The sequence below is a fragment of the Carcharodon carcharias genome, chromosome 10, assembly GCF_017639515.1.
Source record: "Carcharodon carcharias isolate sCarCar2 chromosome 10, sCarCar2.pri, whole genome shotgun sequence".
Lineage (NCBI taxonomy): Eukaryota > Metazoa > Chordata > Chondrichthyes > Lamniformes > Lamnidae > Carcharodon > Carcharodon carcharias.
Window position 1 is genome coordinate 134,638,192 of NC_054476.1, and position 72,089 is coordinate 134,710,280.

Below are 72,089 nucleotides of genomic sequence, written 5' to 3' on the forward strand. Positions count from 1 at the left end.
TCTTATGAGGAGAGGTTGAGTAGGTTGGACCTGTACTCATTGGAGTTTAGAAAATGAGAAGCAATTTTATTGAAACATATAAGATTATTAGGGGGATTGACAGGGTAGACACTGACAGGTTGTTTCCCCTTGTGGGAGAGTCTAGGACCAGAGGGCATAATCTCAGAGTAAGGGGTTGCCCATTTAAGACAGAGATGAGGAGGAATTTCTTCTCTCAGAGAGTAGTAGACCGGTGGAATTCTTTACCCACAAAGGGCTGTAGAGGTTGGGTCATTAAGTATATTCAAGGCTGAGATAGACAGATTTTTAATCAGTTAGGGAATCAAGAATTATGGGGAAAAGGCAGGGAAGTAGATTTGAGGATTATCAGATCAGCCACGATCTCATTGAATGTTAGAACAGACTTGATGGGCTGAATGGCCTACTTCTGCTCCTACATCTTATGGTCTTACAGCCTTATGGTCACTGTGAACCCTGGAAAACATCAGGGATCTGAGACCTACTGAGAATGTAGGAGTCATGGACAATCCCTGGGATTGCACAGACCTGAAGGATGCATTCGTGGTGAGCGCACACCAGCTGAACATTCAGCGAGTGGAAGCCCTTGCGGTTGACATATTCGGCCGCTTGTTGCAACAGAGATCCAGAGATCTGAGCGTGTGAGTCCAGTCGATGGCACTCTGCACCTGTGGAAAGCATGATATCTGGGCAAATCCAATCACTCTTGCAGGCTGGTGTTCCTGATCCTCGGTGAAAAGCAAGAAATTATGTGCTCTCGTGAAGATGACATCCATGAACACATGGATGCATTTGTGGGTGGAGGCTTGCAATATTCCACAGAGGTCACCTGTGGACCCCTGAAAGGAGCTGTTGGTGTAAAAATTGAGCTTCATTGTCATTTTCATGGTCGCTAGCAGTGGATGCCCTCCATGTCCCCATGGTATCAAATCCTGCAGCAGGTAGCAGATGTGACTGACCAGTTCCCTGGGTACGTGCAGTCTTCAGCCACACTGATTCTCAGTCATTTGCAGGAATGAAAGTCAGCATCTATAGAACCTGGGTCTAGCTATGTGCCGACCAGCGACAGTTTACTGTGGCTCTTCAGCAGCGTGCGTGGGAGTCCCAGCCGCCCCTTCTTCCTGAGGGCGCCGCTCCTCCCTCTGCCCAGCCAGGTGCCTCTGTCTCTCTCTTCTCCTTTGTCTCTGCTCTCTGTAGGCCATGATGCATACAGCTAGGTCACCAGGTTCCACGTTCCTAAAGTACTCCTCCTGCAGGATGAAAGAGAAATACGTGGATTAGCTTCTAAGAACCTCTCTTGGTTAAATCTGAATGCCCAATAACACATCCCAAAGAGTGCTGGGCACCACTTAGATGGCCAGAGTTTAGTGCACTGCATGGCTGCCTGAAACCCCATCCACCACTGTCCCACTCCACCTGACCAACTAGCAGCAGCTTTGCCCACTGGACTGCAGGCTGTGCTCTCAGCTTGGGCACAAGCATTCTCCTAACCCACATTGCAAGGCTGTCCTGTTAGCTTGAACCATGGGGGAGACTGGTCCAAACCAGGATGATGACATTACAAGGGGCTGTGAGCGCCTCCATCAGTAACTGCTCCATGGCTAGCTTTAGCAAGGAGATTGTACAACTTGCCCAGTCATCCAATTATTCTGCAGTCCACTAAAATGCTCATTAGTATTCAGTCTGTGCCCAAGGGGTGAAAAGCTCTGGAGCATTTTGTGGCACATTCCTGCCTCTGCATTGCTTGAGTGGCTACACCTGAACTGTCTCAGCTGCGGAGGAATGGTCACTTTAAACAAGGTTTCTCTAATGCGCAGCTGCTTTCCTCCCAGCACCCACCTGCCCTGCATGTGCTAGTGCGCTACCTTCAACTGCAGGGCAGCCCTTGCCTCGGCACTGCACTGTCAGTCAGCCGGCAAAATATGACTTGCCTGTGCTCTCGCCTGAATGTGCAGTGCCTTGGACACGAGGTCCAACAGGCGACCCTCACGAGCGCTGTGCAAAGTTACTGTGCACTCACCTCCAAGCTCCCCTCGAAGTGCAGCTCACCAGTTACACGCCTTATAAATGCTGTTGTGAAACACATCGGTGTGCAACCGCGCCAAAGTGCTCAGATGATCCAGCATGGGAGAGATGATCCAAGCGAGTTTAGCTTATAATGATATGCAGTTGTATTACAATGAAGTCCCCAACATGCATTGTTGGGCGAAGTGGACAATTGCAAACTGGTTTCACGACATCGTGAAACTGGTTTTTGGCCTTCCCACCATATTGTCTGTTCACGCCCGCATGATGCCCGATGCCAATGGGTACAGAAAATTCCATCTGTCCAACTGCACCAAAACATCTTTACTCCTGCACTCAAATCCCCTTGCGATGAAGGCCAACATACTATTTGCCTTCCTAATTGCTTGCTGCTCCTGCATGCTAGCTTACAGTGACTCATGAACAAGGTCCCTTTGGACAACACTTCCCAAATCTCACCATTTAAGAAATACTCTGTCTCTCTGTTTTTTCTACCAAAGTGGATAAATTCACATTTTTTCACATCATATTGTATCTGCCATGTTCTTGCCCATTCACTTCACTTGTCCAAATTCCCTTGAAGCCTCCTTGCATCCTCCTCACAATTCACTTTCCCACCTAGTTTTGTGTCATCAACAAATTTGGAAATATTACATTTGTCCTTGCATCCAAATCATTTATATAGATTGTGAACAGTTGTGGCCCCAGCACAAATCCTTGCAGTATCCCACTAGTAACAGCCTGCCATCCCAAGAATGACCCATTTACTGTCTGTTTTCTGTCTGTTAACCTACTCTCAATCCATATGAGTATATTACCCTCAATCCCCAATCCTATGTGCTCTAATTTTGTTTATTATCCTCCTGTGTGGGGACCTTTTCAAAAGCCTTTTGAAAATCCAAATACACCACATCCACTGGTCCTCCTTTATCTATGCTACAGGTGAACATCCTCAAAAAACACCAACAAGTTGTCAAACTTGATATCCCCTTCATAAATCAATGTTGACTCTTCCCAATCTCAAGTGCCTTGTTATCAGTCTATAATTTTTCCTACTACTGACGTCAAACTAACCAGTCTGCAGTGCTCGATTTTCTCTCTTTCCCTTCTTAAATAGCGGGGTGACATTTGTTACTTTCCAGTCTGCAGGAGCCTTTCCAGGATTTATAGAATTTTGAAAGATAACCACCAGTGCATCCATTGTCTGTATAGACATCTCCTTCAACACTCTGGGATGTAGGTCATCAGGTCCTGGGGATTTGTCAACCTTTGATCCAATTAATTTTTCAAGGACTACTTCTTTATTAATACTAATTTCTTTCATTTCCTCATTTTCACAAGTCCCTCAGTTCTCTAGCATTTCTGGGAGATTTTCTGTATCTCCCTCCATGAGGACAGATGCAAAGTAACTGGATCTGCAAACTTAATGACAAGAAAAGCTATTTTAAATTTAATCAAAAATGCAATATCTTAACAGCCAGAGTGCTGTAAGCCCATAATAATGAAAAACAAGGCACAGACACATATTTGGATTTCTATGCATCACCTTTTTACTGAAAAATGTACATGTATCAATATCAATGAAAAAGCGCTAACCCATTAATACCTGTCAATCAGGTTCCAAATGCAGTAACCAATCAGAATGTGCTATTTTGGGGAGAGTTTTTTGAAGAGACAATCCAAGGCCAGAATGAGTGTGATCTTTTACTGATTAGTGTGCCTTCCTGGGCGCAATCCGTGTGATTGGAGATAACGGGCAATCGTCAGGACACCATTTTCTTTCTGGTGAAACATTCAACAGACAAGAATTTTTAAATAACTGATGAATTTTTTTTCATGGTTCTGCATTGGAAGCACACTGGAGGAACAATTCACTGAAAACTCCATCAGTCAATGTTTGAAAGGTACCTTTGTTCAGGAATCACTCAGGAACCACACATCGGACCCCAGGGATCCGCATATAGCTCCAGAGTCACAGGTTGTTGATCCCTGATCTAGAAGAACAAAGGCAGTAGACTCATAGGAACACTACCACCTGTAAGTTTTCCCTGCAATCCATACACACCACCCTGACTTGGGATGATATCCCTGTTCCTTCACAGCCGCTGGGAACTCCATCCATTACAGCACTGTGGATGTATCTATGCCAGCAGTTCAAGAAGGTACCTCACCATCAAATTCTCAAGGACAATTCGTGATGGGCAATAAATGCTGGCTTTTGTAACAATGCTCGCTTCCCAAGAACAAGTAAAAAGATTATGGCTTTGGTGCCCACATGAAGAAAATGTATCTTTATCTTATGTGGGCTAATTCTGCAAGTATAAAAGTCTGAATCTTCATAGCACAAATGTTTGATTTGCTGAACAGAGCATTCAAATTTCTAGGAATAACTTTAGAAAGGACATGAAGGCATTGGAGAAAGTGCAGAAAAGATTCACAAGAGTAGTTCCTGGGATGAGGAACTTCAGTTATGAAGATAGATGGGAAAAGTTAAGACTGTTTTCCTTAGATAAAAGAAGGCAGATATGAGATTTGAAAGAGCTATTCAAAATCATGAGGGGTCTGGACAGAGTAGCTCGGGACAAATTGTTTCCACTTGTGAAAGGATGTAGAATGAGAGGACATAAGTTTAAAGTAATTAGTAAAAGAAGCAATAGTGATATAAGGAAAAACAATTTTACACAACGGGTTGTTAGGGTTTGAAATACACTGCCTGAGAGCACTGCCTGGTGGAGGTAGGTTCAACTGAAGCATTCAAAAGGGAATTAGACTGTCATCTGAAAAGGAAGACAAAGGAATGTGCAGGGTTATGGGAAGAAGGTGGGAGTACAGAACTAGATGAGTTGTACATTTGGAGAGCCAGTGCAGACACGATGGGCCAAGTGGTCTCCTTCTATGCTGTAACAATTCTGTGATTCTAGTCAGACTCTGTCAGTGGCAGCAGAATGGGTATCATGGCATTTAATTGTGGCCAATGTAATTCCCAGCAAGGGCTGGTCAATTGTACAAGAGGCTAAGCAATCTGCAAACTACCTAATCAGACACTCCAGCATATGGCAGTTCCACACCAGGGGCTGATGAATGAGTCGTGTCTGATGAAGTTCATATTCAACCATGGAGCAGTCATTCAGTTGTATCACTAGGTACGAGATGATCTGCAGATGAGATCAGCCAAAAAAATTAATCCTGAAACAAAGAACTTGCATTTATATAAGACTTGTCACAACCTCAGGACACCCCACAGTGTTTCATCTTATGTAAGAGGTTAATGTTATTTATGTAAATAAGCAGTCTACATCAGTGATGTAAGATCACAAGACAACAGAGTATGCTGAGAGATAGTTCTATGTGAAGCCTTGCGCTAAACCTTGTACAGTATATAATTAGAAGAATGTTCAGTAAAAGGTAGCCTTATGAAGGACATCTGAAGCTAATGCCCACAATGATGATAACAAATGGTAGCAGCAGTAACGACAACAGAGAAACCACTGAGTAAACAGCCAGCAATTGAAAAAGCAGCAAGCAAAACACCTGCTAGGAAAGGATAGCGTGGGAACAAACACCAATAGAACTTAAAGAAAGGCTAGAGTGAAGAAAAGCCATGGAGAAAATCTTACCCTAATTGGAGTGCTTTGAACATGTGGAAGGCAGGGATCCAGCCGAGAAGTGGCAGAACTAGGGTTGTAGGTTTATCAGGTACAGAACTACTTCAGGACTAGTAGAGAAGCCTTGCAAGGAACAGGCCAGTGCCCTTCTCTATGTCATTGGAAGTAGTGCAGATGACAAAATGGTCAGACAGAGCATAAAATGGAAAAAGAGCAACATACAAAGATGTTATAAAAGATTTTGATATATATTTCAACCTGAGAAGGAACACAATCATAGAAAGGGTGAAGTTCAACAGGTGCACCCAAAGATCGGGGGAAAGTTTGGATTCCTTCATTACCAATTTATATCAGTTAGCTAAGAATTACGAATATGGGACCCTGAAAGACAAATTAATTCAGGATCGCATTGTTGTTGGAGCCTTAGAGGAGAATTTGTTAGATTTTCAACAATCAGGGGAGGCTGTGCAGTTAACAAGGCAGGCAAAAATGAGAAAACAAGATTGTGCATTTATTCAAGATGGCAGGGAGATTTTGTGGAGAAAAATGTCTGACAAGGTGCAGTTAGTAGGACAGAGAAGTAACAGCTCACCTACTCAAAAACAGGGAAAGAGTGAAGAGGATGCAGTAGCTGCCGTTACTCAGTGTTCTCGCTGTAGTGGGAAAAAGCTGCATTGGCACCAAGAATACTCCGCAAAGAATGCGGAGTGCCATTCCTGTAAGAGGTGGGGACATTTTAAAGCTGTACGCTGCAGCAAAAAGCCCCCAACTCAGAAATTGAAGGAAGAGCCAATTAAAGCAAGTAGCATTCGAGAAACAAAAGACAATGAAATGCCATTCCCGGGATTACAGGATCTAATGGGAAGTATTGGGGCACAGGTATACACAGTCAATGGACATAAAACAAAATTCAAATTAGACCCTGAAGCAGAAGTTTCAATTCTTTCAGATACAGAACAGTGGCTAAAGTAAGATTTCCTCCAGCCATTGACCGTATGACTCCACTGTCCAGGAGGTGCTCAACTGAAGGTCAAGGGACACAGACTGCTAAGCTTCAGTGCAAAGGAAGAGAAATCACAGAAACTTTGTATGTGATCCAAAACCATGAGTATTCACTGTTAAACTGAAAAGCTTGCACAGATCTACAACTCATTTATAAAGTAGATGAATTGGGAAGCCAAGAAAAAATGAAGGAATCCTGGACAGAATTTACAAACTTATTTAGAGGTGTTCAGAAGACTGACTCAAATGCCATGAAGTGGGAAAATCAGAACCTAAAAGAATCATGTGAAAAGCCCCAGAAAATCAGGCAGAGGATTTCCCATGGATAGCCGGGACAGGATTCGCAAGTTAATTCGCAACTCAGAAATTGAAGGAAGAGCCAATTAAAGCAAGTAGCATTCGAGAAACAAAAGACAATGAAATGCCATTCCCGGGATTACAGGATCTAATGGGAAGTATTGGGGCACAGGTATACACAGTCAATGGACATAAAACAAAATTCAAATTAGACCCTGAAGCAGAAGTTTCAATTCTTTCAGATACAGAACAGTGGCTAAAGTAAGATTTCCTCCAGCCATTGACCGTATGACTCCACTGTCCAGGAGGCGCTCAACTGAAGGTCAAGGGACACAGACTGCTAAGCTTCAGTGCAAAGGAAGAGAAATCACAGAAACTTTGTATGTGATCCAAAACCATGAGTATTCACTGTTAAACTGAAAAGCTTGCACAGATCTACAACTCATTTATAAAGTAGATGAATTGGGAAGCCAAGAAAAAATGAAGGAATCCTGGACAGAATTTACAAACTTATTTAGAGGTGTTCAGAAGGCCGACTCAAATGCCATGAAGTGGGAAAATCAGAACCTAAAAGAATCATGTGAAAAGCCCCAGAAAATCAGGCAGAGGATTTCCCATGGATAGCCAGGACAGGATTCGCAAGTTAATTATTGGGAAGGGCAGCTTGCATCAAGCAAGAAACGGATAGACACACTTGAGCCAGAGAACAAGAGAAACAATCCTGAACAAGAGGACATAGATTTTGTCAAAGATGTAGAATTACATACCTCACTGACCATAAAATTTCTACCAGCAGCAACTCAGAGGCTAACTGAAGTTCAAAAGACACAAAAAGCAAATGAAGAATGTGTTAAAATTCAGCATTATTGGATGGACAGAAGACATTCCAAATTATCTCATCCTGAGCAATACTTTGAGAAATTAAGACACCTCAGTGTCATGGATGACTTGCTGATTTATAATGAGAGCTTGGTCATACCAAGAATCCTCAGACCAGAGATCCCTCAGAGAACACACCAGAGACATCTGGGCACTACAAAAAGTATCATACTAGAGTGCAAAATTCCAGTTGGTGGCCAGGCATCCCAAAACCATTAGAGGAAATGATTTCAAATTGCATCACCTGTGTGATCGATCACCAGGAGCAAAGAGAACAACTGATGGTCTCTTCATTTCTGTCCAGGCTGTGAGACCATCTCAGAAAGGATCTTTTCAAGCTCAAAGAGAAGGCATTCTTCATAGTTGTTGACTATTACTCCAGATGGATTGAGGTTAGATGCCTTCAAGGCTCCACCTCAGAAGCTGTCATTACATTAATAAAAGAAATTTTTGCCACACAGAGCATTCCAGGCCCAGTCATTTCAGCCAATGACCCACAGTTTGCCAACTAATGTTTTAAGCAGTTCACAGAACACTGTGGATTTGTTCACACAACTAACTAACCCAGATACCCACAAGCTAATGGGGAGGCTGAATGAGGAGTAAGGACAGTGAAGGCTTTGTTGAAGAAAAATGACAATACCAACTTGACACTATTGAGCGACAGTTCCACACCACTCCAAAACGGTCTGGCTCCTTCTGAACTTCTAATGGGAAAATGACTGCAGACTCAACTTCCTGCTCTTCCGGACACACTTATGCCATGCCTCAAAGTAGCAGATATAGAGAGATTGAGGGCAGAGGAGGACGAATTATCATGCAAATCAAACCAGAAACTATAATTAATGCCTTTGCATACATAATTTAACAAAACTCCAGGCAGGGGAGTCAGTATAGATACATAACCAAAACTGCAAAGGCCAGGCTTTGTGAAAAAACACTATATCTGCAATCTTATCGAGTGTGTGGGAGAGTGCTTGCACACAGCTCCGAAAGGCTCTGCCACACACACACTTCTCCCTCTGGAATCACTCGTGGTCCGGCTGCATGCAGATGCTAGTGGTGGGGGAATGCAGGGGGAGGATTCACGAAGTTTGTAAATGAAGCTGACAGAAACCATCACACATTAAAAAAAACTTTCATTGAGTATTCATTCACGGGATGTGGGTTTCGTTGGATGGGCCAGCATTTATTGCCCATCCCTAGCTGCACTTGAGAAGGTGGTGCTGAGTTGCCTTCTTGAACCACTGCAGTCTATGTGGTGTAGGTACACCCACAGTGCTATTAGGAAAGGAGTTCCAGGATTTTGATCCAGTGACAGTGAAGGAACAGAGATATATTTCCAAGTCAGGATGGTGAGTGAATTGGAAGAAAACTTCCAGCTGGTGGTGCTCGCAAAATGAATATATTTTCAGATTATAAAGCTTCTGGCTCACCACTACCTTCTCAAGGGCAACTAGGGATGAGCAATAAATGCTGGCCCAGCCAGTGAAGCGCATATCCCATGAATGAATAACAAAAAAGTGACAAAATGTGTTCACCTGTGATCAGAAATTCTTAACTTTTCTTAAGTGGCCTACCACTTCTCCTAGATGCTGCCCTGACATCTGCAGGAGAGGCGGAGACAGCCTGTGCAATGGTTGGCCCTGTTGCCTCTGATGACTTCAGCATGAATCCACTGGATAGCTGAGGCCTTTAGGGCCCTGGGTTGCTTTGGCTGTCCTCCTGTGGGCCAGCTGCTCCTTCTGCAGTGACAGAGAATGAGGTTGAGGGGGTCACAAGCAAAGGGGACTCAGAGGGAGGGGACAGCCTCTGAGATTCCTGGCTGGCTGACCCTAGGGTGTCCAGTTGCCGCTCTTCCTCCCTTCGGGTGTCTGAGGGCCCCAGCCTGACACCTTGAAGGAGGGAACACCCGGAGGGATACTGAGGTGCCCGTTCCTCTCTCGTGTTGCCATTGCAGAAACTCACCCATGGTTACCGCAATGGAGTGCAGGCCTCCGTGCATCTCTGTGTTCTGCTGGACTAGGTTCTCCATGGTGTCCAGTATCCTTCCCATGGAGACCTCCATGCGTGCACATATGGGTACCACTTCATCAGAGAGCAGCAGATGCACTCCTCTGACTCACGTTCCACTCTTTTAAGGGCTTCGAACAGTCCTGCATGATGTTTCCCATCCTTCTGCTGATTCTCCAGGATGAGTTGGAAGGCTGAATCCAGAGGCTCATCATCTGACTCAGACCTCGCAGATGCCTCTTCTCCAGCAGTGCTCCGAGTGCCAGGAGGCTCAGCTGAACCTGCCTCCTCCTGCTGAGGACATGTGTCCATGCGGTGTCCGCCAGGTTGTGAACCCAAGGCTGCTGTAGATCTAGGTCCCACCGAGGTGTGTGTCTCTGCACTGGTGCAGGATGTGGGTAAGTGCTGTGACGGGTCTTCTAGGCTGCTTATTTCCAGCTCTTCAATGGAGGAGGTATCCTCTTGGATGGAGCTGAAGGACTGGCTGGCTGAGGGTGTCAGTACCTTGGCAGAACTCCCTGTGAACCAAAGTAGAGATAATTAGTGCATGGCAGCAGAGTCAAAAGCAGGAGAGCGAGCACACACATTTCCGTTGAGAGAGGGATGATTTGGTGCAGGATCCTCACGAGGGTGTTTGCCACTGACCTCACCGTCACTGCAGGCACAGTCCAGATCCTCACCCGTCAGCATGATGGCACGCTCCTCAAAGTGAGTGAGGGGTCTAATGTGGGCCGGTCCACCCCCGGAGTGCTGTTGTATGCCACCTTCTCCTGCATGACAACAGATGGAGAGAGTGTGAACAGGACGCATGGCACTGCATGAAATGTCTGTGTGGTGAGCAGAGCCATGGATGGGATAAGGACACAATTCTAGAGGATATGAGCCCAATGGAGATGTGAGGGTGTGTGAGAGTTAGCGGTGCTGTCCGTTTAAATGTGGGATCCCTGTGGATGTGTGATGGGTTTATGAGTGTGAGAGTTGAGAGTGATGAGAAGAGTGACTTACCCTCGTCGATTGGATGAGACCATTCACCCTCATCCTACACTGGGTGGCTGTCCTCTTTTGCAGGACATTGTCACTGACCACTGCTGCCACCACCTCCCATGCTGGATTGGTGACGTTGCTTGCTGGTCTTCACTCAGAGCAAGAGTAGAGGACTAACAGTGGGCCTCCACTGCATCCAATAAGCACTTAAGGGAGGCATTGCTAAATTTGGGAGCAGCATGTTTCCTCCCTTTGGCAGCCCCATCAGTTCCCAGCAGCTTCCGATCCCTTAAAGAGTGCTAGCTCTGTGCAGGGGTGCCCTTTAAATATGGCGCCCGGCTTACTGAAGTACTGAAGTGATGGTGGGGTGGGTGAATCTGAGTCTGCCCCACTGGTGACCCAGCGTTTTTCCTGGGAATGCATTATTAATGATGCAGGAAGCGCAGGAAGGGGATGATATGGCAAGAAAAGCCACCATTGCGGCCGACAAGAAAAATGTCCTTTTTCCTGCCCGCTACCACACTTAGCGTAAATCTGGGATGATTCCACCCTTCATTCCAGAGGGATCCTTCCCATATTATCCTGTGAAGAGTTGGAAAAATGGAGACAGTCTAGTTGTATGTTACATGACAGTGCTATTGTCACAGGTTTTGCACTGCAGCAGGGTAAAAGGTAGAAAGGGAATACAAGGGCAAAAATGTAGATGTCAAAGGGGCATTGGCAGGATTCCATTTAGAGGAGCCTGAAAGAGAGTTATAGGAGGCATCATGGCCTAAATCTTTCTAAGGAGGTCTAGCAAAATTGGGAAGGAAGTCATTTTTTCAGACCAAATAACCCTTTAGCCCCTTCCAAAATGGTCAAGTTCAGCTCATTTTTTAAAAAAATAAAGTAACCACAGGTTGTAAAGGTTTCTCATTCCTACAGATTTTAATTGTTGTTGGAGTTCTTAACTTTAAATTCAAAAACTTTTTTTTACGTCTTATTTATGTCTCTTTTTTATTCTTCATTTATTTCATCCCCTTTCCCTCTTTTTACTTCACTTTCTGTACCTGATTTAATCTTGAATTCACCCCCTCTAGCTCACAGTTCCTTGTTCAGACATTACATTGTTAATTTCACAATCCTTTAATCGGACTGGTTATGGAGACATACAGTTGCTTACCCTCTTCACACGAATGCCATGTGCCATGCCATTTCTTTCAAACACTTCCAACAACTTATAGGGCAAAATAGCTTGGCGATAACATGGACAAGAGCAAGGTTAACCAGCACTGGGCATGGTTCTTTTGTCTGCCACGGAAATCTTTGAGCCTTTGTTGAGTATGGTGGCCAATTACCCTAAATTCAATCTATGGGTATGGTGGCCTATTACCCTAAATTCAATATATGGTTATGGTGGCCAATTATCTTTGACTGTGGGTCATGTTTACCTGTGTAGTTTCCCAAAAGAACATTGTTACCCCGTGTTTGACTTTCAGCGCATTCAAAGAAGCATCGGTGTTTCTACCCTAGCACACAGAATTACAGTTATTGTACATTTTCCTATGTGCTTATTAAGTTGTGTAACCTTTATTTTCTGATTTTTGACCCGGTACTGCCCCGTTACATTTAAAATTAATGGGGTTTTTACTGAGATGAAAATTGAGGGGAGGGAAATTGCCAGAATTCTACTGGCCCCCGTGAGGCAAGGATGCAAATTGGTAAAATGGCAGGAAGCCAGGTTGAATCGACTTCCTCATGTGGTCTCACCATTGCGGCAATTTACCGATGCTAGGACCAGAAGCCGAGAGGCATCCCACTCCAAGGAAGCAGGCAGCCAATTTCCATAAGTAAATAGGGGGCATTTTATGGTGCCATCAGCATTTTGCCAATGGTGGAACAACCCCCCGCCCCTCAATGCCACATGGGAAGGATGCCACTAAATCACAGTGGCAATCCAGGGGACAGGGCGGTGGTGAAATGGGGAACAAGGCTTTACGTTCCAAAGAGGGGGCCTCAGGTAGGAAAGGGAGCAACCGCGGCCCAAAAATTTCTCCCCAGGGGTTTGCCTTCTGACCCTTGGCCCCATGACTTTTTTTCAACTTACCTCTTGTAGACCCCAGGTCACCTACATACTTCAGCAGCAACTACCTCTTCCAGTGGTATTGCTGAGGCTTCAGAGCTGCCAGCCCTCCTGAATAGTTCGGCAGCATCAAGAGCCTGCCCACCTTCCTCGAGTGGTCAGCAGGCCCACAGGCAGCCAATTAGGAGCCATCAGTGGTAAAATTGCCAAGCATGTCCTGCTACTTGAAAGTGGGAGTTCAAGACCTGCTTTTTACCCGAATGTCATCATATTGAAGCCCCTCATAAAATTCAACCCAATATTTTGTCTTGCGCTGAGCACCACCCAGTCATCTCAATGAAACAATTAATGCACATTAAAATAGGGGTTTATAGGTCACATTTAGAGCCTCAATGCCATTTTAGCTCACAAACAATGGGTAACACAACTCATGAGATGGCCACTTGTAGTCATATTTGCAACAACAACAACAACTGGTATTTCTATAGTGCCTTCAACTTAATAAAATTTCCCAAGGCGTTTCACAGAAACATTACAAAGGAGAATATAACACCGAGGCACATAAGGCAACATTAGGACAGCCGACCAAAAGCTTGATTAAAGAAGTAGGTTTTAAGGAATGCCTGATAGGAGGAAAGTGAGATACAGAGGCAGAGAGGTTTTGGGGTGCGGAGGGTGTGGGGGAATGGTAATCCAGTGCTTGGGACCTAGGCTGTAGTCAAAGAAGGCTGGAAAGAAGTCAGGCACATTTTTTCTGTAGACTTTTGTGTATTTTGCATCACAAAGTCTTCCATTATTTCATCACCTTGCTGTTGTGGTGGCTAGAATAACTTCAGTGCTGCTCCTGTTTCAATCCTACACCGTCCCCCATTCAGGTGCTGCAACAGGCTCATTGTAATTGAGGGGGTAGGCAAACGGCAAGCTGCCCATAAGTAGTGATTAGCACTGTCAGTAAATGAGGCCTGATCACGAATTTTGAACAAGCCTACATGGACATAATTGATTGATGGAACCACAACCACTCCACTAACTACCACCCAACTCCTGATAAAGACTGCACATGAAAACAAATTTTATGGAGTTAAGTATTTCTCCAGCACATAAGATCTTAGGAACAGGCCATTCAGCCACTCAAGCTTATTCTGCCATTTAATTAGATCAAAGTTAATCTGTATCTTAATTCCAATTACCTACATTGATTCCCTCACCATTAATAATCTAGCCTAACAAACATCTATTCGCCTAGGTTTTGAAATTTTCAATTAATCCAGCCTTAGCAATTTTGGTGGGGGGTGAGGTGCTGGTGGAGAGAGCTCCAGTTTTCCACAACCTTCATGACAGGAAGTTCTATGAGCTTTAATGAAACAAACTTCATTTGCAGGGCAGCCCATTATTATTGATCTTAATTTTTTATCTAAAGGATTTCAATATCACAGCCAAAAAGCTGCTGGCTGGGGAGGAGGGGGAGGGAGGAGCATTGAAAACAGACAGGGTTATAAGATTACTCTGGGACTAGAGAAATGTGTTACAAGATATTAAAGGTTGAACATGAGCCATCAATTACATACGTTCTGGCAGTCACTGGAACATGGGTATTGCATTTGACAAATGTGTTCCAGGAAAGGGAAACTAATAAAGAGTCATTATTTTCATGGGCACATAAAAAAATGACACAACGTAATTTAAACTGAATTTCTAAGGAAACTATATTAACATCTTCACGGTTGCAATGATTTGTGGTGGTTTATTGGCCAAAGTATACAAATCCTCCTTTAGTCCCTGTCTTTGTGCTTATCATCAATTGCTGCTATTCTGCACTAAAGATTTTTATATTGATGGCGCATTTGAAATAACATTGCTGTTAAGCAGTCCCTTCACTTCCCTCCCTTGCTTGATCAAGGGGCAAGCTGGCTGATTTTGGGTCTTGGGTTGAGGAGCAGTGACCAGATGTAAAGCTGGCAAATTCAGGGTCTATCTGCTCAACGTCCAAGATTGGGGCTGGTGCTCACTGCAAGCTCGAATTCAGATTCAAGATTGCTCCCAACTGAGCCAAGCTGACACCAAGTGTAAAAAAGGCAGAGATCTTAAACCAGGGGTTCAGCGGACAGCAATCAGGGGCTCAAACATGTCTATTTTTTTGTTACTCCAACAGAGACTGGAAATCCAATATCGTGCATTCTAATCAATATTGCTCAGCCTTCTGTTATTACTGTTGTAATATGGGTTCTTTACATTTCTTAATGATGAGATCTTGTGTATTTAAACATGAATCCTTTATCGTTAACCTTTAACCATTTACAGATCTCAGGTTCCTGTCATGCATGGTGTTGTTACCTCCATGCAGACTGGTTCCAGAATGTTCCTTCTAAGCTATTCTCTCAGTCCATTACCACGTGACTCTATGCATCATACCATAGGCTGTGCTATTCTCCAGTCCCACATTAACCCTTGCTCTGCCGAGCACCTTTACATTACAGTCACATGTAGGCTCATACAACATCATAAAACTTCCCCCTTTCTTCACCAAAGCAATATTTCCTCTTTTCCAACAGAGTATTATAATACAATCTTTACTTGCTATCCCTTCTTCTCTACCTTAAGTCTCTGACTTTATAAAGTCAGACAGCCTTGAGGCTTGACAGTTCTTCCACATCTTGGATGTCACATTTGGAGGAATGGTATTAGTATTCTATGTTTCTGATACTTGGCCATGTGCATTTGATTCGCTTTTTGCACTCCGTTGAGTTGCATTTCTCTTTATTAACAACTCATCTGCTTTTCTCGGACACTGTGGGCTTGTCCCATTCCTTCCGAGGGGAACGTGCACTCTGTTCATTCCTAAAGTGGACTCGTATTTTCTTTGTCCATGGTGCCTGCCATGTTCTTGGTGGACGTTTATGTTTCACAACTGGAATCTTCAAACCCACTTGTTTCACAATTTCAGCCAAACATTTGTTTGCTGTTTTAATTTCAAATTGTTTTGCAAGCTTAGGAATCTTTTCATTCAGCTCAATGGTTCATTGCAGACTTCAGGGTACTATGCGTTTTCAAGGGTATATGCTCAGCTTGAATCTTGTGCTTTAGATCTTCCAATTCAGCCCTGATGCAAACATTTTCCTGTAGAACAGCTTCATTTACTTATTGCATAATTTGCTTCTTTTTCATTACCCCATGCTCTAGCATCTTCTGTTGCCCTCTCTCTTGGGGTCTCTTGTTGCCCTCGGTGGAGATGCCCTCTCTCTCAGGGTCTCTTGTTGCTCTCGGTGGAATTGCCCTCTATCTGGGGTGTCTTCCAATTTTCTGTCCAGGGCGGTTTTTTGTTCTTACAGTTACCACCTTAAATATTATTACAGCTTTAAGAGCTATGTAAAGAACATACCTGTGGTTTAAAATTACAATGGCTGCAGTTTGAAAGACATGTCCCCTGGAACAGGATGATCGATATACACAATTTTGCAGTCCTGGAATACACTGTGCCATGAAAGACAGGATCGTGCCAGAAAGGAGTCCTGGACCAAGGGAGCTGCCTGACAACAGCATTTTAATTGGCTCCTGACCAGGTGACCAGGGTTTGTGTGAAGAGCAGGGCAGCTGAATAGCTCCTAGCCTGAAAGGAACAAGACCTAAAACCTTTTTCTCCTGTGTGGGAAAGATTCCAGTAATTCCACAATAATAGCTAGCTGTTTTTTCTCCTTATATCTCCATAACCTGCTCTCTGTCTGTAAAAAGGAAAAGTGGAAAACCACTGTTAGAGACATTGAAAAACAAGTGCTCAACCAGTGAACTAAAGTGCTGAAAGACCACCTCGTGTCATCAACAAGAACTGAAAGGAATTTGGAAGACATCTGTCAAAATCAACCCATCGAATCCTATACTCCGGATTGTTGCTATTGAACTATTTTACCTCACCCTTAAAATCCATATTTTGTGTGTCTTATGTGTCATGCATGTGTATGTGTGTATAGGGATTTAAGAAGGGGTAAAGTTTAGGTTGTACTGTTAGAAGTTAGCAGTTCATATTTCTTTCTTTTGCCGCTGGTTAACAACAGTTTGTTCAATAAATAGTTATTTACTTATTAAGTTTACAAACCTGGCGCTCGTATTCTGTTAACCTAAGTGAAACAGTTAGGTAGAATTGGGGCAATCTGGTGGTTTAATCAAACTTTTCACATTTGTCGCGGCTCAGGGAGCAGCGGGGCTGATATTACAGTGCACTGTCCCCGGTGAGTCATGACAGCTGTCAGTGCAGTAACCATTTTTTTACTCAGGCAGTCTTGGCAGTTTGTCGCTCCCTTTGTTGTGAGTTTCCTGTGTTTTTCTGCTTTAGGTGGGCCCACCGGCAATCATGGGCCTTCTATGTTTAAACTTTTTAAACTTTGAAGGTAGGAGAATTTCTTTTCTGGATGATTCTTTCCTTCATTTTCTTACCTCTGCGGGTCCTGTTTTTTTTTTTAACTCTGAGCTTTGGGAGACTGCTCAGCCATTCAGTGATCAGCTTTTTTCTTTAAACTTAAAGCTACAGCACTTTTTACCTGTGCACTGCCTGTCCTTTGTTTTTGTTTTGGTAACTTTTTTTAGCAGCTTCTTCTTTATTCTGCAGCTTGTCTTCTTAAGCTTTTAACTCTGTCAGCCAATTTTTACAGGTTTTTTTTAAGCTTTGTTTTTTACTTGCAGTTCTTTTTCAGCTGCCCTTTGGATGCTGAGCCCTTGGGACTGCCACTTATTTTATAATGTAAGTACAGCTACTTTTTTGTACTTTTGCTCACCATCTCATAAAATCTGTCACTCAGGTTCTTATAATTTTCTGGAATGGACTTCCATTCACTCTGGTAGATTCCTTACTTCCAGTCTGTAGTGAAGCTCTTTCAACTTTCGCTTCAAGTTTTCCCCTTAGTGCTCTCTAGTTAGGCTTCACTTGCTTGTAGTTTTCATACCTCGGGATGCTGTTCTGGGATCATGCATTTAGCTATCACCTTTCAATTCGCTGCGGATCACCACATCAGATTATAATACTATCTCTGAAGTGATATCTTGTAGAAGTGACCACCACTGCCAACCATGTTGTACCATGCTGATAGCACTGATATCCCATTGCTGCCAACCATATCGTAATATGGTACACTGTGGTGTCACAATGATGAGATCCTGAGACTTATATACTTAAACATGAACCCTTTATTGTTAATCTTTAACTACTTACAAATTCCAGGTTGCTGTCATGCATGGTGCTGTTATCTCCATGCAGGTTAGTCCCAGAGTGTTCTGTCTAGACTGTTCTCTCAGTCTATTACCATGTGATTCTAAGCATTATCCAATGGGCGGTGCTACTTTCCAGTTCCACATTAACCCTGGCTCTGCTGAGCACCTTTACGTTACAATGGCATGCAGGCACATACAAGATCATACAGCAGCTACCAGCAGAGCCACCAAGGAAGCAGTTTTAAAATCGCTTTAATCTGTCCCACTGGATTATCTGGATTCATAATTCAAGTGAGGAAGTCAGTGTGATCCTGTACAATCCTGTACCTCAACTTCCTTTTTGTTCAAGGCCTAGTGACCTCTTGACTTCCCTCATTTATGCCTTGCTGCTGAAACATTGGTTTCACCACCACTATCTAGTTTTCTGTGTTTCAGGTGTAAAGAGCTTGGGATTGATGCATAGAATTACATAAAAGTACATAGAATTTACAACATGGAAACAGGCCATTTGCCTCTTTTTACAAGTCACTTCCTCCTTACTTCATCCAACCCTATCAACATAACCATCTATTCCTTTCTCCTTCCTGTGCTTATCCAGCTTCCCCTTAAATGCAGTTATGTTACTTACCTCAACCGCTCCATGAGCAGCCATTTCCAGCTTCTTACCATTCTCTGAGTATAGAAGTTTATCCTGAATTCCTTGTTGAATTAATTGGCAACTACCTTAGAGCCCCACTTATGGTTCCTGCTCTGTGCTGATCTGACTAACCTCGGCCAAATCAGTATCCTCCATTTTGGGAGTGGTGGAGGAGGGGTGGTAATCAGTCAGCTAAGGTTTCCTGAACATTATCCAGTGTTTATGGTTTGGGCTCAGCTATGTTGCTCCCCAGAGTAAATCACCAAATATCCAGCTCACACAGGAATAATAGATTAAGCAAAGACTGGGGATTGAGAGTAGGACTGTTCTGTTCCTCATGATTCGTCTATTAAATGAATAAACTCCAAGAACCACCAAGTGGCCTGACCCAGTCCTATTTTAGGGTAAGATTTTAATTGGGTGAATGTTTAAAATATTGGAGCTGCAACCAAGATAAAAATTGAAGCAATTAATATAAATCCCAATTTCATTTAACATCCTTTTATTTTCTACCTGTATCTTCTGGCTTTTTTCGAGTAATTTCACTTAAATTAAAGCTCAGGTTAAATTGCTGTTGGTGGGTGTTGCTCACTAATTATTCAGCTCTAACACCAGTTAATTAACTGGACCATTTTCAGAATGTCACACTTTAATTGGATAAATTAAATCTGCTCGTACCCATTTGTCATTTCTTTTATGCTTTATCCAAGGAGTTTAATTTCTGGATGGATTTAACATTCTTGTCACTGGACACACCTGAAAGTTAGACTCCAGCTAAATTAGCATTTTGTTTTTCAAGATCACGGGTTAGGGAAATGACCTTCTAATGACTTCAACTTTAAATTACTTCTGAAACAGACACCAACGCGAAGGATTTTTGTACAGCTGAGGAGAACTGGAGATGCTTTTCTCTTCCCTTAATTGTTGCACTGTTGAAAAGGCAAAAGGTTTGTACAATTTGAACCAATGTTTATCAATCGCTCATACTGTCAACTCAGTGACAGACCGCTGTCAATTCTGTTAATGACAACAGCCTAGCTGATCTCAATGATGAACATTTAATGTATTTTTATTACTTTAAAAGAGATATTAGCTGATCTAAAAAAAACATTGGCTAGTGTCTTCATTCAAATAATAATTGACCTGCATCTAATGGCGAAGGCATGATGGACTGAATGGTCTCTTTCTCCAGGTGCTGTATCATTTTATGATAATGGTAGACACACAGGGACAATTTTAACCTAACTCATCAGGTGGGAAATCCATGGGATCACGGGAATGCTGAATTTACACCCTTCCCAATATTATTTGTTGACTTCAATGGAGAGTAAAATCAGGCAGGTTTAAAAGCAATGTTTCAACCAATCCTACCAGTTCCTTGGTAGGTTAAAATTGGCAACATTGGACAGGTGCAAAATCAGTTTTCTGCCCGATTCACATGGGTTCCAACCCAGAAAGATGGAAATTACGCTCCCACAGTTCTTGCTCATTACCCACATCGCTTAGTGCGAGTGGTTAGTAATGTCTTTAAATACCAAGAGGACAATCAGTTGTACACTGGTGTTACAATTCACTTCTTCAATATCATGAATGCTTTTACTTTACAACAAGTTCAGTTGCCTGCTTGTGCCCCATTTCTGGACCCTTGACCATTGGAGACAGTGAGCTGAATTTTGTTTGGTACAGGCTTAGTGATCCATCACAAGGATCTGTCCTTTAAAGGTAAGTTGACCTTTACATTGGCCATTCTTTTGTATTTGTTCACATATATTACAATGTAGAAGTCACCATAATGTGGTGAAAAATGTTACTAAATGTACTGTCAGCCTCTGCTGTCATCTTTTCTACTGTGACTTAAATGCCTCTAGCTGATTAAAAAAAGTTGATTATGACACTTAAAAAAATCTACCTACACTTGAAAAAAATCTAACCATCTGCTCCCTTACATTGATTGACAGGCACTCTGCTTTGAAATTGAAATGAACACCTGCTACTTTTTTCTTCCCAGAGTGTAGTCTTTTATTTGGAGAGCTGTGACCATTATTAATGTTAGATTGAGTTTCAAGAGCTAATGTGTTTCAGTACATTACCTGCTCCATCCTTCTGAGAATGAATGACAGTTTCACAAAGTTGTAATAGATTGTACCTTTGATGTGGTTTCTGGTTTGTTAACACAAGCTAATAAGATTATAAATAGTACAAGGTTTTTTTACATGGCAGAATGTATTTTTTCTCAGAATCAGCGATATGGGGGCTATTAATATTTGGTGAAAGGTTCACTTTCCCCAAGAAATGTGAAGTATTTTTTACTGATTTTGCATGGAATCTGAGGACTGTACATAGTGCACGGTGGGTATGTGGCTATGTAGTATACATGGGGGGGGTGCATAGAGGTGGAATGGGTGGTTTGAGGGGACACAGGTTGGCGTGTAGAAGGTGGGGAGTGAGGGAGGTAGGAAGTGAGGTTTAGGGGCATTTAAAGACTGTTGGGAGCTAGAATACTGTGCTGGAGACCGAGCGGGGCCTTCTAACTAGCCCACACTCCTCACACACTCCAATGCAGCTTGCTAACTGCACTATGGTCAAAAGACAAAAGTGAGGTCTGATGTCACACATAGGTTGGATGTGCAGATTGTGAGACACAAAAGCATGCAGGTGGTGTTTTCCTGAGCCCAGAGGGAGATTCAGCCCAGTTTGTTTATATCCATTCTGCCGCATCCTTTCATTATTCCTAACAAATCACTCCAAAATCTCCTCCAATCTCATGAAAACAGCAGCAATTTTTCAAGCTTCTCTTCATATTTGTATTTCCTCATACCTGACAATATCTTGGTCTCTCTACCTTGCCTCATTACTTTACCAGTATTGTGGATTACAAAACTATACACAGTACAGCAAATGTGGCAGCTTTATTTCAGTTGGTAGCATTCTTTCTTTTGGATTTAAGGTCCTGTTCCATAGACTTCAGCACAAAATCTATATTGATTCTGGAGTGCTGCACAGCTTTTGGATTAAATATTAATCCAAGACTCTCTCAGGTGTTTGTAAAAGATACCACAGCATCCATAGCAGAGTAGGGGAGTTCACCCTGGTTTTCTGGTCAATATTTATCCTTCAGCTAACATCACTAAAAGAAATATAATATCTGGTAATTCATTTCATGCTGTTCGTGAGGCCTTGCTGTGCACAAATCGACTGTCAACTGTTTTACACTTCAAAAATTACTTCATTGGCTGTAAAATTTTTCTGGATGTTGAGAATGGCATTTTATTAATTCTTGTCTTTTTCTTTAACTGTGGTCTTATTGAGATTCTATACAAATTTAACATTACAAAGCAACTTTTAGGTTCTCTTCTCATAAAGCCCAGTATTCCATTAGCTTTTTATGGCCTTGTCCACTTGCAATGCTGGTTTTAATTTCTGGTGAATTGGAATCCAAGTTCCACAACGCACAACCTTTCCTCAACTATGTATTTTTTTAACCAAAATGTCCGCCCTCACCTCACAGTTCTTGATTAGTCTTCAGAATAATTTAAAGCGTCTCCTATTTTAGTCTCATCTGCAAGTTTAGCCTTCACTCCCTGCACTGTCTTTATCTAGATCATTGAAAATAGTAAAAGTAAACAGTCTCAGAACAGAACCAAGTGTGGCACAATTACCCACCTCCAATCACTCTGAGGAACTCCCTTAACTTCTACTCCCTTCTAAACAGTTTTACTTTAAAACTCTTTCCCTGGTCTATTCATTCACTGTGCACGTGTTTATTTCTGCTATATTATCTTTTTTATATTCTTTTATGGGATGTGGGCATCACTGGCAAGGCCAGTGTTTGTTACCCATCCTTAGTTGCTACAACTGAGTGGCTTGCCGGGCTATTTCAGAGGGCTTAAGAGTCAAAGACATTACTGTGGGTCTGAAGTCACATGTAGGCCAGACCGGGTAAATAGCAGATTTCCTTCCCTAAAGGGCATTAGAAACCCTTCCTTTGATAGAATGAATGCATCATCCCATCCATCCTTCCGGATTGGTCAGGGAAACTGGAGGCTGGGTAATAAATGCCATGTTTTAGTGAAAGAGCCCAGACATAGCCTGCCAATTAGTCAAACCAATAAATGGTCCCACTAGTGAGGATTAAGACCAGAAACTCTGCCCAGCTGGGTATATATGGTCTTAGTCTCATACAACGAATGGACAATGTTGTGAGTCATAATCTGGTTTTAAGGAATCAAACTTATGATACTGCTTCTCAACCTCAGCCATTTTCATGTTTTCACACTTAAGCCGGAATTTTCTGTTCCTATTTGCAGCACACAGTGGGGGGAGGGGGGAGGGTGTTGGTGAGGATGGAATTCAGAGAGAGGGAGAGAAATCAGTTTCACATTGGCATGAAATCACAGCAGGGTCACCTGATTGTTTCAGTCATGGCGAAGTGTGAATCCCACTGGAGGCCAGCGTGAAACCCATTTGCTAATGGGATGCAAGGTAAGGCCCAACCAGGATTGTCCGCTCCACACCCGATTTACCATTATGTCGGCGGAAAAACACGCTGGTCCAGAACACATCTGGACAAGTGTGACTTGCAAAAAAGGGGAGTTAGCTTTAGTCCTTGCTCAGATCACGGACATCCAAAGAGAAGATGCTGGAGGCCTACAGCTCCGGACCCTGGAGGAACATGTGCATCAAATGGTGGGTGGATCCTCATGCATATGGCTCTGCCGCGAAGCAGCTCTCTGAAGGTGGGAGGTATCCACCCTGCAGCTTCAACTTCGCTGAGGCTTCGGATCTTCATGGACCTGCTTTGGACCTGCTTCGGCACTTCAGGAACTTCACCAGGGGCTCGCACCATCTTCCAGGGACTTTGCCATGGGCAGGTACAGATGAGTGGCAAAAGGTGGGTTGTCAGGGAGAGGGAGGTCTGCATGTGAATGGGAGAGGAAGGTGTACAGGGGAGGGTGAGGTTCGGGTTGGGGGGGTGGTGGTCAATGTATTAGGAGGTGGGAGTGAAATTGGGAGGGTGGGGGCAAAGGTGTTGGGGCAGATGAAGTTGGGAGATGGGGGCTCCTGAAGGTGTTGGGGGATGAAGTTGGGATGGGGGTTGGTGAAGATGTTTGAGGGTTGAAGTTGGGGGGGCAAAGGTGTTACGGGAAGGAAGGTGTAAGGGGGGAGGAAGGTGTACAAAGGGGGGAAGGTATAAGGGGATTGGTGGAATGTCCAGGTGAACATGCAAGGGAATGGTCTATGGAGTCAATGTGAGCCTCCTGGGGAGCAAACTGAGGTGGGTGTAGTAGGATGGAATGATGAGTGTGAGAGGGCGCAGAGTGAGCCAGTAGGGTGGGAGGGTGAGGGTGCATTGGTAACAGTAAAAGGGGTGGCAAGGGTGGTTGGTGGGGACACGGAGGCAAACATGGACCCTAGGGGTGGGAAGAAGGAAGTCAGAGCGATCAACTTGGGTGGGGGTGGGATTGTCACAAAGGCAGGGAACATGCACGTTCATCTGGACATTCCTGAAGAGGAAGGGTTCAGGCTGTAGGGTAATGATAGGGAGGTGAAAGGTGATTCCAGTGGGGTCCACTGTGATGGGAAATGATATGGTGACTGGGGGAGGGGAAAGGAATGGGGAGCTTATCAGAAACTTAATGACTACCATGTCACACAAATCAAAAGTGAGTGAAGCCTCTTTTTGGATGGGCACAGGTGCTGCATGGGAGTGTGATCAGTGGGTGGGCGGAGATGCAGGTCCGTTCAGATGGACAACTGAAAGAGAACCACAGCAGGCAGCATTGAAAATGCTCAGGACAGTAAGATGAGTGTAATGGAGGAAGGCTCTATATCATGGGTGTATGCTTACACAAGGCTCCAAAAGGCCCTGCCACACACACACTTCTCCCTCCAGATTCACTCCTGGTCTGGCTGTGTGCAACTGAACTGCTAGTGGTGAGGGGGATGCAGGGGGAAGACTCGTGAAGCCTGTAAATGAATCTGAAAGACACATTACACATTATTCGATGAAAGTGAATATATTTCCAAATTATAAAGTGACAAAATGTGTTCACCTGTGCAACCACTTGAAATTAAAATCTCTTGACTTTTCTAGGCCTACCACTTCTTCCAGGTGCTGCCCTGACATCTGCCACAGAGCTGTCTCCAACCCTCCTGCGGATGTCAGGGCAACACCTAGGAGAAGTGATAGGCCCTGTTGCCTCTGATGACTTCAGTGGGTCCTTTGGAGATCCGAGGGCTAGCAGATCCTGGCTTGCTTTGGCTGTCCTCCTGTGGGCCAGTTCTGCGGTGACAGAGGACGAAGTTGAGGGGGGCACAGGCAAAGGGGGCTCGGAAGGAGTGGACATCCTCTGAGATTCCTGAGTTGGCCCAGGGGTGTCCAACTGCCGCTCCTCATGCCTTCGGGAGCCCAAGGACCCCAGACTGACTCCTTCAGGGGAAAGGGCACCTGAAGTGCAGGTCTCCACGCTCTGCTGGATCACGTCTCCATGGCATCTGCCATCCTTCCCATGGAGGCCACCATGCGTGCACATGTGGGCACCACTTCTTCAGAGACCAGGCAGACACACTCCTTGGAGCCGCATGTTGAGGGTTTCCAACATCTCTGCGTGATTTTCCCCGCCTTCTGCTGACTCTCCACAATGAGTAGGAAGGTCGAATCCAGAAGCTCGTCATCTCATGGGTGCCTCTTCCCCAGAAGTGCTCCAAATGTCAGGGAGCTCAGCAGAACCTGCCTCCTCCAGTTATGGACATTTGTCCTTACAGCAACCACCAGATTGTGAGCCCGAGCCTGCTCAAGATCTAGCTTCCACCAAGGTGTGTGTCTCTGTGCTGGTGGAGGGTGTGGGTAAGCGCTGTGATGGGTCTTCCAGGCTGCTTATTTCCAGCTCTTCAATGGAGGACATGTCCTCTTGGCTGGAGTTGAGGACCTGGATGGAGCTGAAGGACTGGCTGGCTGAGGGTGTCGATCACTTGGCAGAGCTCCCTGTGAACCAAAGTAAAGATAATTAGTGCATGGCGGCAGAGTTAAAATCAGGAGAGAGAGCACTCACATTTGCGCTGAGAGAGGGATGATGTGGTGCAGGATCCTCACGTGGGTATTTGCCAAGGAATTATCGTCACTGCAGGCACAGTCCACATCCTCACCAGTCAATACGATGGCAGACTCCTCAAAGTGAGTGAAGGGCTGAATGTCGGCCACTCCACTGCCAGTCTGGGATGTCTCCCTCATGTTGTGCGCCAGCTTCTCCTGCATGGAAACAGATGGAGAGAGTGTGAGTAGGTACTGAGTGGAATGTTTCTGTAGTGAGCAGAGCCATGGACAGGATAAGAAGCAAGCTCCAGAGGATATGAGCCTGATGGAGATGTGAGGGTGTGGGTGAGTGTTAGTGATGTTGTCCCTTGAGGTGTGAGGTCCCTGTGGACGTGTAATGGGTTTGGGAGTGTGTGTGGAGACTGAGGAGATGGTTGACTTACCCTGGCAGAATGGATGAGATCATTCAGCCTCTTCCTTCACTGAATGTCTGGCCTCCTCTCTGCTCCATTGGCACTGACCGCCACTGCCACTACTTCCCAGGCCAGACTGGTTACTCTGGGGGACCTTCTGAGGCCCGAGTGAGGGTAGAGGACATTGAGGTGGGCCTCAACGCTGTGCAAAAGGTGCTCCATGAGGTGCACTACATTTGAAGGCTGCCGTCTCCCTGGCTTTCAGGGCCGCTTGTCACCTGGAGCAGTCCGGGTCTATAGACATAAAGTAGGGTGTGTCCAGGTGCACTTTAAATATGGCGCCCAGAGCGAGGAAGCATTGAGGTCACGGTGTGGTGGGCAAATCCGAGCCCACACACCAGCGATCCGGCATGTTTCCTGTGCATGTATTATTAATGAAGCAGGATGCAGCGGGAAACGGACAGTACAGCGCAAAAACCAACCATTGCGGCCGGTGGGAAAAACATCTTTTTTCACACCCACCACTGCACTTAATGCAATTCAGGGTAAATTCTTCCCTTAGTCTCTTACACTTTCAGCCTCAGCCAACCTCTCCAATCAGGTCTAGTCTCCATCCCAGACTCTGATACTCTAAAACTCAGGGTCTCAATGCCCTACTGGCAGACCCCCAATCCCTTACAGCCAGCCTCACGGTGCCATTCATCCAGGCTCTCACTAACCAGCTCTCAGTGTAACATTCAGTAGCTCTCACCCTGACTTCTATTGTGTTTTGAATGGTTAGTGCACTAATTTTGGGGCTGTCAGACTTAAGGCAGCAAAGGCAGATTATACTGAGGAATTGCAGTGGTGAGAGACAGTCTGATTTGATGTAGACAAGGATGTGGAAGGTAAATTACAACTACAGGAGATGTGTTGCAATGAACATAGAGCCATCAGAAAGAGAACAGGGAGTTTGAGAGTTTATTTAGTGAGGGAACTAGGGGACAATTTCTTCCAGTGACACGTTCCACCTAGCTATTCTAACATATAGGAGAAGGTAGGCAACAATCCAACTTTAAGGAAACCCACATGTGTGTATAGCAACTGCTGGAGATTAATCAGCTTAGACCATGCCAAGACAGAGAACTGGTAATCTTTATAGCACACACCCGGGCAGGGACGCCCTCCTCACTGGAGCATTGACTTGCAAGTTTTTCTGAAACCGAGCTGGAAAACTCTCAATCACCAGTGAAAGTTCTTCCCTCCCTCTGAGCCAGGCTGCCTAGTCAACAGGCATTAAAATTCTGCCCTCAAAATTTGGCATCATTGTGATGAGTAACACAGTGACATAAATTTAATCCCCTCAGTGAGAATGTTGTGGAGGAGGAGTTAAGATTAAGCTAGTCCAATTTCTGGCTTCAGATCGCACCATTCCCATCTGGTGCCATTTTACCTGCGGTTCCAAGCAACAGAAAGAGGGGTGAACCTGGGTGTAGTGGGATGATGGATGTCACAGAGTGTTTGCGATGAGCCACAGTGGATGTGTGAGGATGGCACAAAATAGACGAGCGTGACATACAATGATAGCAGATCTCCTGGTAGGAATAGCTACAAGCAGGACAGGGTATAACAGGGAAATAACAGCCAACTTTAAAATCAAAAGCCACAGGCTGATGGCACCTTTAGTGCTGTGATACGAGTTTAACATCAAAGGCAGGCCCCCATGGTGTTTGATGTATTTCTATGTTTGCTTAACACAAATTTACCAATCTCACACAGGATTGGTAAACAAAACATAAGCTCGATTTACTTGAAGCTGTGGTACAGGATTGCTCAGCAGACAGATTTATTATAAAGATTCAACAGCTATTGTTCACAGGAAAGTACAGCTGCAATTCCTTCACACTACATGCTGCTAGCTAAACTGAAAACTGCTCTGAACAATGCCTGCTAGGTACATGGTTTACATCCTGGCTACTTATTCATTAGCATAGTGTCTCTTTAAACAATATCACAACATGTGTAACCCACCAACCAAAAACAGAAGGAGGTACTGACTGACCTGAAGAGGCCAAAGTAAGTTTTGGAAGATGACTTCTGCAAGAAATCCTTGTAGGACAGGAGAAGCAGGAGTGCCCCCACTTGCAGGCCCCACAAGAAGCCAGTGCTTTGACCACCCCAGCCTCTTCCTTTGTTGCCATAGCCCTTGTTAACAGCTGGGGTTAAGGTGCTAGGGTAACAATTCCAAATACTCGGGAATGCTTGTGGTGAAACTGCAGAAGCTCAGCCCACGGGTTCTCGCCTGTTAAAATAAGCAGGCAAAAAAAAACACAGGCTAGTGATCCTCAATTTCATGACATATGTCATGCACTGGGATGGCACAGAACTGGAACTTGTAACCCATCATCATAGCAGAATGCAGGGAGAATCACTCTGAATGGCACCAGGACACAAGAATGCCAGCCACAGCTTCAATGAGTGGCATGGTCTCCTTATTCACCCTGGCACCTCACAGCATTGACAAGAACAAAAATCCATTCAAATAAAATGAGCATCAAATTAAACACTGACTTAGATACTCTTTAATGCAAAGGAAATGAGATGACAAACGGAGCCCTGCAGCAGGAGAGCAGTAATAATGTGACCTTAAAATGGAGCAGACTAATGACTCCATGCAGTAATTGCTTACTCAGTCCAACATTAATTTTTAATGCCCACAGATCTTTACTGTGTGGTTCCCCATAAAAAAAAACTTCCAGAAGCACCAAAGCTAACTTCTCAAACTCGATCACTAAACAGTTTTTAATTGAAGAATAATCATATCATCCACATTAATTAAATGTTTAAAGAATTCATTGGAATGGTAAATTACCAAGGAAATTGTTGCTTGTGTTGTTCTCCATGGAAAGTACATGATGTTGGTAATGACCTGGAAAGCTGTGACAGTCAGATCATCCCCTTCAATGTTGCCTCTCCTGTATGTAGTTTTTGTAAGATTAAGCTTACTGTCACACTCCGAGCCTTCACACTGCGTTCCAGCAAAGAAGTAATGCATGAAATTACACCACAAAAAACAAGAGCCAAAATTGTCAGAACCTGACAAGTGAGGTTGGCGAGAGTTAATGTAATATTGGATGGCACTGAAAGGGAAAGTAGCAAAACACATGATAACAACCGCTCACAGCAGCTCAGTACACAAGCAGCAAAGAAATTTCGGCCATCTGTGCTGCCCACTTGGAGGGCTTTAAAAAAAACACACACATCCTTATGGGCGTCCAGTGATACCAACTGGAAATTGTGTGGCCAGCCATGATGCCCTCAGCTGAAGCTCACTCGCTAGACTCACTTGAGACAGATGGCCACCTAAGGGTGGGTCACTGAAGGCTTTCTGATCTCTGCGTAATTGTAGCCCCTGACACCCAACACACAAAGACAATTAAGGTTTCAGCCTTGACTCAGTAGTGAATCTGAGTCCGCAAGTCAACGAGCTCAAGTCCAACCCCAGAGACTTGTCCACATAATCTAGACTGACACTCACAGTGCAGCACTGAGGGAGTGCTGAACTCCCTTTTTTCCTGTCAGAGGTGGGTTTTTTTGGATGAGCCATTGACCAGGATCTTCCAGCCCCGACAACAGCAGGCATCGTCATGGGTGGGACAGGAAAATTTGGAGACCTTGCAACGATACATGCCAGGGACGGAAAATCCCGCCCATTAAGCTGAGACTATATTGCCTTCTCAACCATGTGTAAATGGCCCCATCATTTGTAAAATGAGTAGGGAGCTCCCCCGAGTGCCCTGGTCAGTATCTATCCCTCAGCCAACACCTAAAAGAAAATGACCTGGTCATTGTTGCTTGTGGGATCTTGCTGTGCACAAATTGGCTACCATGATTCCTGCAGGACAATAGTGGCACCTCTTCAACAAATTGGCTGTAAAGTATTTTGAGACATCCTGAAGTGATAGAAGGTACGATAAAAATGAAAGTTTTGTTCTGCTGTATTGTGGTGAACCCCAGAGAGAGTTTGATGGCACTTCATATTAAAAAAAAGGATTCACACTGGCAAGTTATGAAACAACCTGGCTGATTAACATCAGCCTCTCGTGCTGTTGCTGTTGCTGCTTCACGTAATGAGGTCTTTGGTTATCGTTATGACAACTGAATCCCATTTCCTGATTACTTACAGCCCCCAATGTTGGTTCTGTTAATGGGGGTGGGGGGGGGGGGGGGGGGGGGGGGGGGGGGGGCAAAATCTTAATGCATTCATCTGGCATTTTTCTGTTCATTAATCTAACACCACCATTGATCCTTTTAAATAAAGAAGTTAAAATCTCTGATAGCTTGTGTGGCAGAGGAATGTCAGAATATCCTGTCTGTCCAATAATAATCACTAGCAGAAAGACTTAGGCCAGGATTTTCCAGCCCCTCCCACCACCAGAATCTTCTGCACCCACTAAAAGTTAATGGACTGTGGCTGGTTCGCCGTGTCCCCCATGGCAGGTCCCACCATGGCAGGACCGGAAAATCCCAGCCTTAGATTTGTGGGGATGAAGCACTTTAGCCAATTCCCTGAAGGTGGTCCCATACCAGCAAATAGATGCACTTAAAGTCCTGCCATAAAAGTAAGCTTTTGAAAAGCGTAAGCTTCTGAAATTAAAATAAACTCTGATGACAAGCCATATAGTGTCTGTCACAGTTTAATCATTGAAAAGGGCTACTTTCATTTTTTTTTATTCAGTCATGGGATGTGGGCTTCGCTGGCTGGGCCAGTATTTATTGCACATCCCTAATTGCCATTGAGAAGGTAATGATGAGCTGCCTTCTTGAACCGCTGCAGTCCCAGTGGTGTAGGTACACCCACAGTGTTGTTAGGGAGGGAGTTCCAGGCTTTTGACCCAGTGACAGTGAAGGAACTGTGATATATTTCCAAATCAGGATGGTCAGTGACTTGGAGGGGAACTTCCAGGTGGTGGTGTCTGTTGTCCTTGTCCTTCTAGATGGTAGTGGGCGTAGGTTTGGAAGGTGCTGTCTATGGAGCCTTTTTGAGTTCCTGCAGTGCATCTTGTAGATGGTACAAACTACTGCCACAGTGCATTGGTGGTGGAGGGAGTGAATGTTTGTGGAAGGGGTGCCAATCAAGCGGGGTGCTTCACCCATTAAAAAAATAACAATGATAATGGAAGCCAAAAAGTAGCACTCTACACATGCATTTTAATGCAGTTCATGGGAGCATAGTAAATGCTTTCTTCAGTGACATATGCAAATTCAATGATATTTATAGTTACATTTGTTCTCCATTTGGGTTATGTTTGCAATGTGCACAGAAGTTCTGGAGATAACTGCATCAGTCAGCTGTAAAGCAATGGGTTAACAGGCTGGGAGTGTAGACTTTATTGGAACTCCAAAAGCTTGAATGTGCAGTTACAGCCAAAACATGAACCTGCTTTTCTTTTTACAATGTTGACAGACATGCAGTGTATTTCCAACATCATCTGGCTTCATTTCAGATTTCCAGGGTTCATTTTCTTTCCCTTCTGTGTCCAGCATGACTCCTAATACAGAGAGGCTGACTCCCACTGCTGTGTATTTCAATTCTGAGTCCAGCCATTTACAACTGACTAGAGTTTTTTTCTCACTGTATGGGGGTGAAATTGGCTTGGGCACACAGTATTCATGAACTGCTTGTTACACTCCCCACTTGCTACTCAGTTCTGATGTTGTCTTTGGAGCTGAATTTCAGGCAGAGTTATACAACCCACATTGGAATCAAGAGGAACTTCTACCTCTCTGAACAGTGGACCTCTTAACAGTCTTACCTTGCATTGAGATTGAGACTTGTGTTGAAGAAAACAGATTGTAGTAATTATAGTTCTGATAAATGGAGGATTGTAGCTTTAAGAATAATTGTGTTGTAAGATCACATGACCTGTGTAAATCAATGATTTAGCAGTGCCAGAACCTCTAGGAAAGAACTCTTCTTTAGTTTAGAGTTTAGTGCACACATCTAGCTGCTGTTGCTGTCTTGGAAATAAAGTTCAATATTTCCACCAAGAAAAATTGCCTGGAAAATCAACTCTACAACAAACTGATGACGAGGATAAATCAGATCTGGTGCTGTACGTCACCCAACGACTATAAGTATCTAAGATAATTAAAAAGAAAGGAAGATTTACTCATCCGAGATGCCACAGTTTGGCAGAATTGATCCCATTGAACCAGCCACAGACGACTGGTCTCAATATATAGAATGTCTTGAGTTCTACTTTCAAGCCAATGAAATCACGGGGTAGGAAAAGAGGAGAGTGATGTTCCTGAGTATATGTGGGAGCAAAATCTACAGTTTAACTTGAAGCTTGACGGCCCCTAGTGCCCCAGATTTCAGTGAATTAGTAGACCTCGTTAAGCAGCATTTTCAACCCAAGACCTTAGTCACAAGAGGTTCAGGTTCCATTCATGGAATAGAGCCATGGGGGAGACCATTGCAACCTATGTAGCAAAATTAAAACAACTACCGGTATATTGTGATTTCGGTGAAACCCTGAATGACATGCTCAGGGATCGTTTGCTCCTTGGCGTGTAAGAGGATGCTATTCAGTGAAAATCACTGACTGCAGTGGATCTCATTTTTAAGAAAGCATTAGAAATAATGCTTGTGATGGAAAACACTGTAAGGGATGCACAATTGATTCAAGATGCGCGTAGTGGCGTCATTTTCTTAGTTGGGCGGGAAAAGTCAGCTGAAAGCAACGTGAAAAGCCAGGACTCCACTGCAAACCAGGAAACAGCCCCTGCTACCCGAAAATTTAAAGGAAGCAGCTTAGCAGCAAATTCGAAGACTAATTTTTATCAACGTGGAAACAATCATATTCCTAACGATTGGCAATTCAAAAAGGTGGAGTGTTATTTTTGTCACAAAAGTGGGCACATATTGAAACATTGCAAAGCGAGATTAAAACAAGCTTCCAGGCAACAAACAAAGTCCAATGAAGTCTATAGTGTGGAAGAGCCAGAAGGTCCCACTTCTGACATTTATTCCTTATTCAACATGAAAGTTGGGAAGACAGAGCCAATTACTGTCACATTGCAAATGAATGATAAACCCTTAAAAATGGAAGTGGACACTGGTATTTCCACCACTGTAGTAGGAGAGCACACTTGCAGATATTTAAATAAAGGTGCTCAACAATTAAATTTGGAACAAACCTCTGCCAAGTTGAAAATGTAGACAGGCAAAGAAATCCAGGTAAAAGGTGTCACCAGAGTACCTGTTTATTACAGATACCAAACAGCAAAACTACCAGTGATGATATTAGAAGGCAGAGGACCAAGCCCTCTAGGTCAAAATTGACTGAGGGAAATAAACCTTGATTGGCCTATGAGATTTCAAAAGGAAGCAGGAAGAGTTCCTGAGTTGGAAAAGGAACAAGGCATAGTAATTCAGAAAGAGCCTGGAGAGCCCAAGGACTGTAAGTGGATGAAAAAGGAGTGTGTAGCCATTCAGCAACCTCAAGAAATGAAGACTGTCTTAAACTACGACATGGAAGAACAGCAGAAGAAACTCAAGGAGACTCATTTGAATTACAGAATTCAAGATGAAGCAAGTAAGTTTCTCAAAGGAAAGGAAAAACTGTTAAAAGACTTTACACAGTACAAGGATCCCCCAGGTCAAAGTGTGTACCTCTGAAAAATTAAGAAAAGCAACGGGAAGAATGTAACATCACTCTGAACAAACTGAAGAACCAGTTGGCAGAGAAGATGTAGCACTGTTGAAGGTTCCAGGAGGGAGCCAACAGATACAGGAAGGAGACAGAAAAGCTGAAGAATTAGTTGAATGAAGCTAAAGAAGCTTTGAAAGCAAAAGTCGCAGAACTTCCCAAAAGGCGAGTAGATAATGAAGTCATGGGTAGCTCAACTACTGAACTAAACCAAGCTGAGATTTCACCTGAGAGAAGTCTGGCTGACAGTGAAGTAAAAAGAAAGGCCAAGGCTAAATTCTGTGGTAGAAAGAAGACAACACATAGGAAGGGGATGCAGAACTATTGATGAGGCGTCGTCTTCGAACAAGACTAAGCTTGAGACTTCCCAAGTTGGAGGGGAAGGTGCGCAAAAGTCAAGGGAACCAAATAAGTCACTCATGATTTGCATAGTTGTCAGTGACAGTTTACTGCTGGAGAAGAAGTATATGTAAAGAATTTCGGTGGAGGATCAAAGTGGTTACCTGGTAAAGTAAGTTCTATGACCAGACCATTGTCATACCACATGGAAGTGGAGGGCCAGATCTCCCGTAAACATGTGAATCATTTAAGAAGAAGGGAGATACCCCAATAAAATGATGTTCCACCTGAGGCCATTGCTGAACCTGTGGTTCCTGTTGACATTGCTCAACCAAGGATAGACATGCTCGATGTCTCTGCCAGAGTGGATGACACTAAACTGCCCATGCCTAATGAGGCACCTGATGTTAACGATGTTCCAGAGAACGTGGATCCTGCAAAAGAATCGGAAGCCGTGGAGCTACAACATTCCACGCGGATCAGGAAACCACCTGAAAGACTGAACTTGTAATTTCATGACCTGTGTAAATATTATAATGGCAAGAGATAAATATCCTTGTAAAGACAAAATGTACAGAAAAGTTAAAGGGGGAGGAATGTAGTAATTATAGTTTGTATAAACATATGACTGTAGCTTTAAGAATAATTCTGTGTTGTGAGATCACATGATCTGTGTAAATCAATGATTTAGCAGTGCCGGAACCTCTAGGAGAGAATTCTTCTTTAGTTTAGAGTTTGGTGCACACATGTAGCTGCTGTTGCTGTCTTAGAAATAAAGTTCAATGTTTCCACCAAGAAAAGTTGCCTGGAAAATCAACTCTATAACACAGACCGAATTCTTCACCCACCAACTCCCCCAGCCCTTACTATTTATTTGAGCAGAACTCATTCTGAAAGGTGTTGTTCTATTGTCAATGTTCACAGAATATGGTTGAATCAACCTTCCACTCCATTTGATAGCATCCATCCAAAATATTTTTATATTACATGATTGGATAGCCCAGCTCCCTTCAACATGTAGCTCTGATCACTATAATGAATTGAAGTACAGAAATTATATAGCAGTGTACAAAGGGAGCAGCTTCAACACCCTAATGATGTTCCTATAATTATACAGTCATTGTGAGAGAAGGGGATCCCAGCCAGAATCTGACATCTGTCCTAAGAATGAGTAAATGACAATAGTGTCATTTGGAAGCAAACAATATCCCTCAGTGCATACCAGTCACAGAAATGTCTGAGCAAACAAAAGGGTAGCACCCCATGATCATACATTCACTTCCCAAAGATCTAAAAATAGGCAAGTAATCAAAATCAACTCTACGCCCATTGATCTTATGCATTCTGGGCCTGTCCACTGTGGATTTCTCCAGGTCCAAGAGTAGACCGATCAGATGTTCTTCAATATTTCTCATATGTTGAGATGAAGATGAGTAGGAGGCAGTTTGTGTGGAATATAAATGGCAGCACAGAGCAGCTGGGCTAAATGGCCTCTTTCTCTACTGTAGGCTCCACAGCTGGAATTTAATGCTCCTAGTGAGGAGGGGGGCATGGGGGGGGTGGGGGGGGCATCAATTTGAGTGTAATGGTACCACTGGGCGCAGGGTGGCACCATGCCCATTGCCTACCCAACTCCACTGGTATTTACATCGATATTTGCATGTCGGGCAGCTTTCCAGCCCTTGGGCCAATTATTGGTCACTTAAAGATCTCCTCCTGACACCATCAGTATTTTACCAGCAGCTTGGTGCCCTTGCCACATGGCAAGGTTGCCAGGTTAACCTGGTGGCCAGGCTGCAGGCTTGAGGGGTTTATCCTCCCGTTCCCAAGGAGTGTCCAGCTGATGGAAATGGCTGCTGCCAACACCCCCCCACCCCCCACCACCTATCCGTCTCCCCCTTCCTTATCACTGCCTCCCTGCCCTCGCTGGGGCCTGTTTCACCAGCTTCAGAGAGGCCGCTTGACTTACCTTGAACTCCAGCCGCCAGTGACCCTCCTTTGCAGGGGGTGACTGCAATCCCAACAGTGGCCACAGCTCCTGTTGGCGCTGCTGGAACCGGAGAATTGCCAGCCATCTTATTGGCAGGCAGCACTTGGAGGCGGGCCATCTACCCTCACGGGGGCAGGACCCATGACATTAGGCAATTATCTGCCTGAGCCAACAACCCCGAACAAAGAATGGGCATTTGGGCAAGCTTCAGGAAAGAGATAGAGCTTTCTGCCAGGTGAGTTCATCATGTCCAACTCAACCAGCCCTTCTGGAGCTATCACAGCGAGGAAGAAGACAGCCTGCAGCTGCAACAGACACAAGAGGCCCATCAGGGCTGGGGTGATACGATGCAGGGAAATTAGGAGAGATGGCTCTTTTTTTATTATTCGTTCACAGGATGTGGTATTGCTAGCGAGGCCAGCATTTATTGCCCATCCCTAATTGCTCCTGAGAAGGCGGTGGTGAGCTGCCTTCTTGAAGCACTGCTGTCCATGTGGTGTAGGTACACCCACAGCAGTGTTAGGGAGGGAGTTCCATGTTTTTGACCCAGCAACAATGGAAGAACAGCGATATATTTCCAAGTTGGCATGGTGTGTAACTTGGAGGGGGAGTCGCAGGTGCTGGTGTTCCCATGTGCCTACTAACTTGTTCTTCGAGGTGGGTTTGGAAGGTGCAGTTGAATGACTTTCCAAATTGATGAGTTTCTGCAGTGCATCTTGTAGATGGTATACACTGCAACCACAGTATACCAATGGTGGAGGGATTTAATGTTGAAGGTAGTGGATGGGGTGCCAGCCTAGCAAGCTGCTTTGGCCTGGATGGTGTTGAGCCTATTCAGTGTTGTTGGAACTATGCTTACCCTGGAAAGTGGAGCATCTTCCATCACATTCCTAACTTCGCCTTGTGGATGTTGGAGAAGCTTTGGTGAGTCAGGAGACGAGTCACTCACTGCAAAGTACCCAGTTTCTGACTTGCTCTTTATTGTATATGTAATTATATGGCTGGTCCAGTTGAGTTTCTGATAAATGGTAACTCCCAGGAAGTTGATAGTGGGGGATTCAGTGATGGTAATGCCATCTCTTATTGGAGATGGTCATTGCTTTCACTTGTATGCCACAAAAGGGACTGCCCTTATCAGATCAAGCCTTAATGTTTTCCAGGACTACTTCAGTATCTGACGAGTTGTGAATGGTTATGAACCTTGTGCAATCATCAGCAAACATCCTAACGTCCTTAGGATGGAGGGAAAGTCATTAATGAAGCAGCTGAAGACAGTTGGGCCTGGGACACTACCCTGAGGAACTCCTGCATCAAAGTCCTAGGGCCAAGATGATTGGCCTCCAACAACCACAACCATCTTCCTTTGTGCTAGGTATAACACGAACCAGTGGAGAGATTACCCCTGATTCCCCTAATTCAATTTTACTAGAGTTCCTTGGTGCCATGCTCAATCAAATGCTGTCTTGATATGAAGGGTGTTCACTTTCACCTCACCTCTGCAGTACAGCTCTTTTGCCATGTTTGGACCAAGGCTGGAATGAGGTTCAGGAGCCAAGTGGTTCTGAAGGAACCCAAATTGAGTATCAGTGAGCAGGTTATTGCTCTATGTGCTATCCCATTTAGCACAGTGATTGTGCCACCTAACATGATGGAGGGTAGTGAGGGTAGTGTGAAGATGGAACTTCATCTCCACAATGATTGTGCAGCGGTCACCTCCACCAAAACTGTGATGGACAGATGCATCTGACACAGGTAGATTTGTAAGGAGCAAGTCAAGTAGGAACTTTCTCCTTCACGTTGGTTCTCTCAATACCGTCTGCAGACCCAGTCTGGCAGATACGTCCTTTAGAACTTGGCCTGCTTAGTCAATGGTGGTGCTACCGAGCCACACTTCATGAGGGACATTGAAGTCCCAACCTAGAGTACATTCTGCACCCTTGCTGCCCTCTGTGCCTTTTCCAAGTGGTGTTCACCATGGAAAAGTACTGATTCATCAACTGAGGGAGAGGGACAGATGATAATCTACCACATGGGAGGTTCCCATGCCCATCTTTAATCTGATGTAATGAGGCCTCATGGGGTCCAATAATTGCACATTTCAAAAGTGGAAAGCAGCTTGAATGCAAATTTGGGCCATTAAAGTTATTGCCAATGAATTTTGAATCAGACAGTATGATTTTAACAACTGACCAAGATTTCAGTCAGATTTAAGTTTTGAATGGTTGTTAAGTTGCAGTGAATCTAAGATGAGAGGGCAGGAATAGAGATCAAAATGAACTGTGAATGAAGAAGAATTTGTATTTAGATGGTGCCTTTCACAACCTTAGAATGTCCAAAGTCCCAAAGCACTTTACAGTCAATGTATACTGTACATTGTACTTTAACTATTTCAATGTACCTTATAAAGGTAGTCACTGTTGTAATGTAGCAAACTCAGTAGCCAACATGTACACAGCAAGCTGCCACAAACAGCAATGTGGTAATGATCAGGTAATGTTTTTTAGTGATGTTGGTTGAGGGATAAATATTTGCCATCAGACTGGGGAAAACTCCCAAGCTTTTCTTTAAATAGTGACATCGGATCTTTTACATCTACTTGAGAGGACATATGAGTTTAGTATCTCATCCAAAGATTAGCAGTGCTCTGAGTGCTGCAGTCCCTCAGTACCGCTCTTAAGAGCCAGAATAGATTATGTCCTTAAACCCCTGGGCTGGGACTGGAGCGCACAACTTTCTGACTAAGAGGCAAGAGAGCTTCCACAGAGTCAAAGATACCTGCTGTCTGTGATTTGAATTTGAACTGTGAGTGGCAATTGTTGATTCACGTGAAAAGAAGAAATAATTGGGATAATGACTTAAACTTGAATCAAAACCACAGGCTAAAATCTGGCCAATTCTCCTTGTGGGGATGCAGTTGCTAACTTTGTCCAGTTTCTGGTATGCCCTGATTAGAACTTTCCGATGTCACCAGCTATGGGTTTTGTGACGGGCACGACCAGTAAATTCAGAAGCCAAAAGTCGGATTCCCACCAGTGGGAAAACAAGTTGGAATTTTCCCCTCAACACTTTCATGGTGAGTTTGATTTCCCACTGATCCACATCAAGAACAGCATTTGCATGCATTAGCATGTCATGAATGCTCATTAAAAACACAACTTTTCAGCATACTTCCCAATTACAGCCAGACCAGCAGGAAATTAGTCCGGTCTGATTCACGACCGGATATAAGTAGCGTGCAGCTGTCCACCCTGACTTCACCCGTAACTTCGAGGTGAGTGCAACATTTGGAGCCTAGCTACAACATTGGGTCCTCAGCGATGCCAGAGCTAGCACACACTGGTGGGGGTTTATGTTTGGGTTGCTCATGGTGGGTGCCATGGGTGTTGAGCTGGGTGACTCATGGTGGGAAAGACAGCCCTAGAGTTCCAAAGAATCACGACCCTCAGGGAAAAAATTTCTCCTCATCTTCGCCTTAAATGAGTGACTATTTATTTTTAAACAGTGATTCCTAGTTTTGGATTATCCCACAAGAGGAAACATCCCCTCCACATCCATCCTATGAAGACTCCCTCAGGATCTTAAAGGTTTCAATTAAGTCACCTCTCACTCTTCTAAATTCCAGTGGATACGAGCCTAATCTGTCCAGCCTTTCCTCATAAGACAACCCACCCATTCCTGATATTAATCTAGTAAACCGTCTCTGAACTGCTTCGAATGCATTTATATCTTTCCTTAAATAAGGAGACCAGTGCTGTACACAGTACTCCAGATGTGGTCTCACCAGTGCCCTGTACAACTGAAGCATAACCTCCCTACTTTTGTAATCAATTCCCCTTCAGAATAAATTATAACATTCTATTAGCTTTCCTAATTATCTGCTGTACCTGCACACTAACCTTTTGTGATATCAAGAGGACAAATTAGTCTGAGAGCCAAATGCAATGGTGTCAGGAAGATATAATAATTTCCATACTGTTACTGGAATTTATTGTGAAATAGAGTAATAGTGGGATGTGTGTGTGACTTAATTGAATTAGAGGCAGCTAGTCTGGGTGCTTTAATGTAAGAAGAGAAGTTAGGTTTGAAATGTTAATTAGGGAAACATGGGGGTAGTTAAGAACCATAGGTGTCAAGGAAATGTTTGCATTTTAAAATAAACCATACTAGATTGTTTTCAAAAGAGGGAGTGAAATGTATCACCTGGACAGCTGAAGTTTAGAAAGTGTGTGTTTATTTTTCCTAAAGATTACTGGTAAAACTTAGTGCTGTGAGAGATTTTTATTATCAGAAGGTAAAGTCCAGAGACATAGTGAAACAATGGGTTATTGCATTCAAAGGGGAAAATATGTATAAAGAAGAAAAGCTTAGTTGTAAGGGGAGGCAATCTAAGATTCAACAAGTTTTGAAGTTATCATAGCAGTAACTTGTAGATCTATGTATGTATTTAAAATCATTTTTCTTATTAATAAAGGTTTAAGTTAGTTTTATAAAAACTTCTTAAGATTCGGCAGTCTTATTCCTGAATTCAAATCTTGCATCTTGAAACACACAAATTGAAACTTATTTGTGACAGTTGTTTCAAGTTTTCCTGTGAAATTTGAACAGCTCAGCATTTACCATCTGCTGTGTTATAACACAATGGCAAGAAGGAAGATCTAGAGTTCCAGATCATGGATGGGACACAACGTACACTCACCTCAGCTAGAGCAAGTCTAAAACCTGGACTGGTAACCCTGAATGTGCCAACAGAGATTCACATGTCATAGCGCACAAAACCATTGTTTGCCGAACTGTTCTTTTAGGGTTTACAGGTAAACTCTGTTTACAGGGTTGGAGTGTCTACCCTAGGACATCCTGTAGGACCATTCAGCATCTGCCAAGAAGAGTTCCAGCTGCCCTCAAGTCAAGCCTAAAAGACAAGATAGAAGAGCTGGAAAAGAGGGGAGCAATCAAAAAAATGACAACTCCTACAGACTGGATTAGAAGCATGGTAGCAGTGAAACAACCCGGAAAGCTGCAAATTATGCTTAGACCCAAAGGATCTAAATGAAGCGCTGAAGAGATCTCACCCCATGCCAACCATCAAAGAAATTTTGCTACAACTTGTCAAAGCAAAGACATTCACTACACTAGATGTGAAGGATGGTTATTGGCAAATTAAGTTGGATGGAAGCAGCAGCTTCCTACCACATTCTGGTTGCCATTCGGGAGATACAGATGGTTGCGTGTGCTGTTTGGCATTTCCGCGGCTCCAGAAGAGTCTCAACACAGACAGCATGAGATAGCCAGTGATCTTCCTGGAACGGAAGTCATTGTGGATGATGTACTAGTCTATGGATGTGGAGACACAATGGAAGGTACCATAGCTGACAGTGATCAGAATTTAACACGACTGCTAGAGAGAGAGCTCATCAGATGATTCTGAAGCTGAACATGAACAAATTGTAACTGAAGATGCCTGAAGTCAAGTACAAAGGTCATGCACTGACAGGCAAATGTATTTGCCCGGATCCTGACAAGATGAGAGCTGTAGCAGCAATGCAGTGACAAATAGATGTGAAAGCAGTGCAATGATTTGTTGGATTCATGAACTATTTAGCTAAAATTTTGCCTAATTTGTCAGCTGAGTGTAGGCCATTATGCAAGCTCACTGCCAAGGATGTGCTGTAGTATTGGGGCATAGCACAAGAAACAGCGTAGACTAAAATCAAACAACTAGTGATGACAACACCAGTGCTGAAGTACTATGTCTCCTTTCAGTGTTACACCAGCGAGATGGGTCTGGGAGCAACTCTGATGCAGCAAGGACAACCGGTTGCATTTGTATCCAGGGCACTAACGCAAACTGAATGATGCTTTGCTCAGATTGAGAAAGAGTGCCTGGCTATTGTTTATGTCTGTGAGTATTTTCATCAGTATCTACTTGGGAGAGACACAGTTAGAGTGGAATGTGACCACAAGGCCCTTCAAAGCATTTTTCGCAAACCACTACTATCTGCTCCAAAGTGCCTACAAAGAATGGTACATCATTAACAGAGATACCATCTGAATGTGACATATGAGCAAAGAAAACAGATGTACATTGCTGTTGGGAGCACAGCCTCCCATAAAGAAAGCTGAGGAAGCTACAACAGAATGCCACTTCTTCCAGATTCAATGTGAAGCAGCAGCTAGACGTGATCTGGAAGCCATCTACCCAGCCAAGACATTGAATCTGACAATCAAGCAGCTTGCTCAAATCAAACGAACTGCCCAACACAATGTAACTCTACAAGCGCTACAAGAAGTAGTGATGAAAGCATGGCCTGAGAGCATCAAGGACATACCTGTGGTCACAAAAGCATATTGGGTATACCGTGACCAAGTGACAGCCTATTATGGCAACATGCACAAAGGAAATAGTGTCACCCTCCATAAGGAGATGAGAGGAGAGGCACTAAAGCACATCCATGCAAGCCATCAAGGAATTGAGTCGACTCTGAAAAAGGTAAGAGAAGTGCACTACTGGCCAAACATGAGTAATGAAATCAAAGACCACCTTGGTCAGTGTTGTGCATGTAATGAATACCAAACTAACCAAGCTAGAGAGCCATTGATGATGCATGAAATCCAAGACAGGCCATAAATTAAGTTGGGAGTAGGCCTTTTCACTTTGGTAGGGACTGATTATCTTTTCATTGTAGACTACTATTCTGACTACTGGGAGTTTGACCAGCTGACTTCAATGATGACGAGAAAAAAAGTAGAATGCCTGAAAGCATTCATTTCAGTCGGTACAGCATTCTAGACATTGTGATGAGTGATAATGGCCCTCAGTTCACAAGTCAAGAATTCAGCCAATTGTCATGATGTGGCAAGTGATGTGCACCAGGCAGACTAAATCCACAAAGGAAACTTGGCCATGCTATTACAATGGTTTTGAAATTTTTATTTATTACAAGAAGATTTGGGCACTGAATTCAGAAGTAATGAGTCCACTTACACCTTTAGAGATTTTAAAAACTAAATTAAAATATTTATTAACAAAACAAAAATTTCAAGCATATTCTTAAGATTACAATTACTTAATACTATAACATATCCCAAAATTCCTAATTAACCTGACTCCTAACTACATACCCTGTTTAAGGCAACAGTCCAAAATAGGATGTAAATTTAAATAGTAAACCAGCAAGTTTACCACAGCACCCACTCAACAGTGGAATTCCAAAAGCTTTTCTCCAATTTTAGTTACTGGACATAAGAACATAAGAACAAAAGAAATAGGAGCAGGAGTAGGCCATTCAGCCCCTTAAGCTTGCCTCGCCATTCAATAAGATCATGGCTGGTTTGCTGCAGGCCTCAACTCCTCTTTCATGCCAGCTCCTCATAGCCCTCGACTCCCCGATATTTCAAAAATCTATCTACCTCCCCTCTAAATACTGTTTGTGATCTAGCCTCCACAACTCTCCGAGTTAGACAATTCCAAACATTTACTACCCTCTGAGAGACACAGCAGACTTTTGCAAACATGGCTGGAGGTTTCTCTGAGGCTGTCTTACACACTTCTTTTAGTTCTTATATGGCCCACAACATCACCTTCCTTCCTTCTTTATATATGTTTCTCTCTTTTTAATCAGTAATTTCCATTATCCTATATGTCTTCGGAAATGTACTTTTCCCATAAAAATCTTTCATGTTGCCAATATAGTCAGTACCTTTTGGGAAAAATAAACATCGTAACCTTGCCCTATTTATCTTGTTAGTTGTAAACATCCTGCCATCCCATTGAAACTCAAACAGCTCCTTCACTTATCTAAAAATGCAGATTTCCTTCATACCCCACGTGCTAAGACTTCATCCATGTTTATTCATTAGCATTTCAAATACCTTTTACCCCCAACTTCTTTTGATAATTTCCCACTTGCAGCCTTTCTGACTCTAATGTAATTAAATTACACCGACATAACCATCAACACTCACACCCATAAACCTACCTTACAATAAACCGCAATAATATTGTGAAAGTTATTATAGTTTTGTGACATGATTCACAAGGGATTGGGAAATTCAGCAATTCAGAAATCCTACACATCATCTCCACACTATCCCCAGCCGAATGGAAAGGCTGAGGCGACAGTGAAAACCGTCAGGAAATCGAGCAAATCTAGAAGAGATGTACACAATCCTCAAGTGGAGAAACTCACTGACTGAAGGCATGAAAAGCATCCCTTTCCAGAGGCTGATGTCACACCACGCATAAATTATCCTTCCAATAGCAAAAAGCCACTGAAGCCAGAAGCAGTAACAGGTGTGAGTATTAAGCTCAAGGTGAAACGACAGAAAGCCAAATTTCAGTTTGACAAGACTGCCAAACCATTACCAGAGCTGAGCATTGGAGAGCCAATCATGGTGCAAATCTCCAAGGCTCTTAACAGGAGTCAGCCCACATGGAAACTTGGCACATGTGTAGAGAAATTGTCACCTCGCTCATAGCCAGTGGAAGTGTATGGCCAAATATACTGGCACAACTGCAGGCATATTCAAACAACTAGTGAAGCTGTTCCTTCACAGCAATTGGCTGGTCAGGGAGAAGGGATCTCACTAGCCGTACTGAGTACAGAACTACCATCAATCCCAGAGGTCCATCTGTCCCCAACAACGGCAATGGAACAACAGTCACCAAGGCAGCAAGTGTCACGGGAAAGACATTCTCCGGACAAGGAACATCACCCTGGCAAACAGCCAATGTCAACACATACGCAATCCATTAAGAGACCTGCATGGTTAAAAGGATATGAGTGGAATTGTCCCAGATTTATACTAAGTGCAGTAGCGGGCAGGAAAAAGGGTATTTTACCTTTTGGCCGCAATGGCGGCTTTTTACGCTGTATCCTCCCAATCCCATCCCATTAAGAATGCATTTCCGGGAAACATGCCCAGTTGCTGGTGGGGCGTCCTTTCATTCACCTGCCCCACAGTCACAACAGGCCCTCAATAAACAGGCTATATTTAAAGGCCATCCCTGAAAGAGCCAGCACTCTTCAAGGGATAGGAAGCTGCTGTGAACTGATGGCTGCCAGAGGGAGGAAAGATGCTGCCCCTAGATTTAGCAAAGCCTTCCTTGAGCACCTACTGGATGCAGTGGAGGTCTGCTGTGATGTCCTCTACGCCTGGTCTGGGCAAAGACCAGCAAGCAAAGTCACCAATCCAGCATTGGAGGTGGTAGCAACAGTGGTCAGCGCCAATGCCTTACAAAAGAGGACAGCACCCAGTACTGGAATAGGATAAATAGTCTCGTCTGTTCCGCCAGGGTAAGTCACTCTTCTCATCACTCTCAACTCACACAGTCACAAACCCATCACACATCCACAGGGATCTCACACCTCAAGGGACAACACCATTAACTCTCACAAACACCCTAACATCTCCATCAGGCTCATATCCTCTGGAGCTCATGTCCTCATCCCCTCCATGGCTCTGCTCACCATACAAACATTCTACGCAGTGCCATGTGCCCTGCTCACACTCTTTCCATCTGTTTTCATGCAGGAGAAGCCAGCTCACATCAGCAGGGAGAGGTCCCAAGTTAGGCCTCTCACTCACAGGAGCGTGCCATTGTGCTGATTGGTGACCATGCCTGCCGTGATGGTGAGGTTGGCGGCGAACACCCACGTAAGGATCCTACATCACATCATCCCTCTCTCAACGCAAATGTGAGTGCTCTCTCTCCTGTTTTTGATGCTGCTGCCATGCACTCATCATCTCTACTTCAATTCACTGGGATCTCTGCCTAGCGACTGACACCCTCAGCCAGTGAGTCCCTCAGCTCCATCCACATCCTCACCTCCAGCCAAGAGGACTCCTCCTTTACTGAAGAGCTAGAAATAGGCAACCTGGAAGACCTGTCGCAGCACTTACCCACACCCTCCACCAGCGCAGAGACACACACCTCGGTGGGACCTAGATCTAGAGCAGGCTCGGGTTCACAATCTGGTGGTCACCACACAGACACATCACTGCAGCAGCAGGTGGCAGGTTCAGCCAAACTCCCTGGCACTCAGAAGACTGTTGGGGAACAGGTATCTGTGAGGTCCGAGTCAGATGATGAACCTCTGGATTTGGCCTTCCAACTCATCATAGAGAGCCAGCAGAAAGTGGGCGAAGTGCTCTACAGAGTGGCACATGAGTTGGAGGAGGGCATCCACCTGAGTTCTGATGAAGAGGTGCCCATATGTGTGTATGGTGCTCTCCATAGGAAGGATGGCAGATGCCACGGACACTCTGGTCCAGCAGAGCACAAAGATGCACACAGACCTGCATTCCATCGGGGTAGCCATGGGTGAGTTCCTGCAGTGGCAATGTGAGAGGGAAACGGGGCACCTCAACATCCCTCCAGTGCTCTTTCCCCTCAAGGAGGCAGGTCGGTGCCCTCAGGCATCCTAGGGGACGAGGAGCAGCAGTTGGGCACCCCAGGGTCATCCAGTCAGGAATCTCAGAGGCTGTCCCCTCCCTCCAAGTTCCCTTAGCCTGTTTCCCCCTCAACTTCGTCCTCTGTTACTGCAGAGGGAACAGTGTCTGCAGGAGGACAGCCAAAGCAACCGGGGCCCTCAAGGCCTTGGCTCTCCAGAGGAACAACGCTGAAGTCATCAGAGGCAATAGGGCCAACCATTGCACAGGTTGACTCCACCCCTGCTGTGGATGTCAGGGCAGCACCTAGAACGAGTGGTAGGCCTAGAAAAGTGAAGAATTTCTGATCACAGGTGGCTGCACAGGTAAACACATTTTGTCACTTTATAATCTGAAAATATATTCACTTTCACTCATTAATGTGTAATGATGTCTTTCACCTTCATTTACAGGCTTCGCAAATTCTCCCCCTGCTTCCACACCCCCTCTACTAGCAATTCGGCTGCATGCAGCTGGTCCACGAGTGATTCTGGAGGGAGATGTGTGTGTGTGGCAAGGCCTTCAGAGAGAGCCTCGCAGATCCTTCCTCCATCACACTAATCCCAATATCCTGAGCCTTTTCAATGCTCTCTGCTGGGGTTCTCTTTCAGTTGTCCATCTGAGCTGCATCTCCTCCCACCCACAGATCACACTCCCATGCAGCACCTGCACTGGGAACTGCCCAACAAGAGGTTCTTTTCACTTTCAATTTTGAAAAATGGCACTGGTGAAGTATATCTTTAGCTCCCCGCCCTTTCCTCTCCCCTAGTCACTCATGTCCTTTTCCTAACTGGCATGACCTTCCACCTCCCCACTTGTCACCTACCCGCCAGAACTTTTTCTTTCCAGGGTGACCAGTTGAATGTGCACGTTCCTTACCTTCCTGAGAATCCCAGACACATCCACATTGGCCTCTCCGACCTCCTCCTTCCCACCTCCAGGGTCAGTGTCTGCATTCGAGTCCCCACCAACCACCCTTGCCGTCCCTTTTACCGTTACCAATGGTCGCACATCATCTCCCACCTTACCAGTTCACTTTGCCGTCTCTTGTTCTCACCATTCCCTCCTGCCGTGCCCACCCTTATTTTACTCAACAAGACGCAGTCATCACCTCAACAGACCCCTCCCTTGCACATTCATCTGGACATCACATCCCCCTTACTCCTTCCCCTACCTTTACTCCTTCCCTGACCCTTACTCCTCCCTCCACTCTTATTAATGGGCTGAATTTTCTGGCTGACGTGCAGGTGGCGGAGCCACACGTCAACACTTAAAATGTCGCGTGAGCATGCCGACGTCAGCGCACAGCATCGCGATATTTTGGTCAGAGGGCACGCTATGCAGCGTGATGCACGCCATTAATTAAAGGCCTCGTTATGGCCATTAAGTGACCAATCAACCAGGATGTTGAGGGGCCCATGCGAACTTTGGGTCGGTGCACAGGCCCAATGGGCAGGAGAGTAAGTGATTTTTTTTACAAACCTCATCCAGCGGCAGGATGAGGTTTGATTTCGGTTTTTAAAAAGTTTACTAAAGTGTTAGTGTATTTCATTAACATGTCCCATCTCCTGTGACATTTTCACATGAGGGGGACATGTTAATGATTTTTTTATTTTTCTATTTTTAATGTCTCACGGACTTTCAGCGATCTCCCTGAGGCACCTCTTTGCTTCAGGAAGATTTGCGCACTCTTGCAGTTGGGGAATCCCCCCTGCCTGTACAGGAAGTGCTTCTCATCGGGCGGCATGCTGAGCGGGCCCTGATTGGCCCACCCACGTAAAATGGCGACAGAGCCCGTTTCGGAGGCGGCGATCGGCTGCCCGCCCACCGCCAAGTCGGACGAGCCCGCCCACCCATCAAGGGCAAAATTCAGCCCAATGTCATTTATTTTGTTGTAGTCTTTCTCTGTATTAAATATATCCCACAATTTGGTGTCATCCACAAATTTAGAAATTGTACTTCTGGTTCTCAAGTCCAAATAATTAATGTAAATTGTGAAAAATAGTCTGAACTCCAATCCCTGTGCAATGCCACTTCTCACCTTTTATCTCTTAACCTGTCATCTGTCTTTTTCGTAGCTAGCTCGTTGTGCTTTCTGCTACCTGTCCCGTGAATCCACACTTTCTCATCTTAATGAGTCCATTTTACCAAAGGCTTTTTGAAAATCCATTGTCCTCATTCCTGACTGCGCAAGCCATTTATCAGCCATGTCAAATACCAGGCCAAGAAATTCTGAACTAACCAAAGTAAATCTTATTGGAAAAAGAAATATATGCCTGGTACATTCATCAAGCAATATGTGTTCTCTTCATCCTGGTTGTATTGAACCCAGTTTAGTATATATAGTAAATTGTTACAATTAAGAAAAAAATTATTAAGAAAAAAGTATTGTATGACGCAACAGGCAAATGTTTTAGTTTAATGTTTAAATGCAGAGCATTATTCCATTATTGTCAACAAATGGGGTTGTTATGGGTCTTGCGTCTGTTTTACTGGAGTTTGGTGATGGTGTAAAGTACAAGTGTCCTACATTCTGAATTGTCTGTATTTCCCAATATCTTTTCTAGTCCAACAATTTGCTTTTATTTTTATTGTGCTTTTTTTCTTTCCCCTTTAACTATTCAAATTGCAAACATGATTATTACATATTCATTGGTCCTTAAAAGTTTCCCTACCTTCAGGTCAAATGTTTATTCCAGTATGCTAAACAGAACAAAGTCCAGTATTGTGGCTTTTCCCATTTAACATGTAATGTTCTGTTTTAGAAAAAAACCTCAATACATTTTGCCATTCTGCCAGGCTGCCTCTGGGTAGTTAAGTCCCAGCCCTGAAATTCATCACAGTCCCATTATTTCTGCAAACTCCTTTGATTGTCTATCATTGCTTCCCTCTATCTCTATCACTATCATTTGCTGATCATCACGGACAGTCAGAATTCCTGCAGGGCCTTTGTTATTCCTCAATACAATCCAGAGAAACAGAAGGATCCAAAGATCCTTCTTTTAATGCAGCAATCCTTAGCTAGCAATTCCATACTTTATATGTTTGCAATTACTCTGTCCAGCTTAAAGTCAGAAATGTTTCAGTGCTGAAGGTACGCTCGAGTTAAGGCAGTGATGTTACCCAACATACCTTCCACAGTAATCATTGCTTCTATACTGTACAAGGCGATTTCCACTTTGACCTGTTTCTCTTCCTCTTGCTTTTATTTTTCCCGATTTATTCCTCCAGTATGCATCTCCGTGACCTCTCATCTGCTCCAAGGTTACTTTCTGCATCCCACCCCATGTGCTCACCACCTATACCAGTAGGGCATGCAGAGATATTGAAAATTATAAACAAGAACAGTGGCTTGAATAAGAACAGTGCACAGAGATTCCCTTTTACAATAGAAAGCAGAAATGGACTGTAAGCTGTAGCTGAGTTAGGATGCACATTACAGTCTGAACTTAACACGGCAGATTGTACCCACTTGAAATGGTGATGGGAAGAAAGCATGGCAATAGTGTACGCACTTGGTAAGGGTGACAATCTGAATTTGGACCATCAAACATATCACAAGTATGTTTTGATTTGAAGAATGCGATTTCAATCTTGGAATGGGTGTTGTATTTAAGCTGATGAATGCACTGATGTGAACTTCAGGTAGTAAAATGGGATTGAGGTTTACTTGTGAATGAAGCTCACAAAGATTATGTTAAATTCTGTAATTTAATTCAGGGAAATTATCCCTTGACAGGAGAATGGAATGAGGCTCTGAAACCATCTTTCAGCACTTCTGCCTCAATTAATTGTGGTGAGGTGGAGGCATAGTGGTAATCATAGAATGTTTACAGCACAGAAAGAGGGTGCTTGGCCCATCATGTCTGCACTGACTAAGAAACGAGCCACCCAGCCTTTCCAGCATTTTGTCGGCAGCCCTACAGGTTACGGCACTTGAGGTGCATATCTAGACATCTTTTAAATGAGTCGAGGGTTCCTGCCTCTACTATCACTTCGGGCAGTGAGTTCCAGATCCCTATGACCATCTGGGGAAAAACTTTCTCATCTCCCCAATTTCTACCAATTACTTTAAATCAGCCGCCTCTGTTCCAAGGAGAATAACCCCAGCCTATCCAATCTTTCCGCAAAGCTGCAATTTTCCAGTTTTGGTCACATCTTTGTAAATCTCCTCCCTACCTTCTCTAGTGCAATTACATTCTTTCTGTAATGAGGTGACCAGAACTGAATACAGTAATCAAGTTGTGACCTGAACAGTTCCAGCATAACAATTTTTAAAAATTCATTCATGGGTTGTGGGCATCATTGGTTAGGTCAGCGTTTGTAGTCCATTGCTAATTGCCCATGGGAAGGTAGTGTTGGGCTGCTTTTTTGGATACCACATGGACTGCAGCAGTTCATGTACACCCAGAGTGCTGTTGGGGAGGGAGTTTCAGGATTTTGACCCAGCAACAATGGAGGAACAGCGATATATTTCCAAGTCAGGGCAGTGAGTGGTTTGGAGGGGAACTTTTGTCAGAGATTAATCACACCAAGGTATCATTAATATGTAGAAACCCCATTTATTACTTGTGCACAAGGGAGACAGTGCACAAAAGAGCTACTGTACGGTCTCGTAGCAGAATAGACCCAGACGTGTTAAAAGCATTTTTATAGCCAATCAGTAAATTTTGCCCAAGCCTATCCACTTATTTGCATAAGTTAACTGACCAATCTATATAGTAGTAAATTTTCGTTCCCAGCACAACACAATGCTTATCATGATCCCAATTACATTTGCCTGAGAAAGAACAAAATGGAATATCTCAGGGCTCATCCTACAACTGTGGTCAGACAAGATGGTATTGTTCTCAAGGCTGCAGTATTTTTCTCCTAGGCCTAGGTATATAATTCAACTTCCCCATTAACCCTTTTAGCACTAAATGGGTTCCCTATAGTTGCCTAGGCCACCACACTTCCCCTCTTTTGTTCTACAAGGACAATCCACCATCCTTAGCCAAGTTCCATGTATCCTAGCCGCTGGGCGTCATCCTCAGTGGGGTCCTAATTCCTGAGGAGAGGGAAGGAATAGATAACTGGCTTGCCACCAGGACACTGGAGGTTCTGTAGTCAGCAGACAGAGCGGATGCGGCAGGTCTGACTGAGCTGCAATGCTCGCAGGGCCAGCAAGTCGAGGCAACCAGACTGATTTTTGTAATTGCAAGGTGCAGGTTCTTCAGTGTAGTAGCCATTAGAGATCCAAGTGGAGGCGGAATTATTTTGAGGTGAAATTGTATGATCATTGGCAATCACACCCACCCATGATAAAGTATGTGAGACTGTCCTCAGATCTCAGGACCTGCGAAAGACACACATCTCATTGGCCTTGCACTTCCAAAAGGTGGTCATAGGACCAGACTGGTTGTGGAACCGAAGTCAGCCTTCCTGGTAGTTATAATCAGCAAGGTAGGCACAGGAACCCAATGGCAACTTGTCCACTTGAGTACTACCCTTGGTATAATTTCTCCAGAAGGATAGCCAGGCCGGCCCCTTAACAACCACAAAGGTGGGCTCCCGTCTCGATGAATGAGGGCCCCTGTATTACCTAGGAACCATGTAGAATCTGAGGTAAAAGCCAAAAAATGCATCTCTGAGTAGGAGGGGTTAACAGGAAAATGAGTACAAATCCAACATTTTGTCCGATTAACTTGCGAGGCTATGACCTGCATTCATTGAATCGTAGAATTGGTAGTCCATGCCCCCGCAAGGACCACGCGGGACAGCTTCCAAATCAGAGTCAGCATTCTGACGGCCCAGTTAAAGTTCCTGCACAAGCACTTCCGTCCGAGGTCAGCGTCCGCTTGACGTGCGATGCGTGTATCCACAAGGGTCGTCCTTCAACCTTCACGGCCGTATGGGTGGTGAGCAGGACTTGGAAAGGCCCCTCCCATCGAGGTTCCAAACAATTCTTTCTCCTGAAGGTCTTTACCAGGACTAGGTCCCCGGGCTGGTATTGATGGCAGTCTTCAATAGTGGGCTTTTTATGAGCTTCTATTACCTGAGTATGCAAGCTTTTGAGAGAATCAATAAGCGCTATACAGTATGTAATCATTCCCTCATCCATAGCTAGGATGTCTGCTTCCCTAGCAGACAAAGATGGTGCCACTGGGAGGCGCACAGGATGCCCCATTACTACTTCATAAGGGGAAAAGGGAGGTGGTATGGCTAGGGTGAGAGCGCATAGTCATGAGCGCCATGGGTAGAGCTTCAGGCCATTTCAAACCGGTTTCCTCATATAACTTAGCTAATTTGTTTTTCAGAATACCGTTTTGTCTTTCCACCGCCCCAGTGGACTGGGGGTGGTATGGGCAGGAAAGGTGATGGTTGCATTGTAAGGCCTTCAACAGTTCCATTATCACCTCAGCGATAAAATGAGGTCCATTATCACTTGATAAAATTTCTGGTACCCCAAACCTGGGTATGTATTCATGTAACAACAATTTTGCAACAATAATAGCATCATTCCGTCAGCTGGGATACGCCTCCACCCATCGCAAGAACAAACATACGATAACTAAAACATAATTATATCCCATATATTTTGTATAAAGTCCATTTGTAGATGTACAAATGGGCCCCATGGCTGGGATCTCGTACCAGCAGTCACTGTGGGAATCTTGCCTGGGTTATGTCTTTGGCAAAGCAGACATTGCGAAGCTATTTTAGCTGCCATGATGAAAAACCCAGGCGCAACCCACATTTGCTGTGCCTTTCTGTTCATCCCCCTTTGCCCCAATATTTTCTACTCTGTATAATGTTCTGCCAGGTGTTGACATAGGTATGACAGGTATTACTAATACAATGCCTATTAGCATATTACTATTCACTATACATTCAACATTCATTCTATATACGCATGTCAAACCTCTGAGCTGGCAATCGGTCAAGTCATGATTCTAGTGTCGTGAGAGATTCAATAAATGCTCATTAGTTACCCATAAAGGGACTACCCCTTCATTAATCAGTCTTAAATTTTCTCGGACTTGTTCCAGTGCCCAAGATCCATAGGTGCTGCATACATCATTTCTGCTCACTTCGTCTGAAATATCTTTCCCTACTTCAATTAATTTATTGATAATCCCCACATGACTTTCGAGCAAGGTAGCCAGGCTTTGGATTAATCGTGTCACGTCCTGGTAAGTATCTAATTGGGTATCCTGGATCCCCTGTCCCCACTCTAGAATCACCTTAAGCTTAAAGCTCAGGGTACAGACCTTCTGGTCAACAGTTGCCAGGTTCTGAATTAACCACTGATGTCCCTATATTGAATATCGTAGCGGCATCATTTATCAGGCTGCGCTTAACGCGGTTCCCTCCCAAGCCTGATTGCATCTCGCCATTGAACTGAACTGCTTCAGTCATCAATTGGCAGGTCAGGGCCGTATAGAGTGTTTGGGTATGGGCTGAGCACCACTGGAGCAGGACGACACCAGATATGTTCAAGACTATGGGTACCAGCTCATGGTGTACATTATCATTCAAAACGTCTGATTAACCAGTACCAAACCATTCGTTGGTCCTGGATGCATAGTTGGACAAGATGGGTCAGTCAGTCTGGTTTGAGGGGCTTCAATTATCTCAACTCGGACTGTGGAAGTAGATGTGGAAGGTGGCTGGGTAGTGGCAGACCTCCCATGCCCGATCTGAAGCAAACCCTTACTACAATTTGAAAGCACTTGTTCTCCTATTGTTACATTTATCATTCCTTGTTGCGTGTCACATTCGGCACTGTCCATGCTGTACCAAAGTTCCTCCTGCGGTGCGGGATGAACAGTGATGATCCTCCACCTTTTTGCCAGTACTGATACACCCATGACCAGGATCGTAGATCTGTGGAGACATTAACATTGGCTCCTGTTCTCATATCTACAAGTGCGCATGTATCACCTGTCATAATTACCTCGTATGGTCCATGCCTGATCTCTCCAAGTTCACCTTGACCATCACCTTATTCCCCACTTGTAACATTGTTGCTCTTTGGATTAGCATGTTTCTATATCCTTAAACACCTGTCAGTCTCTGACTTCCTTCCTTAACTCATGCAATTGCTTATCTAATTCCCTTACATAGGTCCGTATTTTTCCTTTCAGTGGCCCTACATCTCCTCCTCCCATTAAAATGCCTTCAGGTAATTGCATGGCCCTTCCTGTTATCAGTTCAATGCGGTGAGCCTGGTAGTCCTATTTGGTGTAGGCCTAAGGCGCATCAGAATGCTGACCAATACTGTGGCCCAGCTGTTGCCTGTTTCCTGAATTGCTTAGGGTATAGTTGTTTTTAAAGTTCAGTTTATCCTTTCTACCATCCCTGGACTCGGGGGATGGTAAGGAATATGGAATTTCTGTTTAATCTCCATAAGGTTACACATTTCTTTAATGACTCTCCCTGTGAAATGAGTTCCCTGATCTGAATCCATCTGGATAGGCACCCCCACTCCTTCCAGTTTACTCTCTACTGCTGCTGTCTCATGTCAGACCTCAATTCCTTAAACTCTACAATGCACCCTCTTATCCTAGCTTTCAATGGCTCAGTATCTTCACTTCCAGTGATTGTTCTCTCTGGGAACCGCTTAACTCTGTCATCAAGGTGTTAATCCTGTGGTCTTACTTTTTGTAGTTCGCAGGCACATTAATATAATCAGTAATACATCTATTTAGCCTTTTTCCAGCTTTCCCTTTTCCTGTATCCATCTGTTGTTAAGTATTATTTCTCCTTACATTTCAATTCCTGAACTACAGATTCCACATAGTTTTACCGCTAAGTTTTTTTTCCCTGACCATGATCATCCTATGATTCTCTTGAGTTCAGTTTCTCTATTGTCAACGAGGATCTAGATCTTTGCTTATCTCCCCCTATGCAGTTCCAATGCCTCAGCTGATGGCCAGATTATTAAATTAATTTCCCTTAAAACAGTTTGTACTCATTCCCTAATTCATTCTCCTACTTGCCTCAGACCATTTTACACATGCAACAGCTACCATCTTATCTTGTTCAGGTTGCCTGGAGAGACTTTAAAATAAATAAAATATTCTCATAACAGTTTTAAAAACAGAAATCAGGTATTGACATGTTTTGCTTCCTTATCTTCTTAAACACTTTATTGTCTCTAAAGTAACCCACTAAATTGTGTCTGATCCTTTTCTTTTAGAATTATCCCAGATTCATTAACTGGGCCAAATATTGGATTTCTGCCGAACCTTGTCAAGGTCTTGAGCTTAGCTTCACATTTTGGGAACAGACTTTACAAATACAAAGATAAAAACAAAAAAACTGCGGATGCTGGAAACGGAAACGTCAACTCTTTTCTTCTCCGCCGATGCTGCCAGACCTGCTGAGTTTTTCCAGGTAATTCTGTTTTTGTTACAAATACAAAAGCTTGCAGCATTTGAATTAGTGCCAATTGTTGTCAAACCTTTTAAAATGAAAATTCCCTTTTGAGAACTTTATCAAGAACCAAACCTCAGATTTTTAAACTTTGTAAGAACTGTAATTTACACCATAAAAATTAAAAAACTCTTTTTCATGTGTATTGATTTGTATCCAAGTTATAATTTCCGTATGTTTATCGACACATTCTTTATCTTAGATAGCATCCTCATTATTCAAAGTAACCTGTTAAATTACACTGCACTTTACATCTCAAGATTGTCCCAAATTTAAATTACAGTGCTGTTGGGATGCAGATTTCCTTTAATATTTAATTCATCTTTTCAAAAGAAACCCCTTTTAATCCATTGGAACCACCTAGACCTTGCGTTTATGTCTTTTGGTTTTCCTAGAATCCTTCTGAATTTCAAGTAATTTTTTTTCTCAGAATTTTAGAATACGAACTCGTATGTGTTAATCCCAATCAGTTTGGAAGCTGATGATGAAGGTTATTCCTTACTAGTCTGCAAGGGGGTGGTACGAGGGTTGCTTCATCTCAAACAAAGGCATGCCCTGTTTCATCTTTACACTACCTTCAAATTACGATTTTTGCCAGAAATCTCAACTCAAACCTTATACTCAAAACTTTGGAATGTTTGAATAAACTTTTCCTTTAATCTAATATGGGGCTTTCAACTCTAAAGTGCTCAACTACACACACAAAAGACAATTCATGGAAGGAAACACACTAAGGCTCACATAAAAATGCTTCCTTGCACACAAACACATATATAAAGGTATCTATTTATATTCCTATAATATTGAACTTAACTCTAAATGAAGCTTCACATAGCAGTGGGGGGAATAAAGGGATCTTGAAGGCTCCACATATAGGAACATTCAAACTGATGAAAGCTCACATTTTCTTTGCTGCGGCTTGTCAATTGCTCATTAATCCCCTAGGGGTATCCTCTCTCTCTCTCTCTCTCTCTCTCTGTTCTCTCTCCAGCACAAACAGCTCTTATGACTTAGATCAATTCATTTTTTTTTAAGTTACAGAAAATTCAGTAGTGGACCTTTCGGGTCCATAATGGACATACATATAAGCATTTGGGGTTCCCTTTGGAGGGGAACAAAATAAATGGGGTTTCTTTGATGCCATATTACCCATTCTTTATCTAATAACTAAAAAAGGCCAGTCCTTGGTGGGTCCTCGACCCCTAATCTACTACTAAGGTACTTTCACCAATCAGTCCACTCACACGCTCAAGGGGTCCCGGACCCCGAGCCACAAACACGCACCAACACACTCAGTACCAACTCCAGGGGTTCCAACCTCAAATATACACTAAAACTAAACCTAAACTCCAGGGGCTCCAACCACGAGTATACACTAAAACTGAACCTAAGCTCCAGGGGCTCCAACCCCAAGTATATACTAAAACTAAACTCCAGGGCTCCAACCCCGAGTATATACTAAAACTAAACTCCAGGGCTCCAACCTGGAGTACATTCTGGCCAAAACGGTCCTGGACCTCAACAACTAATCTCCTAAACACTTAAATAGATGACTTACCCTAAGAGTCAGCTACAGGCAGGCGAATGCAGATCGTGGGTCAATGAAGCCCAGAAGCCTAAATCGGGCTGCCGCAGACTGAGGAGCCCCTGAACTGCAAGGTCCTAACGCTGGTGCTCCGTGACTCAACCCTAGGGGTTAGTCATCTCGGTGGGACCTCCAAGAAACTGTCAAAGATTAATCACACCAAGGCATCATTAATACGTAGAAACCCCATTTATTGCTTGTGCAGAAGGGAGACAGCACAAAAGAGCTACTGTACGGTCTCGTAGCAGAATATACACAGACCTGTTAAAAGCATTTTTACAGCCAATCAGTAAATTTTGCAGAAACCTATCCACTTATTTGCATAAGTTAACTGACCAACCCTTATAGTTGTAAATTTTCATTCCCAGTACAACAGATGTTGCGCTTACACAAATGCTTATCGCGATCCCGATTACAATCGTCTGAGAAAGAGCAAAATGGAATATCTCAGGGCTCATCCTACAAGATGATATTGTTCTCAAGGCTGCAGTATTTTTCTCTTAGGCCTAGGCATATAATTCAACTTCCCCATTAACCCTTTTAGCACTAAATGGGTTCCCTATGGTTGCCTAGGCCACCACACTTTCAGATGGTGGTGTTCCCATGTGTCTGCTGCCCTTGTCCTTCTAGACTGTTATAGTTGTGGGTTTGGAAGGAGCCTTGGTGAGTTTCTGCAGTGCATCTTGTAGACAGTACACAATGCTGCCATGGTCTTTGGTGGTGGAAGGAGTGAATGTTTGTGGATGGGATCCCAGGCACCACCAGCGTTATTCCTGGGTATGACCTATCCTATTGGCAGGACAGAACTACCAGAGGTGGTGGAACAGTGGTACACAGTCTGGAGGGAGTTGCCCTGGGATTCCTCAACATTCCTTCCAGACAAAGTCTCATGGAATCAAATCAAGTATGGGAATGGAAAACTCCTTCTGACTACCAACTACTGCCCTCTCCACCCCTTAGTTGATGAATCAGGACTCCTCCATGTTGAACACCAATTGGAAAAGCATTGAGGATATCAAGGGCACAGAATGTACTCTAGGTGGGTGATGCCAATGTCCATCATCAAGAGTGGCTCAGTAGCGCTGCTAGTGATCGAGCTGGCCAAGTCCTAAAGGACATAGCTGCTAGACTGAGTCTGCAGCAAATGGTGAGGGGACCAACAAGAGGAAAAAACATACTTGACCTCATCCTCACCAACCTACCTGCCACAGATGCATCTTTCTAGGATAGTATTGGTAGGAGTGACCACCGCACACAGTCGTTGTGAAGATGAAGGCCCATCTTCACATCGAGGATACCCTCCATCGTGTTATGTGGCATTAACACTGCGCTAAATGGGATAGATTTCGAACAGCTCAAGCAGCTCCAAAACTAGGCATCCATGAGTCTCTGTGGGCCATCAGCAGCAGAACAATTGTTTACAACCACATTCTGTAACCTCATGGCCCAGCATATCCCCCACTCTACCATTACCATCAAGCCAGGAGATCAACCCTGGTTCAATGAAGAGTGCAGGAGGGCATGCCAGGAGCAGCACCAAGGATACCTAAAAATGAGGTGTCAACCTGGTGAAGCTATAACACAGAACTACTTGCATGCCAAACAGCGAAAGCAACAGGTGACAGATAGAGCTAAGCAACCCCACAACCAATGGATCAGATCTTAAGCTCTGCAGTCCAGCCAAATCCAGTCATGAATGGTGATGGACAATTAAACAACTAAGTGGAAGAGGAGGTTCCACAAATATCCCCATCCTCAATAATGGGGGAGCCCACACATCAGTGCAAAAGGTAAGGCTGAAGCATTTGCTACAATCTTCAGCCAGAAGTGCCACGTGGATAATGAATATTGGCCTCCTCCTGATTTCCCATGTTACAGATGCCAGTCTTCAACCAATTCAATTCACTCCACGTGATATCAAGAAACAGCAGAAGGCACTGGATACAGCAAAGTCTATGGGCCCTGATAACATTTCTGCAATAGTACTGAAGACTTGTTCTCCAGAACTAGCCACAACCCTAGCCAAGCTGTTACGGTACAGCTACAACACTGGCGTCTAACCACAAAAGCAGGACAAATCCAATCCGACAAATTACCACCCCATCAGTCTACTCTCAATAATCAGCCAAGTGATGAAAGGGTTTGTCGACCATGCTAGCAAACAGCACCTATTCAGAAATAACTTGCTCACTGGCACTCACTTTGAGTTCCACCAGGGCCACTCAGCTAATTACAGCCTTAGTTCAAACATCAACAAAAGAGCTGAACTCCCAAGGCCAGGTGAGAGTGTCTGCCCTTGACATCAAGGCCGCATTTGGCTGAGTGTGGCATCAAGGATCCCTTGCAAAACTGATGGAGTCAATGGGAATCAGGGGGAAAGGTCTCCACTATTTGGTGTCATACCTAGCACAAAGGAAGATGGTTGCAGTTGTTGGAGGTCAATTATCTCAGTCACAGGCCATCACTGCAAGAGTTCCTCAGGGTAGTGAACTGCTTCATCAGTGGCCTTCCTTCTATCATAAGGTCAGAAGTGGGGATGTTTCACTGATAATTTTTTTTTTTATTCATTCATGGGATGTAGGCATCGCTGGCTAGGCCAGCATTTATTACCCATCCCTAATTGCCCTTGAGAAGTTGGTGGTGAGCTGCCTTCTTGAACCGCTGCAGTCCATGTGATGCAGAAACACCCACAGAGCTATAAGAGACAGTGTTCCTGGATTTTGACCCAGCAACAGTGAAGGAACAGCGATATATTTCCAAGTCAGGGTGGAGAGTGGCTTGGAGGGGACTTCCAGGTGGTGGTGTTCCCTTGTGTCTGCTGCCCTTGTCCTTCTAGGTGGTAGCAGCCGTGTGCTTGGAACGTGCTGTTGGTGAGTTCCTGCAGTGCATCTTGTAGATAGTACACACTGCTATCATTGTGCGTCGTTGATGGAGAGAGCAAATGTTTGTGGATGGACTGCTTTGTCCTGGATGGTGTCAAGCTTCTTGACTGTTGTTGGAGCTGCACTCATCCAGGCAAGTGGAGAGTATTCCATCAAACTCCTGACTTGTGCCTTGTAAATGGTGGACAGGCTTTGGGGAGTCAGGTGGTGAGTTACTCGCCACAGGATTCCTAGCCCCTGACCTGCTCTTGTAGCCACAGCATTGCACAATGTTCATCTCCTTTTGCACCTACTCAGGCACTGAAACAGTCCATGTCCATAGTCAGCAATTCCTGAACAACATTCAGGCTTGAGCTGATAAGTGGTATGTAACATTCATGCCACACAAGTGCCAAGCAAAGACCACCTCCAACAAAAGATAACCTAGCCATCTGCCCTTGACATTCAATGGCATTACCATTGCTGAAACTCCCATTATCAACATCCTTGGAGTTACCATTGACCAGAAGCTGAACTGGACCAGCCATATAAAAACTATGGCTACAAGAGCAGCTGAGTGGCTGGGAACTCTGCGACGTGTAACTCATCTCCTGAACCCCCAAAGGGACAATTAGGGATACGCTATAAATGCTGGCCTTGGGAGCAATGCCCACATCCCATGCAAAATGTATTTTCCGAACACCATTTCAAATTGGAACTAACTGCTATAATTAACATTAGAATGTATTTAATTCAACCATAGCTTTCAACCCTATTCTCTAGAAAAGTGGGTCTCCATTACTGGGCTTCTATAATGCACTATGTAAATTCCTTAATTCAATGTGATCTTTAGGTTTTCCCTTTATAGTTAGGATGCAGTGAAACAGGCCACCTTAGATGCAAGAACCAAGCTGTTCCCCTTGGAAATGGTTCACGTCAAGTGTAATTTTCTTAATCACATCCCATTGTTGACCAAACCTCATTGCCAATTGTTTTAATGGTCCAAATTAACATTCTGACCACTTTTTCCATTTCAAAGATGTGCTCACATTATTTTCCTAATTCCTTTCCAAATTGAAATGAACAGTGTTTGCCCAACCTCAATCTGTTCTTCTGCATCTCGGCTATGCTTTCATATTCATTTCTCCTCCATTCTGCCTTTGTCAACAACACTAAACTGCAAAATGGATCAAAGGAAATGGTGGAGATTAATTGGAGGTTGAAAAAAATTGCTCATTTCAAGCCATGGTGCTCATCCCCAACTCAACACCATCATTAAATTTCTCTCTGAATTCTACTCAGGGCTCAATGCCATTTACTATTGATTCCCCAAGCAAGATCAAAATTTTTCTTTACCACTTCATTTGGATCACATTGTTCAATTGAAGGCTCAATTACTAAAACGTTTGTGTCTGCAATCACATTTCAATTGTCTTTTTGCTCCCATTTCAAACGTATTTTGAGTCCTTTTCCAATTTTCATTTCAAATTCCAATCACCACAGTGGACTGAACTCATGATTTTCTTAACTCGACCCTAGTGATCAATTCATTTCTCCAAATCTATTGCCTGTGCATTGTTCTGATTCAAACCACAATTCAATGTGATCGCTCTAGTCCCCGTTTAGACTTAACATCATTTGCCATTCCTCAACACAAACACAGCACCAATTTTAATTTTCATTAAAGTCCATTCTTGCATTGAAATCTCATTTGCCACAGGTAATTATTGTCCAAGTTCACATTGCAGTTAGTTTCCTTCCTCAAGCAGGTATTTTTATTCTTAGTCTCTGCCATTCCCCACTGAAATAAGTAGCTTTAGACCTTTTTCTTAATCCACACCTATACTTCAATCTGTGTCTTTCTTCCACTATCCAAGATAAGCAACTATGTGCTGTTCCAATTCAAACCCTAATCCTTATTTACAATTCAACACGATCTTTACATTCTCACTAAGTTCAAAGTAGTTGACGCACAAGGTTCTAACTCAAACCCATTCCCCACCTTGAACCTAGATTTTGACAGCTGCATCGATTGGATTGGTTATTAGATTGATTTTTGGGATGTGGTGGATGTCTTGTGGTGATGTGGGTAATGTCCCTGCCTCAGAGATAGAAGCCCTGAGCTTGAATCCCATTCCACATCTTGAAAGCCATGAAAAGTGTGCTCATACTGCAGTCACAAAGATTGGTTGTCAACATGCAAATCCTTCCAAAATGCATATGACAGGTGGTAAGAGAAGGAGAGATTCCTAGTCAGCCATGCTTGCTGCGGAGTGGTGCTCCTCAAGCTATAGCCTCCAGCTTCAGGCTAGTAATCTGTTCCAGGAAGAACAAGCTATGGAAGACAGACATATGCATCTTCTTTGTCTGTGTTACGATCAGGCAAGGAGGGGTAGAATGGCTCCCCTATTTTCCCCACTCCTCGTTTGATGGTTTCTTAAGAAAAGGATATGCTTGCCAATTCAGTGAGTGTTTAACTCTTTACAGGCCGTGACTGTAAAAGACAGAGACAGGTTTCCTTGCAAGTTTTAAAGAGAATAATATTTATTGCACTTAGCACAGTCTAAATAAAAAATAGCTCTGACTTTGGTGCACACATGCACTCAAGGGTTTACACAAACTCATCAAGTTACAAGTGGATAGATGAAGCAGGTTTTTAAAGTCTAATAAAAGTTAGTGATATAAGATCTTATAGATCGATGACTTTGATGTCTCACGTGAGGGGAGGTGGTGGAAAGGAAGGAGAGAGCGAGATTCTATGTCCATGATTAGACATAATTAAATTATGGTTGGGTGAGCTCCATTCTCAGCCAGAGTCCATTGTTCACAAGTGATTAGATATAATGATTTGTTCCCACAGAGCATTAATACCCAGGTACTGTCTAATGTTTTGTGAATGTGTCAGGAGTTATGATCATTCTTTTTCCTCTAAGGTGATTACCTTTGATGGGTCTGTCCAGGCAGGCTTAATGACTTTGGATTGTTCTGCAAATATTCAGCCATTTTAGAAACTGTTGTTATAAGTCTCTGGAATGCTGTTTCAGTCTTCTAAAACTCAACTGGTGGTTTCATCCCAATAATTAGATAAAGTAATTTTCAATATAAGCATGGCTTTATAACAGTCTGCCTCATATGTCTGTAGATGCAGAAAACATTCTAAGTTTTAGAATGTGGCATTGGTGCCTGGTGGATAAGACCAATAAGACTGAACTCATGGATGAATTAATTTGTAAATATAGGACTTCTCATGACCGCAGGATGTCCCAAAGCACTTTACAGCCAATAAGGTACTTTAAAGGTGTAGTCACTATTATAATATGGTAAATGTGGTAGCCAATTTGCACATAGCAAGTTCCCAAAAATGGCAACGTGATAACAAGCAGATATTTTGTTTTAATGATGTTGATTGAGGGATAAACATTGGCCAGGACAACATGGGTTGCTCCAGTGACCTCCTGGCTTTGCTCAGCTTAGATAGTATCATGGGATCCTTTACATCCACATTAGGGAGCAAACAGATCCTCACTTTAAACTCTCACCCAAAAGACCGTGTAAATCCAGCTCAATGCTGCATTGGATTTTGTGCTGATGCCTCTGGAGTGGGAACTGAGCCTTCATAGTCTAATGCATAGCTGCGAGTATTATAAACTGAAACTGAGATGACATCTTCTAGTTCAGCTTTGAACAGTCATCTATAAAATGAATTGGCTTTGAGATGAGGACAAAGAGTGAGCATACATATGTGCATTTGGAAAAGCTGAATTGTAAATTGGAACCACAAATGAGGTTTGATCTGAGTAGTGTGATTGAAGTCAGAACCAGGGTTGTCCTTTGACCATCGCATTGAGAAACAGACCTGAGTTGGTGGTGTCTGTCAGGTTTACAGTAACTGCTGGTTGGACATTCAGATGAGAGCAGGAAGGGGAGAATATAGGGGTAGTGTCAGTAACTCAGCTTCCTGATTTGTGATTCTCTGGCTTGGAGCACAAATCAGGTGACATCTTCTGCCCAATTTATCAGTTAATAAAATGAACAGTCGGAAAATTGTGGGGTACAAGAGCCTGAACTCCTGAGCTGCCCTCCTGGAGGACAATCTGCAGAATAGGAACTTGATGGGTGTTTTTCTGAGACCCCTCCACTGACCTTCTGGCAGCAGACCTCCAGAAACCCCAGGAGTCAGTCAAGTTTTCTCAATATGTGTAGTCAGGAACAAGGTTTCCAGTGTTGTCAAAGTCTCAGAAAATAGCCCACAGAAACATGCAAAGCTGTAGAAACTGATCGCAGCATTAAGAAATTCTTCCAGTGTCGTAATAAACATCATTTCTCAGTTAGTAGCATTCCTGCCTCTGAGACAGAAGGCAGAGTGTTCATAGGATCATGTCAGAAACTTGAGCATATAATCCAGACTGACACCTTAATGCTCGACCGAGGGAATGCCCCTCTGTCAGAGGCGCTATCTTCCAGATGAAATGTTACAATGGTCACTATGCTCCAGGAGTATTTGGCTGAAGTGCTTTGGGACATCCTGTGGTTTTGAAACTCATGGGGCAGGATTTTTAGCTTGGCGGGCGGGCACGCGCCTAACCCACTCAAGCGTTAAAATAATGTGTGTTGACGTCGGCCGAGTGTACCGACATCAATGTACACTCGCGATATTTTGCTAGGTGGGTGCGCGATTGAGACAGATGTGTGCCCGCCATTAAATAACTAATTGTCTGCAACTCCACAAATCCCTTGCGATTTTCAGGGCATCACACAGGCAAAACGGGCAGGCAGGCAGGCCACAATTTGCAAAAGCTCATCCACAGGCGGGATAAGAGGGGTTAGTGGCCTTGTCAATGCGATTAGTGAAGAGTGCAGGTATCGCTTGCTGCTGGTTGCTTCTGTGAACAGAACAGCTTCATCTCACTTCAGAGCTGCATTCAGAGAATTTAGAGGCTTCAGTTCAGGACTCAGCTATTGTTTTTCAGGCTTCTGGAGGATTCACACCGTTTGGGGCCTTCCAGGTATCAGACAGCTTTCCCTTACCCTGGGAATGGGGATTGTGATCTCAGCTGGAGGTACCTCCTCTGAGGAGGAAGAGAGGTTCAGAAGGGGGAGAAGGCCAAGTGTCCCTATTTAGCTTCCAGAGGGCAGATGCAGGCACAAGGGACGCAGCACCAACAGAAAGGCCAAGTCGGAAGGGGCTGCAGAGGATGTCACTATCCTGCTGCCAGGGTTTACAGGTGGCAATGCAGCTACCTCAATAATTCTGAGGTGCAATGCTGAAGGAGGTTCCGCCTCTTAGGGAGACCATGACCTCCATCTGTTAGAGGATTGGCCCTGAGATCAGCTCTGACTGTGTGGGTGGACACCCCATGCCAGTGTTGCTGAAGGTCACAGTGGCCCTCAACTTCTATGCCTCTGGCTCTTTCCAGAGATCAGTGGTGGTTCTTTGTGGAGTGTCCCAGCTTTCCACAGTTGTATCAAACTGGTGACAGATGCTCTGTTCAGGGTGCATTGATTTTCATTCAATACTGTACAGACGAGCCCAGCCAGGCACAGTGAGCCAGAGGCTCTGCGGCCATTGCTGGCCTCCCTCATGTCCAGGGTGCAATAGACTGCACACGTGGCCATCAAGGTGCCAGCGGGTGAGCCGGGAGCCTTCATCAACAGGATGAGCCTCCATTCCATGAACGTGCAGATAGTGTGTGATCACAGGATGTAGATTCTGCAAGTTTATGCAAGGTACCCAGGCAGCTCCCATGATGCTTACATCCTGAGACACTCTCAGGTGCCGGGGTTCTTCAGTGCTCCAGCACAGCTGGATGGATGGCTGCTGAGTGACAAGGGCTATCTCTTCAAAAGGTGGTTCATGAAGCCTCCCTGCCATCCAAGAACAGAGGCTGAGTAGCGGTACAATAGGAGCCACGCCTCCACAAGGGGGGTGGTAGAGAGAACCATCGGTCTTCTCAAAATGCACTTCCAATGCCTGGACCATTCAGGGGGCGCACCGCAATGCCCCCCAGATCATGTGTCACTGATAGTGCTTGCATGCTGTGCTCTCCACAATCTGGCACTGGCAAGGGGGGACCCAGTGGAGGAAGATTATCTTGACACAGCCGCACAGGCAAGGACACATGGGATGCTTTGAACCAACGCTCCTTCAGCTAGCCTACCAAATAAGAACCACCACCACATGCCAGGGCTGCAGGCTCCATACTCGATCCCTAACAGGACCAGTTCCTTGGTCAACAACATACACTATGTGTCAGTCCAATAAAGTTTCAGGAGACACATGTCCATCATAACCTCATGGCCTACCTGCACCTACAGGACAAATGAAGCATACAGAGACCAATAGCACAAAATAACATCTCATTTACTTGTGAATGTTAAAAGTAGCAGAAATTAACATTAACCGGTGTTTTCCATCACCATTAAAAAATTTAAAGCAAAATTGGGGAACCAAATATCACCCCTGATTAGGCCGTGTTGTGCTTAAGGTGCTTTACATTTGTGTTTGCGAGTGCTGTGACTAGGTGCTCCCCCTTGCTGGCACCAGCATTAGAGACAGCCTGCTCATTCTGCTGCCTTGATGACCTTGGCAGACGTCCTCTGGCCCGTGGAGCCTGTGCTGACCCCGCCTGGGATGGAGCAGCCAGTGACACGGCTGGCATCTCCCCAGCCACCTCAGCCTCATCAAATGCCACAGTCCCTGGCAGGGGGGCGGTGGAGCTGCTGCCATCAGCCAGAGCGCCCTGAGAGGAGCCCACAGAGACAACAAGCAGCTTGTCTGCCAACCTGAGATCACTCTGGACCTCCCTGATCTCCATATATGGCCAGGCACCTAGCTGGGATGCTGGGTGCCCAATCCATCTCCCACACTGACACTGACCAGCTGAGGTCATTGCCGGCGTGAGGGCTTACAGGTCCGAGCGTATCCCCAGGAACCCCTGATTGAGGCCCTGGAGCAGCCTCTCAATGAGAGTTGCCACTCTCACCATGGAGGAGGCATTATGCTCAGCCATGAGGGTCAACACTGTGCTTATGCTCTGCATGGACTCCTCCACAACGGAGCCTATGACACGTATTTCCTCAGTGTGTCTCTGCCAGATTTTCTCACACACCCTGCTGGACATCCAGCATCTGCTGCCTCATGGATGACTCCAGGGGCTTATCATCAGCCACCAGAGCATTGCCCTGGTCTCCAGCAGTCCTCCGACGGTCAATGCCCTGGGCACTCTCTGCCTCCCTCTGCACCTCAAGCGAGTGTGAAGTCCCCTCACCAATTTGCACAGAGATACTAGATGGTAATCTTAAGCCCACCGTGGTGCTGGTATCTGCACTGGTGCCTGCTTGACAGAGTGGGAGTGACACAGGTGCATGCTCAGCAACTTGGTCCTCCGGTGTCAGGGGTCGGCCTTCAGGCTCCTCATGACGACCACCTGTTGGTGAGCCTAAAAGGGACAAGAAAAACATGTCATTAGTTTAAGTCATGACACTGTCACTGTGCATGCCAGGCACTCTGATAAGACAGCGATATGCATTATGGTGCCTTCGCCTTTCGATTATCAATGGGAACTGCAGGTTCGAGGCTCACATCTATACAGAGACTACACTGGAATGGTTGCAATAACCGACATTCTCACCTCAGTGCACTGCACTCTTACCTCCCTCTGGCACCCCAGCCTCACCATGGCCGGTTGCCCAAGGTTCATGACGCCTCTCCAGCTCCAGGGCCTCCTACTTGTTTCGCGAGAGGATAAGGAGCTGTCGGGGTCCCTTGCCAGTCTGAAACCTCTCAACCTTGTCATGGGATGTTTTCTCCAGAAAGGACAGAGGAGCAATGATTAGTCCACTCTCTACCTGCAGCACCATTGCAGCCTGGCCAACCCCACCAGAGGAGTGCCTCCCAGGGCTCAGCCAATTCATGACCCTGGAGCCACAAGGCACTCAGTCCAAGCAGCCAGGGCTCACCCCTTTGGGCAGCCCCTGCCTCATTGACATTTGCAAGTCACACTCTATCACCTCTGAGGTCCATGGGGGGGGATGGGCAGCTCTTACCTGTTCTGCATAGTGACCCATGCCAACACGGCACTCACCCTCCCCGATCGCAGATCATTAAAGCGCTTCCACCACTGCACCCACATGCGCCTCATCATGTTGTAGCTACTGACCCTGGATGCCACCTCCTCCCAGGTCTTTTTGGTGAGCTGGAGGGACCTCCTCCTCCTGTCTCTGGGGACAAGGGTTTCTCTCCTCGCTGCCACCTCCTCCAGGAAGGCATCGAGGCACTTGCCCAAAAAATGCGTGGCCAACTGCCCCATCAACCTCCCCTCCAGCCTGCCGTGTCCACCCGCTACGTTCTCCATTGGCAACACTCCCGCATCCCTCAGTGGCAGCCTTCCAGAGGCTGCCAAGGCCGCGTTTGAATCAGCTGCAGGTCACCATTGGACCCAGCAGACATCATGCCCCCGCCCCCACCTGCCCCTTTGTGCACATTCCAGGCCACGTATCACACTGGTCGGGACTTAATTGGCCTGCCCGCATAAAACCATGGAGCACTGCCAATCGCGGGCAGCAGTGGGATTCCCAACTGCCTCTGCCGATCCTGCACGCCAAGGGTAAAATTCTGCCCATTGTATAAATGCAAGTCTTTCATGCTTCACGGGGGTTCTCAAAGATAACTTGAGGTCACCTGGACAGGGACTCACAAAACCCACCCTATTGCTTGGAACAATGGCTCTTAGTTTCCTCAGAACATTCATTTACTAAACCTTTAATGAAAGCTCCTATTCAGATCCTATTCAGAGTAAATATTATGTGGAGAAATGTAGTTCATCTTAGCTTGCCAGGTACATTAGCTTTTTTTTTTTACACAGCTTGTGTAGCAAACTGGTGGGAGAATGAGAGAAAGGATTTTGGCTTTAATTATTTAGTTGTTGTGAAAACTCCATCAAATGCAAACGCGGGTAAAGTTATTAAAGGAATTATTTTAAATCAGCATGACATGCAGACATTGCAGCCCTGTTTATAGCTCCTGCCAGCCTGTGGTGCATTGCTAGCTGACTGGCCCTCAGATTAGATTCTTCACATGGCTTTGGGCTGTTGTTACATAAATGAATTGTTCAGATTGTGTTCTCTCCAGTAAGGCTAAGCAATCACTCAGAAAGTTCATCTTAGCTTGCCACATACATTAGCTTTCTTTCCCCCACACAGCTTATTGTGTAGCAGACAGGCATGAAGTATTTCCTTCTCAGGAAATACTCAGCAAGTCAATCTGCATCGGAAAGAGCCAGGGGTCAGGACAGATGGGAAATGGGTACTCGTGTGAGGTTTGGGGGTTGGTGTTCAAGGGGGGGAATGTTTCAGGATGTATAGGGGTGGAGGGCAAACTGAGGAGACGGAGACAGGAGAACTTCTCTGTGCACTGGCTGGAGGGAATTGACTCTGAATTGGAAGGAGTTCAGAGGGATGGAGGGGAAATGTGTACCTGTGACCTGGGGGAGCTGAAGGGATAGAGCACCTACATAATATTCCAAAATTCCCTGGATTCTGGAAAGATTGGAAAAATGCTAATGCAACATCCTTATTCAAAAAGGGGGAGGAAACTATAGACCAGTTAGTTTAACGTCTGTCATTGGGAAATTGTTGGAATCCATTATTGAGGAAGTAGTAATGGGGCATTTGGAAAGTCAAAATGCAATCCATCAGAGTCAGCATGGTTTTATGAAGCGTAAATCATGTTTGACTAATTTGCTAGAGTTCTTTGAAGATGTGACAAGCAAACTGGATAATGGGGGTCCTGTAGATGTAGTATATCTGGACTTCCAGAAGGCCTTTGATAAGGTGCTGCACAAAAGATTAATACACAATATAAGATCACATGGAGTTAGGGGCAATATATTAGCTCGGATAGAGGATTGGCTACCAACAGAAAGCAGACAGTCGGGATAAGTGGGTCTTTTTCTGGATGGCAAGCTATAGCTAGTGGGGTGCCACATGGTTCGGTCCTTGAGCCCAACTATTTACAGTGATATATTAATGACTTGGATTCAAGGATAGAAGGTACTAAAGCTAAATTTGCAGATGACACCAAAATAGATGGGAAAAAGTAAGTTGCAATGAAGAAATAAGAAATTTACAAACGGATATGGAAAGATTAGGTGAATGGGCCAAAATTTGGCAAATGGAGTTTAAAGTGGATAAGTGTGAGGCTATCCATTTTGGTGAGAAGAATAAAAAGGCGACTTATTATTTAAATGGAGAGAAACTTCAAAATGCTTCAGTGCAGAGGGATCTGGGTGTCCTCGTGCATGAATCACTGAAAGCTAGTATGCAGGTACAGCAGGTAATAAGGTAAAATGGAATTTTGGCATTTATTGCTGAAGGAATAAAGTATAAAAATAGGGAAATATTGTTGCAACTGTACAAGGCATTGGTGAGACCGCACCTGGAGTACTGTGCACAGTTTTGGTCCCCTTACTTGAGGAAGGATGTAGTTGCATAGGAGGCAGTTCAGAGGAGGTTCACTAGGTTGATTCCAGAGATGCGGGGCTTGTCTAATGAAGGGATTGAGCAGTTTAGGCCTATACTCGCTAGAGTTTAGAAGGATGACAGGAGATTTAATTGAGGTATATAAGATGCTAAAGGGGATAGACAAAGTAGAAATGGATTGGATGTTTCCCATTGTGGAGTATTCTAGAACAAGGGGCCATAGTTTTAGACTAAGGGGTTGTAGATTTAAATCAGAGACAAGAAGGAATTAATTTTCTCAAAGGGTCATGAATCTGTGGAATTCACTACCTCAGAGTGCACTGGATGCCGGGACGCTAAATAAACTTAAGGAGGAGATAGACAGATTTTTAATTAGTAATGAGTTGAAAGGTTATGGGGAGAAGGTAGGAAATTGGAGTTGAGGCCGAAATGAGATCAGCTACGATCGTATTGAATGGCGGGGCAGGCTCGAGGGGCTGAATTGCCTACTCCTGCTCCTAGTTCTTATGTTCTTATGTTCTGATGAAAATGGGGATGGGGGTTGGTGGTTGGGTGGGGTTGATAGATAATAGTGCTTATGAGTGGGAAGGAGAGCGTGTTTCTGTGGCAAGGAGAAGGGAGCTGAAGGGCAAGAGGCTCCCTGAGCAGGTAGGAGAGGAGAATCTGTTGACATAACTTTTAAAAGATGTAATGGTTTGGTTAGTCTGTTGAAAATAAAGTGTAAAGGCAATGGAGAGAGTGCAGAAAAGATTCACAAGAATGCTTCAAGAGATGAGGAAGCTTAGCTGCCTAAATAGACTGAAGATCTTGGGACTGTTTCCCTTGAAGAGAAGTTTGGGAAGAGATTTGACAGAGGTATTCAAAATCATGAGAAATCTGGACAGAGTAGATGGGAAAAATTGCTCCCATTGGTGGAAGGATTTAGAACTAGAGGGCTCAGATTTAAGGTAATTGACAAAAGAATGGAGACATGAGGAGAAATTTTTTAACATTGCGAGTGGTTAAGGTCTGGAATGCGCTGCTTGACAGTGTAGTGGAGGCAGGTTCAATCAAGGCATTCGAGAGGGAATTGAGCTGTTACCTGAAGAGGAAGAATGTGCAGGGCTATGGGGAGAAGGCGGGGGAA

The 72,089-nt window shown here is 44.4% G+C and overlaps 1 long non-coding RNA gene across 2 annotated transcripts; it reads left to right on the forward strand.

The window, feature by feature from the left end:
- Positions 1-17,120: 17,120 nt before the first annotated feature.
- On the forward strand, positions 17,121-55,973 carry LOC121283386. 2 transcript variants are annotated; one of them, XR_005944246.1, is made up of 5 exons: positions 17,121-17,267; positions 17,560-17,617; positions 19,580-19,668; positions 52,918-53,075; positions 55,803-55,973. It is a non-coding gene; the product is annotated as an uncharacterized LOC121283386 (long non-coding RNA). The 2 variants fall into 2 exon arrangements; XR_005944247.1 differs by lacking the exons at positions 52,918-53,075; positions 55,803-55,973 and adding an exon at positions 20,680-20,827.
- Positions 55,974-72,089: the final 16,116 nt, after the last annotated feature.